The sequence below is a fragment of the Elgaria multicarinata genome, chromosome 6, assembly GCF_023053635.1.
Source record: "Elgaria multicarinata webbii isolate HBS135686 ecotype San Diego chromosome 6, rElgMul1.1.pri, whole genome shotgun sequence".
NCBI lineage: Eukaryota > Metazoa > Chordata > Lepidosauria > Squamata > Anguidae > Elgaria > Elgaria multicarinata.
In genome coordinates, this window is record NC_086176.1 from 94,868,786 (window position 1) to 94,940,874 (window position 72,089).

Here is a 72,089-nt window from a genome sequence, read left to right on the forward strand (position 1 = left end):
AGAAATTCTAGAGGGTTACATGTTTGCGCACACATGTCTCCTTTGCTGGCTATATGACTTGTTTGTTTGCTTGCTTGTTCATTTGTTTGAAGAATTTTTATCCTGGTCTTCAAAATCTTTCCCAGCATGGCTTAAACAACAGAATAATATAATAATAACAAAATACAGGTAAACATACAGGTAAACACAACTTTAAAAAGCAAATCAGCAACAGCAAAGCGGAGCATGTAATTGTCTCATTGGGCACTAGACTACTGGAGAATGTAACAACCACGCAGTTACCCTGGTTGTCAATACATGTCTGCACTCAATTCAAAATGCTTCTTGTCACCTTTAAAGCTAGGGCTGTGCTCCTCTCCAAAGATGGATCCGGATCGGGTTGGAGGAGCTGCAGATCGAGGCGAAGCGGTTTGCCTCCATCCGGTGTTCCAAATGCAGGTAAGGGGGGAGGGGTGGCAGAGCCAGGTAAGGGGGCAGGGGGGCTTACCAGCCTCCATCGCGGTCTAGTGCAGGCTTCAACTGAGGGCCAGGCCTCAAGCCGGAAGAGCCCCCATTTTGGGGGGGCCTTCCCCACTTACCTGCCTCTGTTGTCCGCCAGGGAGGCAAGTAAGTAGGAAAAGGGGGGCAAAATCTCAATCCGCCCCTCTGGATCTCGCTCCGCAGAGTGGAGCAGGGGAGGGTCGGATCGATCCAAAGCGGATTGGCCCAATCCAAAAGTTGCGGATCAGGCCACGAAGTGGTTTGGAGGGTCCATGCATAGCCCTATTTAAAACCCTAAATAGCTTGGGATCAGTTTATATGAAGAATTACCTGAAGCCAAATGAACCTGTCTAAGCTGTACAATTGGCTTTGGATGCCCTGAGAGGTAAGTTCCATCAGGTTGACAGGTATGAAACACAGGGCCTTTTCTGTAGTGACCCCATCATTGTGAAAATCCCTCCCTTGGAAAGTGCATCTGGCTCTCACACTGACTACTTTTAAATGGGGCCTTAAGGTTCTGCTTTTAATTGAAATGGCTTTAAATTGATTAAGTGATGCTGGTCTATAGGTGAAACATTGTAATGATTGTTCCTATTATATTGCTGGTTCTGAATATACACACACACACACTAATGATATTCAGGGGTGATGCTAGGTATCAAAAAGATCCAATACTCAGGACTGTAGGATAAAAAAATTGCACAAAATGCATATGCTAATTTACATATGCAACTATATGTGCATAATTAGAAATAATTACTATAATTTAAATGTTATGGAAAACAAGCTAATTAACCTCATGCTTGCTTTCAGAACAGAACTGTGCAATATCCCAAATTGTGTTTTCTTAAATCTTACCTTCTATGCACCCCCCCACACACACACTTTTTGTTAGTCTTTCAGACCCAAATCCAGTTCGGGAGGAGGAAATGCCTGGGACCAGCAAAGATCTGTATGGCACCTTAAACATTTATGAATTAATTGTGAACTGAACAATGCACACTGGCAAGGAATAGTGTAGGAATATATTGTAGGCTATAATAAACCATGCTCTTAGGGGGCAAACTTTCACAATTACTAGGGAGTAACAGCCATTAAACATAGTGGGATTTGCTTCTGAGTAAATCCTCATTTGCTCTTCACCCCCCTCCCCATTGTCAACTATTCTTGGATTCTAATTTCTTGAAATCCCAAAATCTACACCAAATGTTGCAATATTAAGTTTCTAATAAACTCAAAATCAAAAAGACAGCTAGCCCAGAGGTATGGGATGCAACAGATATTAACAGTCCCCCTTTGGCTTTATTTTAGCAAGTACAGTTTTTCTCCACTTACATGAAAATCACCATCTTTCTGTCCATGAAATCACCATTATTCCTGTCCATGAAAGCTTAATATCCTATAGTAAATTTGTGAGACTTCAAGGTGCCACAAGGCATTGTGGCTTTTGAACGCAAAAGATCAAGAAGCCCCTATCCTCCTCCCACTATCTTCCTGTCACATGTGAACAGCCAATGTGCCTGCTCTTCCTTTTGACACGGTCTCGCTGCCTACAATGCCCCAGGGCACAAGTGCAATGGCCCAGTAGCAATTGGTTGGGCAGGTCCCTGCAGAGACAGAGGCCATAGCTAGACGGGACTTTATCCCGGGGCAAACCCTGGAATTGTCTCTGTGCTTCCACATGACGCACAGGGGATCCCGGGATAAGGGAGGGATGATCCCTCCCTTGCCCTGGGATATAGCCCTCCCCTTTGGCCCCAGTTTTTCCGCAGTCCCGGGCTGAGCCCGAGACTGCAGAATGTGTGGCCGGTTCCTGTGGGTTGACCTGGCTTCGCACGATTCCTCGCGAGGAGCCGTGAGCCGTGCACAGGGTGCAGCACTCCTCAGGAGTGCTGCGTCCATCGGGGTAGGATGGGGGAAAGTCAGTTAAATTTAAAAAAGGACTTACCTTTTGCGCACAAGCATTTGTGCACTGCTGGACCTTTAAGAATTTTTTTAAATGGCTGACGCAACGCCTCTCCTTCTGAGATGGTCGTGCATCGCATGCTAACAGAGGAGGGATCGCACGTTAAACACAACATGAGATCTTCACTCCTCCATCGTGGTATAACAGGTAGGTCTAGCTAAGGCCGGATACATTCCCAAAAAGCTGGGTGAAAGTGGTGCTGTTAGGCAATTCTGGACACTGGACTTAACGAAAATAATAAACAGACTGTGGAAGAAAAAGTGGCAGTCTCTCTACTCATTTAAAAGGGTGGTACCTGCTGTACTCCGTATTGGTATGCTAAGGGAGTGAATCCTCAGGTCTCCTAGTAACTGCAAGGCTACTGAGTTCAAAGGGTGAAAGCATTTTTAATTTTTGTGAAGGGTGCTGAAGGGGCTTACTGCCCAGAAAAGTGACATATAAATACATAAATAAACGGGAATTTAAAATGCTTCAAAAATGCTAAGTTTCTGTCTGGTACAGACATGAAAACTAAGTACGCACCAGGCAAGCCTTCCTGGGGAGAGCACCCCAAAATTGGGGCACCACCACTGAAAACGCTTGATCTTTGCTGAGAAATGCATCTTCAGTGACCGGTCTTGCAGCTATATTCTGAACTAACAGAAATTTCCAAACATTCTTCAAAGGCAGCCCCAGGTATAACTCATTACAATATTCTGACCCAGTGACATGACTAACTGAGGCTAGTCTCTTCAACCAGAAAGCGTCAAAAGTCAGCATAATGACCAACAGTGGTCGCAGGCTGCATGTGCTCGCAGATGGATTTTGGAGTATTCCTAAACTACAAACTTGCATCTTTAGCTGGATTTAGGAATATCCCCAAAATGGATTTAGATTTTAGAAGCTTCATTTAAGAATATCCCTAAGCTATGGACTAGCTTCTTTAATGGGTATATGCAATCCCATCCAGAACAGTTTGAGCTCCAGAAGCCCGGGCAGATGAATTACCCACCAATATTATTTCCATTTTGTCCAAGTTCAATATATTAAACCTTCTTGCCACACTTGCTACCAATATGATGCATTATGGGACAGTAGTGGATGGTCCAACCATCATCCCACCCCAGAGAAATATATCAGCACAACTGTTCAAGCTAAGAAAGCAATACATTGTAAGTGGGGGGCAATAAAGTTGGATAAATTGTTCCAGAGACTGATCATTCCATGTGAGTTTTGTAATAACCCACATTACAAAAAACAAATTACTATTCAAAGGGCAGATGATGCTAAAGTAGAAACAGGAATATTCAGGAACTGATTTCCCAACATGTGCCTCTAGGTGTTTTGGTCTATATCTTCCAGCATTGCTGTACATTGGCCATGTGGGCTGGGCCTGATGGAAGTTGATGTTCAACACATCCGGAGGGCACCAGGTTAGGGAAAGCTGTTTTATAGTATAGCATACCACAATCACAGTCCAATGATAGCTCAAAACACAACAGGGTTGTTTCATGACAATTTGAATGTACTGGCTGGGGATGGTATTGTTCATTTTATTCTTTTCTGTTCATGTTCAACATTCTTTTTTGTTCATTCGGGTTATACATTTTTAAACGAATTGGCATTCTGAGCCAGCTGTTTAGAATGGTTAATTGTGAGAAATAATATTTTATGCCTGCATGAATATAGGGGAGTAGTGTTCACACAGGTTTCATGTATCCCCTATGGCTTCCGCTGCTATTGCTTTAACCTGAGTTAAATGCAGTATCTAATTGCTAGCTCCAATGTGTTATGTTTATACAATATGATCCTTATTTTTTTTTCCACTTGAGCAGATAAAGTGGGTATCTATTTATATTATCATGATGGTTGAGTCACTAGAGGTTGATTAGTTACGCAGAAAACCAGCAGAAGCAGATGCAACCTCCTGAAAGAAATGGTAGCTTGTGCGGCATGTAGAATTCAAAGAGGGGGTGGGAGACATGAAGGGGAGAGACTGCTGTCTGGATTCAGAGTGCCGCTTAATGTGCATGATCTAAATTTCAATCCAGATGCTGATCTAGGATCTCCTGAATTGTGAGTTATGAAAAGTTGCACCAAACACAGATTTGCACACCCTTCCTTCTTTTGTGTTATTTATGGGGCCGAAGGCTCAGCCCACACCCACCAGTAGAAATTCTGCTTGGCCCATCTCCGCCTTGCACACTCACATATAAGCAAGCTTCTCTCCGACAATGTAAAGACCAGAAACGTCTGTTTGTTAAGAAAAGAAAGCTGAGATCCTTTGCTTCCAAATTATTGACTTCTATTGATAATCATCGGCAGGATACGTGAAGTTATGGAAATGAACTCGACACTTTCCTTGTTAAAATGAACAGGGGGTACACAAGAATACTCAGTTTAGGAATGATGCACTGCAATCATTGAAAAGGTAAGTATATATTAATATACAAATATGTATATTAAACAAATTGCATATTGGACATCATCAATAGATACGTGCACTTCAAAAAAAAGAAGAGATGCTTGCAGATCAGCAAAAATGTGGCATAGAGGAAGACATTAGCATTTCCCCCAGTGGCTATTTCCCCATCCCTGCTTCCTCCAAACAGCTTTCCCTCCCTAGGCCCATCATTCTTTTTTCAAATGTACATTTGCAGGGACTTTCAGCCCTTCCAAAGGTATTTATTTTTTTGTTTTTAAGAGAAATCATTACAAAAAGCCTTAGGGCTATAATATGTAAATTCCTGTGTAACGTGTTCTTCATCTATTCACAACTCCCCTCATTCATAAATTCACCAGAGTGACATGGCCATGGATCTCGTGATATGGTTATCAAGAGATCTCCCCCTCTGTCTACACATGGCACGCTACATCCCAGGAGGAAGAGGACGTCACACCCGCCATTTTTTTTAAAAAAAGGAGGTGCGCACAAGCACTCGACTGCAAAATGTAAGGTGGGTTTTTTTTTTTAAAAAAAAAAAATCCTACACAACCCCCACCCAACCACCGGTGGGCACAGAGCTCCTGAGGGTCCCAGCTTCTCGCGGTTACTCGCAACGCCCAGCTACACATTCTGCGGTCTCAGAATCATCCCGAGACCATGGAAAAAGTGGGCTAAAAGGGTAGGGCGATATCCCGAGGAAAGGGAGGGATCATCCCTCCCTGCTCCCAGGATCCCCTGTGCATCATGTGAACACACAGGGTTGATCCCGGGGTGATCCCCGGGATATCACCCAGTCTAGCCATGCCCATGGGTAAGCACCCTCTTTAATACTTATTTATTTATTTTTTAAAATGTACATGCTACCTTATAATGTATTTATTTTTCAACAAACTCACACATTACAGGATTAATACAATAATAAAAACAACATTAGAGTATGGGCCTGATCAGACAACACGCTAAGCCATGGGCCAGATCTACACCAAGCAGGACACAACACTTTAAAAACGGTTTGAAAACAGTATATGTAATGCGTCCTAGGCATGAACAGTTGTCAAAACCATTATAAACCATTATAAGCAGTAGTGTAGATCCTGCCTTGGTTAGGCCGGTAACCCTTTTGCAGCAAATGGTTAGTGAGTGTGTTTAAACTGTGGTTATGTAGCCACCATGGTTAGGAATGATTCACATGACACGCTAAGCCATAATGTTCAGCTCAAAATGCTCAACCAGCATGGCTTAGCGTATAGTCTGAACAGGGTCATAATGTTTAGCTCCAAGTGCTTAACTATATGGCTTAGCTTGTCTTCTGAACAGAGTCAATTTTTAACATTATAACTGAGGTGCGCTCTAAAGAAGCAGCTTTATGGTGACGACAGTTCTGTCCTACCTTTCAGGATTGTTGTAAAGGTTACGGTGGATAATGTCTGCAAAGCAATTTAAACAGTCTAAGGCTGCAATTCTGTACAGACTCAGTAGGATGCGCTTCTGTGGAGACATGAATAGGACTACACTATAAAGCACCATGTACTGTATATGGGGTTGACTGCAGCCTTAGTCATGCTTAAAGCAGAGCCACTGAAATAAATTAGGCTTACCTTAGTCATGACTAACTTGTCCATTTGATTTAATAGGTCAAAGCATGACTAAATCTGGATCCAATCCATTATCATCATAGAATCATAGAATAGCAGAGTTGGAAGGGGCCTACAAGGCCATCGAGTCCAACCCCCTGCTCAATGCAGGAATCCACCCTAAAGCATCCCTGGCAGATGGTTGTCCAGCTGCCTCTTGAAGGCCTCTAGTGTGGGAGAGCCCACAACCTCCCTAGGTAACTGGTTCCATTGCCGTACTGCTCTAACAGTCAGGAAGTGTTTCCTGATGTCCAGCTGGAATCTGGCTTCCTTTATCTTGAGCCCATTATTCCATGTCCTGCACTCTGGGAGGATCGAGAAGAGATCCTGGCCCTCCACTGTGTGACAACCTTTTAAGTATTTGAAGAGTGCTATCATGTCTCCCCTCAATCTTCTCTTCTCCAGGCTAAACATGCCCAGTTCTTTCAGTCTCTCTTCATAGGGCTTTGTTTCCAGACCCCTGATCATCCTGGTTGCCCTCCTCTGAACACGCTCCAGCTTGTCTGCGTCCTTCTTGAATTGTGGAGCCCAGAACTGGATGCAATACTCTAGATAAGGCCTAACCAGGGCCGAATAGAGAGGAACCAGTAACTCACGTGATTTGGAAGCTATATTTCTATTAATTAGGGTGACCATATTTGGGAAACCAAAAAAGAGGACACCTATTGTGTGTGTGGGGAAGCAGCTTTCTGAGTCCTGCAGAAAGTACGTTATTTCCCCGCCACCTTAAAGAACCCGATTGGAGTGGAGGAGGGGAAAGGATTTCATTCTGCACCACCACCTTCCACTCCAATTGGGGCCTTTTCTATAATGTCCACGAATGACCCACTTTCCCCTTTAAGACCTCAATTGGAGCTTGGGGTGGGGGAATGATGTGCCTCAAGAAAGCATGTCATTCCCTCCTGCCATGCTAATGGCAGCCTTAAAGAGGAAGGTGTGTCATTCCAGGACATTATTGAAAATTATAGAAAATCCCCCCTGACACCATGGAAAGAACAAAAACCAGGACAAATCCAGGGAAATCCTGACAGTTGGTCACCCTACTATTAATGCAGCCCAAAATAGCATTTGCCTTTCTTGCAGCCATATTGCACTGTTGGCTCATATTCAGCTTGCGATCTACAACAATTCCAAGATCCTTCTCGTTTGTAGTATTGCTGAGCCAAGTATCCCCCGTCTTGTAACTGTGCATTTGGTTTCTATTTCCCAAATGTAGAACTCGGCATTTATCCCTATTAAATTTCATTCTGTTGTTTTCAGCCCAGCACTCCAGCCTATCAAGATCACTTTGAAGTTTGTTTCTGCCTTCCAGGGTATTAGCTATCCCACCCAATTTGGTGTCATCTGCAAATTTGATAAGCATTCCCTGCACCTCCTCGTCCAAATCATTAATAAAAATGTTGAAGAGCACTAGGCCCAGGACTGAGCCCTGCGGTACCCCACTCGTTGCCTCTCCCCAGTTTGAGAAGGTTCCATTGATAAGTACTCTTTGAGTCCGATTCTGTAGCCAACTGTGGATCCACCTAATAGTTGTTCCATCTAGCCCACTTTTAGCTAGTTTGTTAATCAGAATATCATGGGGCACTTTGTCGAAAGCTTTGCTGAAGTCAAGATATATGACATCCACAGCATTCCCACAGTCCACAAGGGAGGTTATCCTATCAAAAAATGAGATCATATTAGTCTGACAGGATTTGTTCCTGACAAATCCATGCTGGCTTCTAGTAATCACTGCATTGATTTCAAGGTGTTTACAGATTGACTTCTTTATCATCTGCTCCAGAATTTTCCCAGGGATGGATGTCAGACTGACTGGTCTGTAGTTCCCAGGTTCCTCCTTTTTGCCCTTTTTAAAGATAGGTGTTGTTTTTTTTTAAGATATCATTATTATTAGCATAATTAGCATTATTCCCATTTATTTATTTCATCAGGGGAAACATAGAAGCCATCACAAATATATTTTGGATATGGTGGGGTATCCTCTAGCACTACCAGAATTGTTTAATGTAATCAATTTGCAATTATTTTTTCCCTTCCAAATCCAGGTAATTTCCTTCACTTAGCACAGAATATTGATGGCAAATACTATATGGAAAAGAATAATTCCTCCGCTGAACACTACACATTTTACTCTTCTCTTTGGTATGGTGCAGTTATTGGGGTGGGACGTATTGCTGCCTAAGGACATAGCTAGATTGGGTGATAGCCTGGGGATCGTACCAGGATCTTCCCTGTGCGCCCACATGAAGCACAGGGGATCCTGGGAGCAGGGAGGGATGATCCCTCCCTTGCCCCAGGATATCACCCTACCCTTTAGGTGCTTTTTCTCCACAGTCTCAGGATGACGATGATGATGATGATGATGACGACAACGACGGCAATAATAATAATAATAATAATAATAATAATAATAATAATAAATTTATTTCTAACCCGCCTCTCCATTCTGATCGAGGCGAGGAACAACAGCAAGTATAAAATACATAAAAATATTAATCAAAACACAATATACATTATTAAAACTTCCTAAAAACATACTAAAAACATACTAAAAGCATCCTAAAAGCATCCTAAAATTCCACTGGATAGGCCTGCCGGAAGAGCTCAGTCTTTATAGCTTTCTTAAATGCTAAAAGACTGTTAAGTTGACGAACCTCCTCCAGCAGGCCATTCCACAGTCTGGGAGCAGCGGAAGAGAAGGTCCTCTGGGTAATGGCTGTCAGCCTATTTTTGCTGGCTGAAGGAAGTTCTTCCCAGAGGACCTGAGTGTGCGGGGCGGATTGTATGGGAGAAAGCGATCCCGCAGGTCGCCTGGACCCAAACCATGTAGGGCTTTAAAGGCGATAACCATCACTTTATACTTCACCTGGAAACTAATCGGCAGCCAGTGAAGAGATTTTAAAACTGGTGTAATGTGGCCAAAGCTGATAGTAGGCACTCCTGGCCATCACGTCTATCTGGGCTGTCATTTGGAGTGACGGATTCAGAAGCATCCCCAAGCTGCGAACACAGTCTTTCAGGGGGAGTGTAACTCCATCCAGAACTGGTTGACACACCTCCAAAGCCAGGTTCCAGCCTTCCTGAGACCACGGAAAGTGTGGCCCACCGTTACTGTTTGTCCCAGCCCCTCGCAGTTACTTGTGAGGAGCTGGGAACCGCGCGTAATGTGCAGAGCTCCTCAGGAGCTCTGCGCCCATCAGTGGTGGGGTGGGGGGAGCGGGGAATTTTTTTGGGGGAAAACCCCAGCAACAACCTTACCTTTGAGTGCACAAGCGCTCATATGCTCCTTCTCTGTTTTTTTTTTAAAAAAACCAAAATGGCGGGCACGACGTCCTGTTTGTCTGAGGCCATTGCACGCCACATGTAAACAGAGGGGGAGATCTCACAATAAAAATATCACGAGATCCTCACCCATCCGTCATGCTATACCCGTAGGTCTAGCTGAGGCCTAAGAAAAGAGTTAAGAATTGATGAAAATGGTTCCTTCTGCTAACATGTATCCTGCTTAGTGAGATCCAGGAGCCTTGTCATAATCTGTTTTGACACTGTTCCCCAAGAAATATTGTGCTTAATTTTGCTAGACAGAAGAGATCATAGTTACACGGGTAGAGCCTTGTGTGCCTGGTCTAATTATAGCAGTGTATGCGTCGCCGTCATTGGCGGCCTGTTGTAGCATCTTCCATTCAATTAATAATGCTTTTGCAAATTGGCAAATAGCATTTGGACTAAAATACACAGAGGAGCATTTCTCCCCTTTCTCCCCCGCCCTGAAAAAAATGTTCTGCCTTTCCTCTAGTGTAGAACAATTTGTCAAGTAATTAGCCAATCTAATTAAATTTTTGTAGCGCTAATCAAACGAATATGCTAAAATTTTCTTTGCCCGGGCAGTTTGCTGTCTGCTCGCATTTAACTTGATGGTTTGAAAGAGGCCTGGCGCTGCCTGCCACTCCACTTAATCACCTCATTTGCATTTTATATTGGTAAATCAAATTAAGCACCAGTGGCTTTTAGTATGATTGACTGTGGTCAGGGCTGTTCAGATGGGACTTCTTCTTTTTTTTCCCCACAGAAAATTAGGCACATTTTAATATGAGCGAGGAGGAGGAGGCCAGGTTTTCAGCGTTCAGCAAATGACATTCACTCAGCTAATTAAAAGTGCTTGTGTCCCTCCCCACCCCCACTGTTTTCTTTTTCTTTTTTGTCAGGGTATGATAGATATACACAGCTGGCGTGTCCATTTCCCCCTTTGCATAATTTCTTGATGGACGTTTTTATTTTACCCTCTAATAAGATTTGTCCAAATAACACCTCAAGCCAAGTTGGGCAGAGACAAGTATATCAATAATATTTTGTGGGCATGATTTAACTGCAGAGAAACATGCGGTACTTATTTAGTTGAAGTTGCTTTTGTTGCTGTGTTGGAGTTTTTTTTGTTTTTTTGTTTTGTTTTGTTTTTTGGCAGGAATGATTTTGTTACCCTATCTAACATGTGCATGGCTGATAGCACTGACATTTTCTGTTCATTTTGGACTAATCCTAAAGATTTCCTTCTCATATCAGTGCCATTTCTAGTTTATACAGAACCTAAGGCCATCCCAAAACAGTGTGCCCGAATTTGGTGGTCTCCAGATACATCAGACTCCCAGCGTTCCTGACCATAAGTAGTATCCATTGGTGACATTCCACAAATCTAAATACTGCTAGCAGAACTTTGCTGAATCTTTCCCATGACTCTTGTGCAACCGTTTGTGAAACAGCTGCTCAATCAATCACACAGTAGGCTGCCCAATGGGTGCAAAGCAGTTGTGCAACCAGTTGCACAATGGGAGCAGAGGAGTTGTGTAACCCAAACAGAACGCACAGTGGTTTGCACACTGCAGAGCTCAACTGGTTTCACAACACATTGAACATAATGTAAAACTCTCAACAGATGTTTTGGACTTCAACTCCCATCAGCCTCAGCTAGCATGGCCAGTAGGGCAGTATCCAGCTGTGCCATTCCATTCACTTTAGTTGGATTCTTCTCTTGTGCATTGTTCATAACCTAGTGCAACATCATTTGCACTAACGGAATGACACAGCTGGATACTGCCCCACAGGCCATGCTAGCTGAAGATGATGGGAGTTGAAGTCCAAAACATCTGGTGAGTACCACATTATTTATTATTATTATTATTATGTTGTTGTTGTTGTTGTTGTTGTTGTTGTTGTTGTTGTTGTTGCATTTATATCCCACCTTTTTTCCTCCAAGGAACCCAAGGCAGCAAACAGAGGCCTAGGCCTTAGCTAGATCTACCTGTTATTGCGTGACGGAGGGGTGAAGAGCTCATGATGTTTTTATCACGAGATCCACTCTCTGTTCACACACGCCGTGTGACGACCTCAGAGGGAGAGGTGTTGTGCCCGTCATTTTTTTATTTTTAAGGAGGCAGCAGTGCACGAGCACTCATGCACAAAAGGTAGGTTGTTGTTGTTTTTTAAAAAAATTCCCCTCTCCCCCCACCTCACCCCCGATGAGCACAGTGCTCTTGAGGAGCTCTGCGCCCCATGCGTGGATCACAGCTACTCGCAAGGAACCACCAGGAGCTGGGACAAACTGTGGTGCTCGGCCACATGTTCCACAGTTTCGGGCTCAGCCCGAGACAGCAGAAAAAACGGGCCTAAAGGGTAGGATCCCTGATCCTGGGATCCCATGTGCGTCATGTGGACGCACAACGACAATCCCAGGGATCACCCCGGGGTTTTGCCCCATCTAGCTATGGCCCTAATCTACACCAAGCAGGATATTGCACTGGGAAAATGGTATGAAAGTGGTATATAAAAGGCAGGAGCCACACTACTGCTTTATAGCAGAATTGAAGTGCACTGACAACTGTTGGGGCCCATTGACATGGACCATATACCGCTTTCGTAGTGCAATATCCTACTTGGTGTAGATTAGGCCATAATCTTCCTCCTCTCCATTTTGGGAAAGGAGGCCCAAAAAGGTTACCTATGTAGGCCTAACAACTCATTAGGAGCAAAGACATGTATGAACATAAGACAATATGAAGAGTCCTGCTGGATCAGACCAAACTTCCATAGAGTCCAGAATTCTGTTCACACAGAGGCCAACCAGCTCCTTGTGGAAAGCCCACAAATAGGACCTGAGTGCAACAACTCCTTTCCACTCATGTTCCCCAGGAACCTAGTAACAAGACAATGCCAATATCATTCAATGAAAAGCAGCTTTGGGAGTGGAGAATTTTGCTTGGTTAAATGCTGGGAAAGGGCTGGTGGACCCTTTGCATGTGGCCCATCCTCTCCTTGCCCAAGCTGCTTCTCCCCTGCAGATTCCACATGTATTTTTCCCCCTACAAATCTGGTATTGTATATGTAAGAACAGAGTCACAGACCAGTGGTTTGTCTTGACATCGTCTTTGCCCCTGGGTGGCTCTGAATCCGCTCTGCATCAGTTAGACAACGCAGCTGCAAATTCGTAGCCACCTTGGGGCAAAGAGGTGAAGATGCGTGACTGAAAAGCCAGGGACTTACCCTGACTTTATTATTTATTTATTTATTGCATTTCTATACCGCCCAATAGCTGAAGCTCTAGTCAGAGTGAGGGCAGCCCCCTTCTTCTGCTGGTCTATCCTTGCTTGAAGCCACACCAGGGGCGTTCCCAGGTGGAAGGAGACCTCCTATTGGTTTCTGGAAGCCACAGGATGGGGAGGGGAGAGGTGCAGTGAGCTGCCAGAAAGCTCGTCCTGCCTCCCCTCATTATGACAAGTTGCCACCTTCTTACACCAGCAAGAGTGTGGGGTTTAGCAGTGAAGCAGTGCCAACCCTGCACTGCTTCACTTCCAAAAAAAACCCAACGATGTATTATTACAACTCACTGGGGAAATCCTGGGCAGAAACTTGGATTGGGAGTGTGTGTGTGTGTGTGTGTGTGTGTAACTGTCATGGGTTTAAAAGCAGGCCAACTTTAAGGGTGAAGAGGGTGGTAACTTGATTCCCGCATGCTCCCCCCACCTCCCTGGTCTTCCCAGACCTTAACCCAATAAAAACATTTAACATTTTCTAAACCAGAATGGTGTGGCACCTCGCTTTCTCCCTTGGTTTCTTCCTCCCCCCCTTCCCTGGTCTAGGGCAGTTCTGGTCATGTGGAATGGCTGAGCCTGCTAAGAACATTCCATCAGCCACAAAGGCCCTTAGATGTGGCAGGGAAGCAGGGCATGGGTAGGGAATGCTCTTTCTGCCACCCATAGATGGCCGCGCTCCTGTGCCTCTGGAGGATCCAACTTTTCCTTTGAAAAATGGGCATCCACTGAGTCATCCTTAGCCAATTGAAAAAAGCCAGCTTTCTTGGGCAGCATGGTGGTGGGGATACTCTAGCTACACAGACTACTCCACCAACATTCTTCCATGTTGGCCCAGAGCATAGCAGAAGGCTGTGGGCTGGAGAGCGGAGAAGGGAAGAGACAGAGGAGGAGGAGGAGAGAGAGAGAGAGAGAGTGAGAGAATGGAAAGTTTGGAAAGAGAGCAAGAGGGAAGTGCAAGGTTGTCTTTTCTGTGGGTGGGTGGGTGTATTTTGTGTGAACTGGATGTGTGATGTGGATAGGGGGATAGAAATATAAGAATATATGAAAAATATCAATAATAAATTAACAAAATAGATTAAATAGACTTAATAGATACATTCATTACTACTACTGCTACATTTATATTCTGCCTTCTTTCATCTTGCAAGGAACCCATGCCACCTTACATGGTGCTCCTCCTCTTCATTTTCTCCTCACAACAACCCTGTGAGGTAGGTTAGGCTGAGTGTCAGTGACTGGCCCGAAGTCAGCCAGTGAGTTTCATGGACAAGTAGGGACTAGAACCCCAGTCTCCCAAATCCCAGTCCAACACTCTATACTGGTTCTCTCTCTCTCTCTCTCTCTCTCCCCCCCCCTCTCTCTCTATATATATATCTTGTGTTTGTGTGTTATATTGAAATATATTAAAATAGATTTTAAATGTGTTACTTTAATTTTAGTGTTTCCTTTGTTCATTTATGTTATTACTTTACATTGTTTTGCAATCACTGATTATATATGGAAATTTATTTTGAAATGCTTATAAAATAGTAACTACAAATGAGTTCTGAAAATGCGCATAAAATTGAAATGTAGAATGAGTGTATAGTATACATTAAATGGAATACTTTAGTGTCACCTCAAGGTCATGAATTTGCCCTAAAATGTTCTCTGTATTGCACGACCCAAGCTTTAAAGGTAAAATTCAAGGCCTGTTCCTCCAACTTCTAACCAATAACCACTGCCTTGATATATCTTTGTTACTTATCAGTCACTGTTATGACTACTAAAAAGGTCACAGAGGACCTATGGCACCATAAAGGTTATTTTTGTTATTCTAAGGAGGAAGTTTAGACATCTGATATACTACCAAGATAATACAGACACTCGTCCTAATTTTGACAACCAATCTGGGCTGTAGCTTGCTCCAAATTTAAACAGAAACAAAAAAGGAAAGGAAAGAAGAAAATGCTCTCTTTTATTTTGTCTAAAACTATATGGGATTTAGGACCTTCTCCACCAGTTGTCAGATCAAAGGCTGCCAGCTGAGACTTTACACTGTTCATCTAATGATGACAGCAAAAGCCAAATTGGAAATTCCATGGCTAGGTTCACAAAATATGCACGAGTTTTCAGTATTACTGTTTGGATGAAATAATTAGCACTTTGAAATTGATTCTATGCCTGCTGTTTCTACAAGAGGAATGGTTTGCAAATGGTCCTTGCGTGGCTGGCACCGGCTTGCGGAGGGATGTGGGGCAGGCCAACTGGTCAGCACATGATATCCTTGGACAATAGCCAGGGTCCACCATGATGCTGACATCCATGCTGGTCTCCCCATGGTGAACGGTTTGGAGATCCACCATTTAAAATTTCCCACAATGCTCTTGTGCACCGCTACATCAGGGGCATGGTGGAAAATTTAAAGTGGCAGTTACAAATTGCCTGACACTGAGCACAGCCCTGGGTCAGGCAAACCCACAAATGTAGGAAAACCCACCAAAAGAAACATTGTCCTGGCTCACTCAAACCTGGAACCAGACCTGCTGTGCAGTGTTACATTTCTTTTAGTGCTTTTGCTGGGGCCAATGCCCAGCAAATGCAGCCTTCCACTTCTTAAGCAAGAGGTGTGAGAGAATTCTTCTCACTTTGCAGTGAGCGATGGTAGCAGAGGCAGAAGCAGCAGCTCCAGGTTCTGAAGGGGGAGGGGGAAGGGAACTGAGTCCAATGGACTCATGCTTGGTCTCTCACCGGCTTTCCCGCAGGATGGGCAGGTGGGTGAGGGGAGCAGCCATCAAATTGGTCCAAGGCACCCTGAGGCACTTTGGAACCAATCGACTTTCTCTCAGGGTGCCTCGGGCCGACTCGATACTGCCTCATATGCAGGCTGAGGCTGGCCAAACTGGCCCACCTCTCCTCAGATTCGGGGATTTGGCCCAAGGTTGCGCACAGCCCTAAAATTTTCATAGCTTCAATTTTTAAAAAGATATACAAATATAAACAAATTTTAAAATGTGAAACATTTTGGTATAAAACCCCTGAAGCTCTTCTTTCTTTTTTAGTGTTACACGCACGCACACGTATATTTTCAAGCAAATTTAGATTAGGGAAATTGGCTTCTAATGTTTTTTTTTTCCCCTTCTGAAATTAGTTTTACCTCTAGGAATGACTGGCAACCCTCATTATGGTCAATGAAGTAAACCTGCAATTTAGTAGAGACATTCATGCTTTCTTGCTCACAATCTGCATATGCAAAGAGAATTATATTGAAATGCACCTCACCCATTGAAAGGAACACAGTAGTAAGCAAGAACAAGGATTCTGCGTAAGCATATAGAAGTTCAGAGGCAAAATAACCTATGTTCTACATTCAAAGTACTGTTAAAAGAAGAAATTGCAGGGCTAAAACTTAGGGCATGTCTAGACCAGTCATTATGCATACAAAGCATTTATTTTGCTTAAAAGTTTTGCTCTTGTGAATTTTATTCATTTAGACAAGACTTTTTGAAGAATGTTTTCTTGCCTTTTCTGGCTTCTACGTTGCTTCTGTTTAACCATGCTGGCATTCCTTTGAACTGGTTCATACTCTTTCTACTAGATGATATGCATGTTAGCTAGGTCTCTGTTATTATAGTTCTTTAATATCCTATAAGGGATTTGAAACCACTGACTCCTCCCTTCAATTTCCTTTCGAGCAATCCCCTTCCTTTTGAGAAATTGCCTCTTTTAAAATTTAATGTGACTGTATTGAACTTTCTAGATGAGTTCCTTTCCCTTTATGTTCAATTTAATAATGTTGTGGTCTCTGCTTTCTGAGGAGTTTGACAATTCGTTCATCTCTAACCAAGTCCTGGGCACCATTCAGTGTTAAAACAGAGATTGCTTCCCTCTTGTCAGCTTCAATACTTCTTGTTGGGAGCACTTTCATGTATTATATCTAGAAATGTCCCTTTTTTCATTATCTAACTGTGCATTTGTTTATACAAGGGGTAGGCAACTTGTGGTCCTCCAGATGCTTTAGCCAGAATAACCAATAGTGAGGGATGATGAGAGTTGTGGTCCAGGTTTAAGGTTCTGGTACTCATATTCAAAAGCCCTAAATAACTTGGAACCAGGATACCTGAGAGAGCGCCTTCTCCCCTACCAACCTGCCCAATCACTGAGGTCATTGGTGGACATGCTCCTGGTGGACTTACAAGGACCTACGGCCCGATTGGAATCCACCAGAAGAGCCTTTAGTGTAGTGGCCCATCCTCTGTGGAACGCCCTGCCCCTGGAAGTCAGGCAGGGGCCAACACTAGGCTGAAAACAACTCTGTTTCGAGAATCCTTCCTCAACTAACTTGCCACTGTTTGTCCGGTTCCTTTTTTAATTTATTTATTTTTAAACAATTTTAAAGTGCTTTTAAATTTTCTTTCTTTTAGAAAAAAAATACCTATGTTCAATGCTCTGGAATCTGTGTTAGATAACTGAGCGGTATATAAATATTGTTAATAATAATATTAATAATAATACATCTGGAGGACCACAAGTTGCCCCCCATGACCCAGACAGTGCAAGGATAACTGAAATCATCTATTGTCACCTATTGTCTTTCAACTGCCACCCCGATTTATATTTCCTGGTATTTCTATTGAAAGTGATTTTGTCATTTCCTAACATTTTTAATTTATTTCCTTCAATGCCCGCTTTGACATAGAAGACAAAGCAATACCTCTGCCAGGGTAACCTACTCTACCTTTCAGTAGTCTTCTTGCCCAGAGATAACCATTGATTATGTCCAATTCAACAAGTTTCTAATATTCCCACTTTATCTGTGTTACTTATTTGTTCTTAACTTGCTGCATTTGTTCTTTGTATCAAAGTTCTTATTAGTCTGTGGCTGTAATAAATAATAATTTAATATCTTTGGCTCATACAAGGGTTTGGCTTTTGTTTACTCTTTTTCATAATTATTTATTGTACACCATATCCACGAACAATTTCCTCAATTCTTTCCATTTCACAAGCAGATTCCTAAGCAGTTTTTCCAAACCAAAAATCTGATCTATGCATACAGAATGAGTTAGCTTTCTTTGGTGTAAACTTTTCCACTTTTGCAACTGTTTATCAAAAGCAGCAAGACGGCTGGGGTAACATTAAAATGAAGGAAATTTCCAGCATCCTTAATGCAGGAGGACGAGGACGAGGACGAGGAGATGAAGAAAGAAAAGAGTGCGACAAAAATAGAGCAAAAAGTCCTACAAGGAAAACTCAAAGAAGTTGGGTAGACCTTCGCCTAATCTACACCAAACAGAATATTGCATTACGAAAGAGGTACATAAAAGGCAGGAGCCACACTACTGCTTCATAGTGGTATTGGTGCACTGTTGGGTCCCATTGACACATACCATGTACCACTTAGGCTTTTGCCTGGAGAAGAGAAACTTAAGAGGCAACATAATAGCCATCTTAAAATGTTTAAAAACAAATTGTGATGGAGCAAATTTAGCCCTCTTCAGATTTTCGAGTCCTTCGTTACAACAACACATGAAGACTGAGGGCACGCTAGCTCAACCCCCTGCCCTCCCCCAACTCATTTCATCATGTTCAGGGTGAACTTCTGAAGCAGGGGGCTTCTTCTATCCATGGTGGATCTCTTTGCAACGTGTAACCCCAGGTTTTTTAGTGTTCTGCAAGGCTCCTCACATCAGAAGTTTGCACTGAACATGAGGAGGGCGGTGAGGATAGGAGCAAGGGCTGTAGCTAGCAGGCTTGTTCACTCCCTCCTCCCTCGCATGCTGTTGAAACTAAGTTTTGGAACACTTGAAGAGGGCTTTTGTTTTCTGCTGGTAGGACCGGAACCAACAGGTTCAAATTACAAGAAGGGGGATTTTGACTAAAACATTAGGAAGTAATAGGTACAAGCAGTTTGACAGTGCAACAGACTGCCTTGAAGGTGTTGGAGTTTCCTTCACTAGGGTATTAAGCAGAGTCTAGACAGCGAACCATAAAGGCTGCTGAGCTGCAGATTTCCAGTATAGGCAGAGGTTTGCACACTAACAGCATCTCTTCATTAAGGGATATCACATTGTTTACCCGGGGCTGTTGTGCTTCCTGGTTCTTTGGTGTGATTGATATGGGCCTCATTACATGAGAGGAGAGGGGCGACAAGGCAGAAGATCCTGCTGTTTCCTAGGGCTCCTTTAAATGGCAGACTCGTTTGAATTGAGCGAGCATCTACCTCCTTCCCTGCCATGTGTGCAAAGACATGGGGTGGGGTGTGTATGTGCGTGCGTGTGTGTGTGTGTGTGTGTGTGCAGGGAGTCTTGTTTCCATCTGCTGTAAGTGTGCAACTTTCTACACACTTACTTGGGAGTAACCCCGTTTAACACCATAGGACATACTTCTGAGTAGATACATGGGGAAGTACAAGCACAAATCAACAGAAAGAAGAAAAAATATTTTAAAAAATCACACCAGATTTAAACCTAGCACAGCTATAATCTAGCTCTTGTTCTTGTGGTCTTATAGAACCCTCTATGTCCCCACAGCACACTCATGTGGGAGTAAGTCCCAGTGAACTTAAAGGGGTGCTCTTGGTGAAGTGGGGGATCAGATCTGCCTCCTTTTGTTGCAGGGAGGCATTTTACTCTCTTCTCCCTCTGACAGCAGGGTAAGTCCTTCATCGGCAAGTTCATAGAACAATTCCAGATTTACACACTGCTGATTTTGCATCATTAAGGGTTTATTCAGTTTATCACTAATCTTTTTTAAAATGGAATAAAGGCGGGGGACTGCAGGAGACATCCTGTTCCATGAGTGGCCAGTCATGAACATGCTATAAATAGCTCATTTAGAGAAGACCTTAATGACCTTTGAGGTGCATTCCAATTCTCACAATTCCAAACTGCTGCATTTATACAGGGATTTAAGTACATTACATACATTACCTCAGTGATCCTCACTCCTCCTCCTCCTCCTCAGTAATGTCAGCCACTTGTTATTATTCCCGTGTTACAGATGGGAGACTGAGGCTGAAAAGCAGATTGCCCTGTTGCCCTAAGCCCACCTAGAGAGTTTGCGGTGGAGGTACGATTTCCTGGGTCACCCCTTGGTCTCTTCGTCATCCTGCCACACAACATCAGCTCCTGTGAGTGCCCTGGAAGCAGCAGCTGTGAGCCCAGGAGTTTGAGCCATGTGGACGTGCCCTGAATCTAAGCAGATCAGCTGATTCGGAACAAAGAGGAGCCCTCAGAAGCTCTTTATATCATACCAAAATAACAGTGTTTGATTGAACAGATCCTATAAAGACAACAGGTTTCTTCCTTATTTGGTTTATTATTAGCTTAGTGATAAAGTACTATGTTGGCCAGTTCACTCAGTTAGAGGGTTTGTTTGGTCTCTTTGTGTGGTATTTATAGCCTGGTCTGGTTAATGTCAATCTTCACTTTATTGGTAGTCTCTTAAATCCTGAAATTTTACCCAGACTTTTACTAATAAACCAAATCTTCGCAGAGAAAAGCTATATATGTTCCCAACATAGCCAGTGAAATCTTTCCAGAAAGACCCTTTAACATATGTCTTTTCAACCTGTGTATAGTTATATTTCATCACAATTCCTTTCTTGCTCAGTAGAGAGAGGAATTCAGATCTCATTTTTCATTCCACTGGGGTCTTTGCCAGTTTCATTTATATGCAAGACCCATTTATTGCACTTATAATTTATTATTGTTGTTGTTGTTTTCCATGACAGCAATGGAAAAGATAAAGAATGTCTATACTAGCAACCACTGGAACAGTAGGATTTCTCCCCTCCCCCACCCAGCCATACTCTTTAAAACGTGTTATTCCTTGTAATAGCACTGGTCCAAATATAAGATAATGTAATCATGTTGACCTTAATAAGCATCAAATTCCATGCGACATAAAACTCCCAGATGAATCTTGTTGCTATACTAATATTGTGTTGCTACAAGTGACCCTGGTTAAATTTGACACAGAAGTGATATCAGGTCTGAATCCTGGAATATACTTTCAGTGTTAGGGCTGGGACCTGAACTATATTAATTAATAATACACATTTTCTCTGAACATGTGAAGAGTATCCTTTAACTGCCACTGATCATTGTAGCCCATTTTCATTCATCTGGGATTAGAGGGCACTTTTTATTTATTTATTTATTTATTCATTCATTCATTCATTCTTTTGTTCGTTCATTCGTTCATTTCTTATATTTATATCCCACCTTTTTTCCTCCCTAAGGAACTCAAGGAGGCTAAGGGGAGACATGATAGAAGTGTACAAAATTATGCACGTTATGGAGAATGTGTATAGGGAGACATTTTTCTTTCTCTCCCACAATTTTAGAACCCAGAGTCATCCCATGAAGCTGATTGGTGGGAGATTCAGGACAGATCAAAGGAAGTACTTCTTCACACAGCTCATAGTTAAACTATGGAACTCACTACCACAAGATGTAGTTATGGCCACCAATTTGGATGGCTTTAAAGGGGGGTTGGATAAATTCCTGGAGGAAAAGGCTATCAATGGCTGCTAGTTCTGATGGCTACGTGCAACTTCCAGTTTCAGAGGAAGTAAATATACCCCAGTTGCTGGGGAACATGGGTGAGAGGGTGCTATTGCCCTGTTTCCTGCTTATGGGTTTCTGGTTGAATCTGGTTGGCTGCTGTGTGAACAGAGCGCTGGACTAGATGGACCCTTGGTCTGATCCAGCATGGCTCTTCTTGATCCAGCAAGACTCCATTCTTTCTCCCTTGCTACTCCATTTGCCACAGACTATGTCCCTGAATACTCCACTCATGACATCACCTCCCTCTTCCTTCAAATCCCTCCTCAAAACCCACCTTTTCTCTGAAGTCCATCACAACCCTGTACTCCTAGTGCCCTACCAAAATGAAACCCAAGTTCGTGTAACTGAAATAAATGTATATTCTTCCCCTGTTTTCACTTGTCTCCATCGCCCTTTCCTCCCTCTTTTGCCACCTCCTGGAGTGATTTTAGATTATAAGCTCCTTGGGGTGGAGTCTTATCTTCTTATTGTTACTCTGTAAAGCATCTCACCCAATGCTGGCACAATATATGTGGGAAATATCCTAGGGTCCTTACCCTTCTTCTTTCTTTTGTCACCTCTGAGTATCACACGTAAGCAACTTTAAATGCTGCTTCTTCTTTTTTTGTGGGGGAGGTCATCCCAGCTTTACCACTGGAGCTAAATCTACTTTTCTCCCAGGCATTGAACAGCATTTAACAACATATGCTAAGTTTGTTTGTTTTTAATGGACCCCAGAACTGTTGTTGTTTAAATGGATACTGTTGTTTTATACTGTTGTTTTTATATTTTTGATGGTTTTAAATTTTGAGCATAGGTTGTTGGAGACACTGTATGGGCTTCCTGTGAATTATTGGAACTACACAGTGGGAAGTGACACTTGATTTCGTTTATTTCCTTTACTATTTGAAACCTGTAAGTCAGTCCCAATAACAACAACAAAAACAGCCCTTGGTTCCAACCAGCTTTGCTCACAGGCCATTGAGGAAGACCTTGCGTCGAAACATGTCTGGCCAATGGAAACAACTTTACTGAGCATTCTTTGTTGAATTGCCTGATGGATTGATTGTATTTTTGCACATGTGATAGAATGTTTCAGTTATTGAGGCCCGAGGATGTGGACAAGGTGCTTGGCCAAGTCCGGTCGACCACTTGTGTGCTTGTCCCTTGCCACTCATGGCTCATTACATCAAATAAGGAGAGGATCGCCGGCTGGGTCCAGGAAGTTGTAAGTGCCTCCTTGAGAGAGGGAGTGGTGCCGGCCTCTTTAAAAGAGATGGTAATTAGACCACTCCTGAAGAAGCCTAACCTGGACCCGGAGGATGTTAACAACTACAGGACTGTGGCTAATATCCCCTTCCTGGGCAAGGTGCTTGAGCGGGTGGTTGCAGGACAACTCCAGGCACTCTTGAATGAAACGGATTATCTAGATCCATTTCAATCGGGTTTCAGGCCTGGTTTTGGAATGGAAACTTTCTTGGTCGCCCTGTGGGATGACCTCTGTCGGGAGAGAGATAGGGGGAGTGCGACCATGTTGGTTCTCCTGGACCACTCAGTGGCTTTCGATACCATCGACCATGGTATCCTTCTGGATAGGTTGTCTGAGCTGGGAGTTGGAGGTACTGCGTTGCAGTGGTTCTGCTCCTACTTGGATGGCCAATTCCAGAAGGTGGTGCTGGGGGATTATTGCTCTGTGCTGTGGCTCCTAAGCCATGGGGTTCCACAGGGCTCTATCCTATCCCCTATGCTGTTTAACATATACATGAAGCCGCTGGGGGAGGTTATCCAGAGATGTGGACTGAGGTGTCATCAATATGCGGATGATACCCAGCTCTACCTTTCCTTTTCATCAAACCCAGGTGAGGCAGTGGCTGTTCTGAACCAGTGCCTGGGCACGGTAATGGACTGGATGAGGGCTAATAAACTGAGACTCAATCCAGACAAGACGGAAGTACTGTTAGCGGGTGGTTCATCTGTCCGGCGAGGTGATGTTTGCCCTGTCCTGGACGGGGTTGCACTCCCCCTGAAGGATCGGGTCCGTAGTTTGGGGGTGCTCTTGGATCCAGAACTGTCACTTGAGGCACAGGTGAACTCAGTGGCAAAGAGCACCTTTTATCAGCTTAGGTTGATATACCAACTGTGCCCTTATCTGGACAGAGATAGCCTAGCTACAGTTATCCATGCTCTGATAACCTCTCGTTTGGATTACTGCAATGCGTTATATGTGGGGCTGCCTTTGAAAATGGTCCGGAAACTTCAACTGGTACAAAACAGGGCAGCACATTTACTAACAGGGACTGGCCGACAAGACCACATTACGCCAGTCCTTTTCCAGCTTCATTGGCTGCCAGTCCAGGTCCGAGCCCGATTCAAAGTGCTGGTATTAACATTTAAAGTCCTAAACAGCTTGGGGCCAGGTTATCTGAAGGAATGCCTCCTCCCATATGTACCTGCCCGGACCCTAAGGTCATCCTCAGGGGTCCTTCTCCGCGAGCCCCTGCCAAAGGAAGTGAGGCGGGTGGCTACCAGGAGGAGGGCCTTCTCTGCTGTGACACCCTGGCTGTGGAATGAGCTCCTTAAGGAGGTTCGCTTGGCACCTACATTATATGCTTTTAGACGCCAGGTGAAGACTTTTTTATTCTCCCAGCATTTTAACAGTCTATAAATAAATTTTAACTTGGTGTTTTAAATTTGTAATTTTGCATTGCTGCTGTTTTTATCTGGTTGAGCTTTTATATTGTATTCTATATTATGGTTTTATACTGTTGTTTTATACTTTGAATATTTTTAATTTTTGTGAACTGCCCAGAGAGCTCCAGCTATTGGGCAGTATAGAAATGTAATAAATAAATAAATAAATAAATAAATAAATAAATAAATATGATTTGTATATATTATTTTTAAACATTGCTATTCAATCTCCAAAATCGTTATTTTTAATCTTCTTCCTTAACTTCTTTGTTGTCTATTAAATTTTTGTAAACCACCCAGACAGCTTCAGCTATGGGGCGGTATATAAATTTAATAAATGAATAAAAAAAATACCCTAAAATACCCCAACAATTCAGTACCTGCTGCCAGTATTAGCACACCCATAGGAATCTAAATTATCTTGCGAGTGGGGGGAGGAATGTCAATCCACCCCTCTGCCAGTTACTGTCTACCCACCCAACACTCAAAAGCAGGGGTGGGGAACCACTTTCAGCCCCAGAGCCAAATTGGACCCAAGTTGGGAGCTTGGGGGCCACATGCCAACAGTGTGCAGCGTTGCGATCAAAAGTGGGAGGGGTCACTGCACAATGACGGTGGAGCCACTGCTGGCATATTGCACACACACTATTCACTCTTACATAGACCCTTCCTAGGCCCACCTCAGATCAGCTGAGGGCATTAAGAAAGGCTCTCCCAGCTCTGAGAGAAGGGAAGGGCTTATCTCCAATCTGCTGTACATCAGAGATAAACCCTTACTCCTCTCTCATTACAGGGGCAGAGAAAGGGGTGTGGCCTAGAAGAGGGGATGGGGCCTAAGGAAGAAGAATGATGGCAAGATGGGGAACCTCAGCAGCTTGCATGCATACCCTAGGTCAGATGTTCCCCATGCCTGTTCCGAAGGGTTGACATAAAACCACTCAGTAGCTTGTCTAGGAAGCCCACACCAATAGCACAGGGTGAAACATATTAGTTCAAAATCTGCCCAGATCAAAACACATTAAATCAAGGTGTGTGTGTTTGAAGGGTTGGGGTGCTGCATTGGTCACCCTGAAACCCTCTGGAGCGAGCCCTCCCACTACTAGAAGTGGCTGTGCTGCTTAAGTCCCTGTCTACACCATAGGATGGGAGTGGAGAGGATCACAGGCTTACCAGCTTCTGTGATCCTCCCTGGGTATCTTGACAGCTATGTGACATCCTGAAAGGTGGCCATTTTTTAGATGGTGGCCATTTTTTAAAAAACACACACACAAGGAAGTAGAGCGCACTTGCACTCCAGCACAAAAAGTGAGTTTAAAAAAAACCACCCCGCTCCCACCCCCAATGGGCACAGACTGCTGCTGTGCAGCTCCGTGCCCATTTCAAGTGTCCCAGTACTCGTGGGGAGCATGTTTTCCATGGTTCACGAAATCCCAGGGAAAGTCCCTGGTCATCCCGGGTTGCCCCTGGGATGCTTTGTGCATCATTGAATGCACAGGGATGATCCAGGGGCTACTCCGGGATATAGGGCTCATTTAGACATGCCCCCAGTTGTTCTGTGAATTATTATTATTATTATTATTATTATTATTATTATTATTATTATTATTATTTATATAGCACCATCAATGTACATGGTGCTGTACAGAGTAAAACAGTAAATAGCAAGACTCTGCCGCATAGGCTTACAATCTAATAAGAAACAAGGTGCTGGGTGTGTGTGTGCATGTCTTGTTTCCTAGCAGAATTGGACTCCACGAGCTGTGTGTTGCCCATTCCTACATTAGATTTTTCAATTAAAAACTTAAAGTAAAAATATTAACAAGATCATAACATTACAGTCCATTAAAATAAACAAATAAAATGCTGTTTCTAACTCTAAGTTATCTGAACTGATATACATGACCTATAAACAATAGGCATTTCCTTTATTACATATGACAGAAGGTCCATTATAGGAAGAGTCAAATCAAAAGCTCTTTCTCGTTCTCTGGCTCTCTCTATGTCATTCCCATGATGTCAGAGTTTGTCCTGAGATGTGCTAAGATGTAAGGACTCAGCAGTCTGGTGATGTGAGCTGTCAATTAGATTAATTGATTCACAACCAGCTACTGTCTCAACTTCAATTCAACCTGGGAGAAAGTAATGCTGATTTACTTTACAGGATTGGTATAAGGGTTACAACTAGATAATGCATGTGAATCGCTAGGAACACTTGAAAGCACTAAAACAAAATTATTATTATTATTATTATTATTATTATTATTATTATTATTATTATTAATTTATTTATTTATTTATATAGCACCATCAATGTACATGGTGCTGTACAGAGTAAAACAGTAAATAGCAAGACCCTGCCGCATAGGCTTACATTCTAATAAAACCATAATAAAACAATAAAGAGGGGAAGAGAATGCAAACAGGCACTGGGTAGGGTAAACAGGCACAGGGTAGGGTAAAACTAACAGTATAAAGTCAGAACAAAATCAAGTTTTAAAAGCTTTAGGAAAAAGAAAAGTTTTTAGCTGAGCTTTAAAAGCTGCGGTTGAACTTGTAGTTCTCCAATGTTCTGGAAGAGCGTTCCAGGCGTAAGGGGCAGCAGAAGAAAATGGACGAAGCCGAGCAAGGGAAGTAGAGACCCTTGGGCAAGCGAGAAACATGGCATCAGAGGAGCGAAGAGCACGAGCGGGGCAATAGTGTGGGATGAGAGAGGAGAGATAGGAAGGAGCTAGACAGTGAAAAGCTTTGTAGGTCAACAGGAGAAGTATCAGAATCATCAACAGCAATGTAACACTGTTTTACTTACGCAAATTTAGTTTTAGAAGAGGTAAGCATGGAGACTGCAGCTCCTCCCTAGAAGAGCTTGTAGTTTTGATCCCAACTAACAGGAGGTCTGTTCACAGTCCAGACCAAGATCCAGCAGAGGATCTCATCGGCAGAAGGACAGGATTGGTGATTTTCATGGGTTTCCCCTTCCCACAGCTATCCAGAGCAGATTTTCAGGGGGCAGAAGGGGCTGTAGTGGGAGGTAATTGGTGAAAGCCAACATCACCCACACTTCGGCCCAACGAGAACAAACTCGGGATCTCAGTCTGTGTTGCTGTTGTCACAGGCACTAGCCTGTGACTACTGAGGAGAGATGCCAGATCAGTTTCCATGAGATAGTTCTTGCCAAACCTCCCTGGTCCAGGTTCTGGATTACTTAAAAGAGGTTACTTTTTTTGTATGTTTGTCCCCAAAATGTATATATCTTATATAGGAGATGAAACGTAATAGGAGAATTAGTTCAGCTGACACATCGGAGGCTTTGCATTTCAGAAGTTAATGCATTCCAGAAATTAAATGCAGTGCCCAGGTTTGACCTTGCAATAAGATGGCCAACCCAAGTCACAATATTAAGCCTCAATACTTGGGTTTCAACCAGTCTAATTCCATAGACTTAAATGGTACTAATTTCCTTAAAACCAAGCATTTTCAAGTAATTAGAATCTAGAGTAAGCCACAAAGCTTCAAATATAGCTTTGGATGTTAACAAGGCTATCAAGTTAGATTCTTCAAACAAGCTTTCCCTTTCTGTTCTTCTCAGAGAGAGGGAAACAGAAGCTCTATTCAGATACCGAACTGGATACATGGAGTGTACAGAGGATGGGGGTGGGTGAATAGGAGTGTATAAATTATTCTTACTCTCAGCTTGCACATGTTGGGGTGAACGTCTATGCACAACTTATGTACATAAATAATTATACAGTAACCAGGAACTTTGGAAGAATGGAGTTCCTCATGGCATGATACAAGCAAATATATTTACAGTTGTGTATGTATGGGCTCAGAGTATTCCTTCACCTGAACACACAGAGATTAGAAACAGGGCTAGTCCACACAATCCTTTCTCCCCATCTGTGCATTCAGCTGAATGTCTGAATAGAGCTACATTCACAATGTTTCGAACCCACCTTTCAGACCAGAACAATCCCCTGGGCAACTCATAAAACTCCATTAACAATGACTGGTACATAAAATTCAAAGAAAGTAAGGTGCACTAAGAATTGGCAGATGGTCACGTCCCAACTATTGCTGCTTCCCCCTGCCCAACAAAACACTCAAAGGGATACACAGTGACATTTTAAAAAGCATTTTTGCCACTCTTAGTCAAAGAAGTGAAATCATCACCTTCTAACCGCAGTTATTATTGCATTCTAAGTGAAAGGGGTGATGTAAAATAATAATAATAATAATAATAATAATAATAATAATAATAATAATAATAATAATAATAATAATAATACATCTATACTAAAGTTTGGGGAAGATATTGGACCACTCCAAGCTCCCACCAATGACATTTACCAATAAGTGTCTTCCCTCCCCTTTCCATTAATATGCATGCCACCATGAATTTTGGACCAGTTTCTATATAGGTTATATGTACCAAAACAAAATCCTCTCCTGTTTTCCTCTGCACTCATTCTTTTACTTGCCTCTGTCTTTCATTTTGTTTCTGTCCTTCTTTTTTCTGTTACCCCTTCATAGCAGCAGCTGTGGAAAAACAGCAATTTTGAACCCTCCCTTTGTTCTGGAGGCTGTGAAAACTGTGGTCATTCTTATCTCCCTGAGTAATGAGTTCCAAAGCCTCGCCCCGGTTGGCGAGAAAGCCCTGCGTCTCGTTCTCACAAGCTTCACCCTTGAGCTTGACAGCTTCATAGTTTCCAAGGAACAGACTTGGGGAGGGAGGCGATCACAACAAACAGAGGGGGCCTCTTTGAGCTACCTCGCAACAATTCCACGGAGAGTCTTAAAGATTAACGCTGTGTCCTTGAATGTGACCTGCTATCAACGGAGGGAGCATAGGACTGGGGTAGGCGGCTGGTGTTGCGGAGGTGAGGGCCTGCTGAATTTTACACTAATTGAAGCTTTTACTGGCCAGTCCTCATATTCTGGTATACAGAACTATGCTAGTCCAGCACAGAGGTCATAAAAGGTCTGTAGAGCCTTATCTTTTGACCCTGGGGGCATTCCAAGTGCTGTTTCCCTCCAATTGACTTTATAGTTGTAAATGGAGTCAGCAAGAGGTTGGGATGCAGAATGGCCACTGTAACTGGGCCTTTGTTTTATTCTTGTAACAGTTAGAGAAAGCTAGATTCATGGCCTAATTTAATAGCTGCTTTTTGACATCCTTTAGCTTTTATAGATCAAATGGATCTTATCTAAGGGTGGATGCTGGAAGAATCCACATGAGGTGATATGTGTGAATACTGTACCATGCTCTCTGGTTTACAAACCATTAACAAGAGGCCTAATCTCTAATAAAAATCTAATGTCTTGATTCGGAAGCGTGGTCAGCCCTACCATAGGACAAAGTAAGACCAGCTGACATCTTAGGAATGGCATATGCGGGGCACTATCAAAGGGAAGTGAATGATCAGTTGTTTTCTTATTCATCAACGTTAAACCCATTAGGGGATATTTATCAATTTGAAAGATTCTTAGCTCATCCTTCAGTAAAACTATGAAGAGTTTTACAAACTAAGAGCATAAAATCCCAGGCATGGTGAAAACAAAATACAGAGCAGATGATCAGCAATAAAAATCCAGTAGAGTGGATAAGCATATGTAAGACTAGGGCCAGATCTACACCTTGGACTTGCCTATACCTAAGGGCACAGAGGGAGGGAGGGGGGATTATTGCATACTTACCTGCTTCTGCAATCCTCCCCCAGTGTCTTGATGGTGGCACAATCTCCCAGAAGGAAAGAGGGACATCTTCGGCACTATTTATTTCTTGTGTGGGGCAAAAAAGTGAGTAAACACACACACACACACACACACACACAGCTAAACGCCATCATCCACCACCCCACCACCATCCCAGGGATGGTGAAATTGCTTCTGCCCCACCCACATGGGCATGGAGCCACCCCATGCAGATCCGTGCCCAACCCTGCTACAAAAAGGGAAGAAGGGACAATCCAGGGTCCCAGGACCGTGGAAAAATCAGTAAATCCGTGGTCCCAGATATCCTGGGGAAAGTCCCTGGTCATCCCAGGTTGTCCCCAGGATACCCTGGGCATCATCTGGATGCACAGGGGCTATCTAGAGACAACCCCAGGATATAGGCATGGGTAGACATGCCCCTTGTGTCAAATCGTTACGAATGTGGAAAAGCAGGATATAACGCTATGAAAGCAGTATATGGCATGTGGATTGTGCCCCAACAGTTCTAGCCCAGTTCACAGGAACAAAGGAAGCTATTTTATACTGAGTCAGACAATTGGTCCATCTAGCCCAGTATTGTCGACACTGACTGACAGCAGCTCTACAGAGCTTCCAGTAGGATTCTTTCCTAGCCTTAGCTGGAGAAGCTGTGGCTCAAACCTGGGACCTTCTGTATGCAAAGCACGTGCTCTACCACCTAGATACAGCCACTCCAATAGTGTAGTTTATACACTACATGCCAGAATGTCTGGGTAAAGAAAATATCTTCACTTGATGCAAGAATGACATCATAGTAAGAACCTAAGAGGAGCCATGCTGGATCAGACCAAGGGTCCATCTGGTCCAGCACTCTGTTCACATGGCGGCCAACCAGCTGTCGATCAGAGACCCACAAGCAGGACATGGTGCAGCAGCTCCCTCCTACCCATATTCTCCTGCTACTGGAGTACATAGGCTTACCGCCTCTAATACTGAACCAGCTTGGGGATGGCATTACATATTCAGGTCATACCCACCTAATATCACATGATAAGCTACAATGTAGTGTGTGTGTAGGCTTCAAAGCCTTCTTCAAGAGCAGAATACCTGCAATATCAGGGAAAGGGCTGTATAAAAATCACCCTCTGTTGTTGGTAGGCTGTACGTCTTGTCCGGATTGGCCAGATCAGGTGTAAAGTTAAGTAGCCTGTCTTGTTACTCTTGCCCAGTCAAGGAAGTGTTACTTTTGCTTGCTGGATTTCAAGCTCTAGCATCTCCAGCCATGAGCTCAGACCTAGGGTGGCCATGTCTCCTCTAATTGAAGGTACAGTCCTCTATTTGAAGGTGTCCTCTATTTGACAGGCTGTCCAGTCCAAATCCAGTTTAAAGATCAAGAACCATAGAAAAGAGAGAAGATTCCCACCAATAGTCAGCACAATAGACAAAGTAGGCACACCTGCGGGCCGTCTAAATGCTCGGAAAGCCTGGGGTGGGTGTGCAGCGGCACAGCATCAATTACATCACCCACCTCGAAGCTTTCCACTGAAGTGGCGGAGAAAAAATGTTGGAGACTTACCTTGACTTTTTTCTCTGGAGCAAGGTGAGGACATGCAAGACAATGTCAAGGCAGCCCCTCGCCACATTCCCAAGTAGCAGCGGAAGTGTGGCTGGGGAGTGCCTGGTGGAAGGCAACCTGCAATTGGTCACTTTCCACCAGGAAGAGGGCGGAGCAGCTCCAGTCCCTGGATGGTGGCCCCAAAACCCTGTGCTCCCCCGTCAGCATTGGGATTACCCGATGCACCCCAGGGGAGTGAAGGGACACAGCACCAACCCAGCACTGGGAAGACATCCTCCTGGACCCAATCTACATGGTCAATGTAGTGCAGAGAGACAGCACATCAGGGTTATTTGCAACAGATGATGCGTTTGATCGCCAATCTGCAGCAACCCCGCAGCTTCCCTCTGGAAAAGAGGAAATCCAGAGAAAAGAAGGAGGAAAGTGCAATGGCCCCCTCCTTCCCTCATGGTGTCATGCCCTCCTTTAACCCATTTACTAGGGATGTGCTCCGCTCTGCTTAGAATCGGAGAATCAGAAGCGAATTGGCCTGCTCCGCCTTGCCCAGAGGTGGAGTAGAAGCGAACCGGGGACCCTTAGAAGCATGGCGAAGAGAAGCGGCCATAGGAGAAGCGCTTCTCTTTTCGCGGAGCAATCCACCCGCCATTTTGGATCATTTCATCCATAGGATTGCATTGCAGTAAAGATTAAGGCATAACTGTGTTGTTTTTAAAGCCATCTTCCTGAAATTTCTTGTGCTTAGAGAGTTGTGGCTGGGGGTCATTTTGAGCCTACTCTCAGCACTCTGCATGGTGCGGTTCGCTTGCTATATTTTTTAAAAAAATCGGGTAAAAAAAGCGGGAGCGGTACCTTTTTGAAGTGCTGAGAGGCAGATTCAACTCCCAGTCATGATCACATGATCCCAAAGTTGGAGGAGGGGATAGGCAAAACGGGATACTTAGTAACTTGGGATACTGGGAAACTTCTCCTTCTTAATCTGAACGGACTTTTCCCAGTGTTTTTTAAAACAGTAGCCCCACCAAATGCACAAACACAACCTGAAATCATATACTAAGCAAATAAATAACAGGTAGGAAACACAGCACTGCTACCCACCCTAACCTTGCTGAACAACTGAATAGATGTGGTGCAAGGGGATGAGGTCCCCTAGGGCATGTGGACGTGCCCAGTGCACACACTCTCTCACCCTTGGAGGGTCATCAGAGCCCTCCAAAGAGTAACCAGTGGAGACTAATGCCTGTCATGAGTTGAAGTGACAGGTAGCTTCTTAAGACTGGTACTTACTTAGGGCCAGCCAAAAATTGGCATATCCCCTCCCTCTGGGCACGTCCACTTTCCTCTTACTGGTAAAAGACAGACATAGCCTTTTTTAAAAAAAATTCTTCTTGTTTATTCAGCAACACTGCTGTTTTTAATTCTACCCCTACTTTATTTATTTATTTATTTATTCCATTTTATATTTACACCCCATAGCCCAAGCTCTCCTGGCTTGGGCTATGGGTGAAGTGAAGTTGGGCTCTTCAGTGAAGTCAGGCAGGCTTTCATTGTGGTTCAACTCCTTATTGTTGTTGTTGTTATTATTACTATTAATATTAATTAGTACTGCTATTATTAACGTTACTATTGTTGTTATTGTTGTTGTTTAATAATGGCTGTGATCACAGTGCAGTCAAGCAACTCTGAAACAAGGATCACAAAGCTTTACTCTTATCTTCCTAGCCTCCTAGTTATAGGATGCAAAAGAAAAGGCATCTCTCTGTGCTGCTCCCGCCTCACAGGGATGGTTTGCATTACTGGCTTTGAAACTATCCTTGGCTCACTTCCTTGTGCCCCCAGAAATGTCTGCTGCCTGCCTGCCTTCCCCCCGGGGTGCTGCTGTGGTGGGGCATCTGCCGGGACTGACTCCCCCATACTAGATCTATGGCATATCTCTGCCTGGCTCTCTGCCCGCCTGTCCTCCTCCTCTGTGACTGCCTCGCAGGGATTGTTTGCAATGCGTTACTGCTGGCTTAGAAAGAAACAAGCCATCCTTTGCTCACTCCTTGCGCCCGCCTCGCAGGGTTGGTTTGCAATGCGTTACTGCTGGCTTCGAAAGGAACAAGCCATCCTTTGCTCACTCCTTGCGCCCGCCTCACAGGGTTGGTTTGCAATGTGTTACTGCTGGCTTAGAAAGAAACAAGCCATCCTTGCTGCACTTCCTTGTGCCCCCAGAAATGTCTGCTGCCTGCCTGCCTTCCCTCCCCCTTCCCCTGCCCGCCTCGCAGGGATGATTTGTGTGTGTCTTGCTTTGACTCAGGGGATAAGTCCTTCCTGCGCTCACTTAGACTTTTTGAAGTTCCAAATCAATTTTTCAAGTGTGGAAGAAGATTCATATTTAGGTTTATCTACTCCCCAATTAATGGCATGTTGGGATTTCCTTTAAAATGGCCCCATTGAACTGTCTGCAGCTTTAAATCCCTGAGATACTGGGGTGTCCGATTTTCAAAATTTCCCCCAAAATCAGGGGAGGCTTGAGTCTTGGCATGCATGTGTATACATCCATGAGGTGTCATGGTGCTGAACTTGAGGTTTCTAACGTGAAAATTGACGGAGATATAGAAAGGGGTGTTTGAATTGGGGTTAGGGGTGCTGCGTTGGAGGTTAAAGCCCCCCCCCAAATCAGGGGATGATGGAATCTGCTTGAAATTTGCCATGAATGCGGATGTGCCTGCTTCCAAGTTTTTATCTGTCAAAATGTCAGAGAACTGTCCATGTCTGAAAATTAGGGGTATGCACGGACCCCCCGCTCCGCCCCGCGGGCCGATCCGAAAATTTCAGATTGGCCCGCTTCGCTCCACGCCGCTTCGCCCATACTCCGCTCCTCTTCGCCACGGAGCTCCGGCTCCGAATCGGAGCTCCGCAGTGGAGGGGAGTGGTACCAGGTAAGGCCGGGAGAGGAGGGTGGGGGGGTTACCGGGCCCTGCCGCCGTCGCCGCCCGTGCGGCGACAGCGGCAGAGCCCGGTAAGGGACCAAGGGGGAGGGGGGCCTTACCTGCCTCCGTCCGCGGTCCATCGTCTTCTTCAATTGAGCCCGCAGTTCAGCCAGGAAGTCTGGGCCACAAGTGCGGCCTAGACTTCTTGGTTGAACCGCGAGCTCAATTGAAGAAGCCGATGGACTGCGGATGGAGGCAGGTAAGGGAGAGGAGGGGGGTTTACCGGGCCCTGCCGCGGTCACCGCATGGGCGACAGCGACAGTGGCAGGGCCCGGTAAACCCCACTTACCTTTCCGGCGGAGCTCTGGATTGAGGCAAAGGATCTGCCTTCACCTTGATCCTCTTCGCCACGCTCCGCCGGTCCCCCAATCCTCTTCGCCTCCGCCTTAAGGGGAGGCGAAGCACCCCGCTCCGCTTCTAATTCGCCGGTCCGATTAGAAGCGGAGCACATCCCTACTGAAAATGGGGTGTCCAATTTTCAAAAATTCCCAAAAAATCAGGGGAGGCTTGGATTGGCTTGAGACTTGGCATGCGTGTGTATACGTGCAGGAGGTGTCATGGTGCCGAATTTGAGGTTTCTAACTTTAACAGAAAAAAAGTTGTAGGGTTTTTTGGATTTCAATGCAAGCCTATGGGGGGGTGGGGAAAGCAGAGCTCCGATCCGGATCCGGAGCTTTGCAGCGAACTGGAGCGGACTATAGGCGGATCAGAGCAGAGCGGAGCGGACCTGTTCCGGAAGTTGTGGATCTGGAAGAGAAGTGGATCGGGGGGTCCGTGCACACCCCCACCATTTACAATACTGCAGTGCCTATTACAGCTGGAAGAGGCAGTGGAGTGGACAAGGGGTGGGTAGGGGAAGCGCTCTTTCTCTCTCTTCCTGGACCATGGGAGTGAAGGCAAAGGGCTCTGGGCTGCTCCAGTGTGTGGTTTTATCCCTGGCCTTCCTCCAGGAAGGAGCAACTGGTGGCTGCAAAGGAGCAAAGGATGAAGGAGAACCAGAAAGCCCCTGGGATTGGCTGGGACAGCTGAGAAAGGAGGGAAGGGAGCGGTGTGGGAACTGTTTTTGCTTCTCTGTAGTGAGGGAATGTATTCTGCACGTGCACAAATGACCTCTCTTAAGAACATAAGCACTAGCTGGCTGGATCAGCTCAAGTTTCATCTATTCCATCATTTAGGTTGGGTGCTGTTTTTATTCTATTATTGTTCTGTTTTTAATGTATTTGTTTTATTATTGTTTTAATGAAGGTTTTTTTATTGGTGTTTGCTGTGCTGTTTTGTTTAGTTTCTCTAATTGCAAGCTGGCCTTGAGTGCCATTTTTGTAGTAGAGAGGCAGGACACAAATCAAATCCATCAATTAAATAAATAAATAAACAATAAATAAATACGATCAATCAGTTCATTGTCTTTATTGCATATAACCCAAGGTTCTTACAATAAATAAAGTAAAAATAACCCCTTTTACCCAAAAGAAGCCCAGCACTTTCAGGAATTGATTCACTGAAATTCTACTACGGCAGTTGTTGTTGCTTAATTGTTAGTTGACTGATCAATTTCTAGATACTATTGGGGGCAGGGCTGGTTCAGACAACACCCTAAGCCATGGTTAGGCTGCTAACCCTTTTGCAGTAAATGGTTAGTGTGCATGTTTAAAACGTGGTTATATAGCCACTATGGTTAGGAATGGTTCACACGACACTCTAAGCCATAATGTTTAGCTCAAAATGCTTAATCACCGTGGCTTAGCATATCATCTGAACAGGGTCTCTGTGTGTATGACTGTGAACATGTACACACACACATGCACACACGCTCTGTTAACCCAAAGACTGAGAAAGCATTAAGTTTGATTGTTTTCTGTAAATATTATATATGGATTTTTAAAATGTTGTCAACATTGTTAAAAGTGCCTTACTTTATGAAAGCCAGCATAAACAAAATTAAGTAAGAGTATTTGAATTTATCCAATTTGCATAATTAAAACTGCAGCGCTACACAGAGTTGGAAATAATAAACTCCACTGTAAGCACTGGGAAACTTCCAAGTAAACACATTGATGATTGTGCTGCTATAGCCCAACCCTGACAACATTTACTCAGAAATTAGTTTCACATTGGTTCCAATGAAGGTACAAAGGATTATAGTCATGTCGCCCATGTTTTTACTCAAAAATAAATCCCATCAATTTAAATAGAACCTACTCCCAACCAAAGTAAGTTTGGATAGGATTTTAGCTAGCCTTGGACTTACCTGGAAGTAAAAGTCTTCAGTGCAGCCTAGGCTGGCCAGGTGTCATCTCTTTGAAGTTGTCTTCTATTTGAATGGCTGTCCTGCCCAATTCTAATTTAAAGATCACGAACAATCAGAACTGTTGCCCATCCACACTTAGCACCTGGACATCAGTCTGATCAGGCAGGCACACTGGTCTCCTAGGCCATAACTAGATGGGGTGGTATCCCGGGGCAATCCCCGGGATCGTCCCTATGCATCCACATGACGCACAGTGTATCCCAGGAGCAGGGAGGGATGTTCCCTCCCTTTCCCCGGGATCTCACCCCACCCTTTGAGACCACTTTTTCCATTGTCTCAGGCTGAACTTGAGATTGTGGAACATGTGTGCGGGCGTCACGGTTAGTCCTGGCTTGCCATGGTTACTTGCGAGGAGTTGGGCCCCGTGCACCGGGGGGGAGGGTGAGTGGGGAAAATTTTAAAAACAACAACAACAACAAACTTCTGCGCACGAGCACTCGTGCGCTTGTCTCCTTTCAGGGAAAACACACACAAAAGAGCAGGTGCGACATCCTCTTCCTCCGAGGTCCTCGTGCACTGCGTGTGAACAGAGGGGGAGATCTCATGATAAAAATATTGCGAGATCCTTACCCCTCAGTTGTGCTAGACCCGGTAGGTCTAGCTGAGTCCCTAGTCTCAGCATGCTATTGGGCATATATGCTTGCGTGGATTATTTTTAGAAGCATAAACGTCTTCTGGCATGAGCAGTCAGTCCCTCAAGCACAACAGACCCAGCAGAGGCAGGGTGATCTGTTCAATACTGCCCCAAGGTGAAATGTAATGTTTCTATTTAAATTATAACAATTATTTCTAAATTTGCATATATACACATAAATCGGAATATGTAGATGTTATGCACCTCACAGTCCTCTTTTTTGGGTGATGCATTTCTTCTTCTTTTGTCCATCGTAAATGGCCATCCCCCACCCCCATCACAGCAATCTATGAAGATTTGCATGGGCGTAAGCTCTGTGGAAGTCAGTGGCATTTACTTCTGAGCAAACATGCGTACGATGATACCGTCTGTTTTCAGTAGAGCGCTTTTATGGTTGCAGAAATCTACAGCCCCATAATGGTGTCAAACCTAAATTGTACAAGTAGAAAATGTCAACTATTTGAAACAGTTTCAGCCTCCATAAAAAATAAATAAAAAAAAGACCTACTCTTCATGTTGACATTTTGCAGACTTTAACCATTAAAGTGAAACAGCTCCTAACCTGAAGCTCTCTCTTCTGGCTGTTGCTCTCTCAGGCAGAAAAATCCTTGGTTGGTTTCATCATGTATATGCAAAGGAGTTCAGATAGATAGATAGATTTTTTTTTAAAAAAAACAAAAAACTCAACAACGTGCACACACAACAAAGGAAGCAATTTTCAATGAGTTGTGCGTGTTATAAAGCTGTCCAGCAGACGTGTACGCATGAGTAATATAACAGTGGGAGCATTATTCTCTTTGATATAAAACAAATGCAAAAGAAAGTTGTTTTGAATCCAAATGGGAAAGGCAAGCTCCCTTGTGTGGGCCCAAAAAAGTAACTGTTAAAAGGAGCCTATCAATTTCTAAGTTCTTCTTGGCCTGCACACAGATCTCCAAGATGGTCTCTCCTTATATCAGCCTCCATAGTAGCTGCCCTCCTCAAATCAGACCCTGTTGTGCATTCCCTCAGTGCAGGCGGTTAGAACTGTCTTTCGTTTTAGGAGCAGAGCCTTTAGAGTGGTGGCCCCAAGGCTTTGCGATGCAGAGCTGCTCTCAAAGTGCTGTAACCTGCTTGGCATAGATCTGGCAGGGTTGTGTGAAGTACATCTATTTCAGCTGCCTTTGGGACTAGCTTCTTAGGTGATAGGATTGCCATGCAATTTTTGCAAGTCTATAATCCAGGGATCATTCCTTCATTTATCATATTTCTATACTGTCCCATAGCTGAAGTTCAGAAAAATGAAAAACCATTAAAATACATTATATAAAGTATTAAAAGAAACACAGTTCACATGAGGACATAAAGCAGATAGCACACACAACAACATATTTCTAAAACAATGATGATGTGCCAATATCTACAATTTTCTAGTGTTCTATTGGATTATTTTCAAATATATTCAAGCTGAACAGGCAGTGAGCAAGCAGACAGTTTTACCTTCGAAATATTATCAATTTACGAAAGCTGCAGCCTCATGCTCCAAATGGTTTTTCCTTGATAAAATTCAAAAGGCACAAACTATCCCTGGCAGCCACTTCCCATCATGACCATTACGACAAGTACCACAAAAGTCCACATGAACAAAGCGAGGCGAGATATTCCAGGAACTTGGACAGATAACTGCCTGCCATCAAGTGTGATGCTATGATTAGAATGGCAGATTTGGTCTGGTGGGACTCAGGTTCAAATCCCTACTCAGCCAGGAAGTTCACTGGGTGACTTTGGGCCAGTCACTGTATTTCCTTCTATCCTACCTCACAGGGCTGTTGTGAGGATTAAGGGAAGTGGGGGGGGACCACATTGAGCCATGCTCAGCATCTTGCAGGAAAGGCAAGATGATAATGGTGATGGTGATGATTATGATGATAATAATAACAATGATAATAAAACAACAACAATGCAATAAATAATAATAATAATAATAATAAATAACAACAGCCAATTGCACATTAGGAGCCTATTCACTATGTGCCACAATGTGGTTGCTGATGTTGTTTGTTGAGTTGTTGTTGTTGTTGTTGTTGTTATTTATTATTATTATTATTAGGTGGCATCTTTCATAACACAAGAATAGCTATGCAACAATGCATTTTGATTCATAAAGCTAAATACTGATTCCATCAGGTTGTAGCAGAGAGAAAGGGAAAACAGGGCTACTCCATCAGCTCTGCTGAGCTCCTCTACTGCCTAAACTGTTTCCGTTCCAGCGGGTCAATATAAGAACTATATTAAGAACTGGTGTGTGAGTTCGCTTGTTTTCCTCTTCCCTCTTCATCCCCTTTTCCTTTCGTGTCATTTCTTTTAAATTGTAAGCTTGAGGGCAGGAACCGTCTCATTTTTCCTGCTCATACATATGTCACTTTGGGAGCTATTTTGATGGAAGAGTAGGATAAAAATGCTTCAAATAATGAAGAAATAGCAATTCTACTCATAACATTACCATTTTGGCAACTTATAAATAGCTTGGGGGGGGGTTACCAAAGAGGAGAAAATGCAGAAAGGTGGGAGTACTCCTTTTTCTCCACTATAAAACATTATAGTTGTTGTTGTTGTTGTTTTTAAAAAAATCTAAATTGCTTAATTTACAATGATTTTGTAGAAAAAAGAGCCAGCCCCTGTTTTGGCAGTGTTCTTTAAAATAATGGAAGTGTTCAATCTACTGTATAATCCCATTTTGCTGGGGAGAATTTAATCAGCGTCGCTACAAGGACCCTTTTTCTGCTGGAACGAAAGGGTGGCAGGGAAAGGGGTTAAGAAGTTAAACCTGGGGGACAATGGAGCGGCAGTAAAAGCGCTGTGTTCTTTTTCATGCCCATTGTCTGAGCGGGAAAGTCTGTCAGTCAAGAAGGCAGATGGACTGTGACTCACGGGTGGCGATACAGGGAGTCTAAGCTTTTGCCTAAAGGCTGGCTCCTGCAACCAGATCCTGACAACTTCCCCGCAGCGCTGTGCATGTTTCGCTAATACATGCCAATGGGATTAGCATCAGGCAGCAATTACAAACTCTCCTTTGTGTGGCCTGCGCGGCTTTGATTTCTAAAGTCAACTAATGCGGCGTTTCAACCAGGGCCTGTGCGCTCTGTGGCTTTCGAGATGGAACTCACCCAGGGGTTTGAACCTTCCTTTCCCAATCCTCCAGCAACCCCAGGCATTATGCAACTTGTACACCGAACCTAGACTGGCCCAATTTCCCCGGCCTTGGCCCAGAGATTCCTTAGGAAATAGAAAATGGAACGTTGCACAATGACATTCGATGACATTGCGGAACAGGATTGATCCCGCAGAGGCTGGTGGCTCTGATGTCAGTGGGTCGGTGAATTCCTCTGGGTTTCAGCCAGAACCAGTCAGTACTCTAAAGGAGCTTTGCAAGATAAGAATCAAGTGCCTGAATTTGCTTGCTTTTTCCCCCTCCTCCCTCCCAATCCCCTTTCTTTTTGTGTCATGTTTTTTAGATTGTAAGCCTGTGGGCAGGGACTGTCTTAAGAAATGTTTTTGTAAGCCACCTTGAGAGCTTTTTTGGCTAAAAGGAGGTATAAAAGTAAATAAATAAATAAATACGATGCTTTAGTCTTCTGACTGGTTCTGACTTAAACCCAGAGCAGATTCAGACACACCCCACTGACATTGGAGCCCCCAGCCTCCACTGTGATCCAGCCACGCTTTTGCACATGAGCAACTCGCATGAACCAACAGGTGATCTGCACACAGTATTCCCATGCAACTGCTATGCAGACATTTGAACAGTCTTTACTGGCACATTGCCTTCCAGATGTGTTAGACTATAATCATCCCAGGTAAGCATGGCCAGCGTTCCTGTTGGCTGGGAATGGTGGGAGTTGTAGTCAAACACATCCAAGTTGGTGGAGGCTGCATTATTACAGCAGTGATCACTTGATCTGCTGTTTGGGATGGGGAGTGTAAAACTGGATTAAGTCTCCCCCACCGCCCCACCCTGCTCTCCACCAAACTGCTGATAGGCATGATTGATACCTTATCTCACCAGATTACATACACACTGCTCCAACAGCTGCCCAAATGGGTGGTTGGATCAGAGTCTTTACAAAACAATAACAACATTAAATGGGCAATCCTATGCCCCCTAGACATCATCTGAGGGGCCACGAGCTATGTTGGATTTTGCAATCTGAGGTTGGATACAGCAGACCAACCTCGGAGGGGGAATTGGAGTGCTGGCCCCCTCTCCCCCTCACAGCTGGCACAGAAAGAACTGCTCCGGCTGATCTCCGAGGTTGGAAACTCAACCTTGGGGAAGGGGAGAAGAGGGTATTTCAATGGGCGGGGAGAGGAGGAGACTGGAGAAGCGAGGATACAGGTTATCTTGAGCCTCTTCCAACCTCCTTTCCTCCATTTCCAAAAGGCAGGTGTCCTTTGTATGCATGCAGCACCTGGTGAAATTCCCTCTTCATCACAACTGTTAAAGCTGCAAGATCCCTGCCTTCTTTTGTGTCTGATCACTCTAGTATTGCTCCTGCAGCTTTAACGGTTGTAATGAAGAGGGAATTTAACCAGGTGCTGCATGCTTACAAATGACACCTGCTGAAATTTCCTTTTCTATACAACTGTTAAAGATACAGGAGCCCTGTCCTCCTTTCCATATGGTGACCCTAGTTTAAGAGATCTTCCAATGCAATTCTCGCAAGCAAGAGTTCTCAGATTAAATACTTTTAAAACATGCGTATCACAATCCAATCAAGGTTAGGACTTGGCCCCTACTCAGAGAAAGTTAGTTGCACTGGTCTGATTCAATCCCATGGAACAATTAATAAAGGAAAAAAACTAGATGTGATCATTGAGGGTTTTTCTTTGGGCCTTGCTAGACCTGGTCGAAAATCCTGGGGAGAGGAGGGGAGAACTCGCATTATGAATAACACAAGATCTCGCCCTTATTCACACGTGGGCTGTGGCGAGCTCTGGAAGAGAGCCGTTGCAGTCGGCATTTTTATTATTATTTCTAAAGCGGCAGCAGCAGCACAGGAGACAGGAACGGTAAGTGGTGTGTTGTTGTTGTTTTAAAAAAATATCCTTCCCCCCCATCCGCGATCTCGCCCCCGGCCCCATTCTCCTTCCCCTGCCCTCCATGTCCAATCCCCCACCTGCCCGCCCCGCTCACAATGTTCGATCCCCCACCCGCCCCCCATGCCCGCAATTCCCCCCCATGTCCCCACCGTAGCCCTGATGCCTGCAACGCTCCTGTGGAGCGCTGCAGCCCATCCGCCGCTTTTCCCAGCTACTCGGGAGTAAATCCAGTAGCTGGGGAAAGCGGCAGACCTGGCTACATGCCTGTGGTCTCGGGCTCAGCCAGGCCTGAAGCGGTGCCGGTTACCCCGGGCCCAGGGAGGGTTCACCCCTACCTGAGCCTGGGATACCCTGTGAGTCATCTGGATGCACAGGGGTGAGCCTGGGGCTCGGACCGGGCAAAAGCCCCATCTAGCAAGGCCCTCAGTTTCTTTACTCTACACTAATTAGCAGCCTCTTAGAGTTGCTTTGAAGATTGGGATGGTGAGCCCTGGAAGAAAGTGTTTAAGCCTTTCTCCACCCTTGACCTTTCTCTGATCTAAATTAACCCCCTCCCCATCCTCGAAGCTGTTCTTACCTCTGTGGGAGTAAAAGTTACAGATGCTGTGTGTCTATCATGCCCCCCTCTGCTAAACTAATAGCAGTGGGGACAGAATGATTAAGACCAGGGGCGTTGCTAGACCTACCGGGTGTTCCGTCGTTGAGGAGCGGTGAAAGCGGCTTTTCCCGTTCAGCCGTGACGCCTCATGCTCCACACCTGCCTTCGATTTGTGGCGGAAGTTTGCGCCGGTTGTGCTGCTGCCGCCGCGAGCACGGTTGCGCAGCCACACCGGCCTGATTGCCGCGGCTTTTTTTTTCGCTCGCTGCACGGTTTGCGCACGTCCGAAAGACCGCAAACTTGCGCAGCCGTCAGCGATGCCGCCGCCGGCCCCGGCAGCAGCGGCGGCGGCGGCGGCAGTGCCAGTGCCAGCTGAAGTGCTGCTGGTGCTGTTGAGGGTCAACATTGATGCGCTCACTTCCTGATGGGGGTCGTGGCGGGTGTAATATGACCCGAGGTCAATCGTCTGCATGGGCACTCTGTGCCTACATCTCCCATCATGCCTCTGAGGTGTCGGCGGCGATGATCGCCTCTGTGCCCTGTGCCCCATCCCAAGGAGCCAACCCACATCTGGCCGTAGCCATGGCAGCAGCCCACAAACAGCTCTGCCCTCTGCCAGCCTGGTACCCACACTAACAGGCAGCGTACAGCACCGCCATTATGCGGCCACGGTAGCTGCCCACCGCAAGGAGTCACCAGCCACTTTTCCGGTCCTCCGGTCCTGCGCAAACTGTCACTGGGGAAATAAAAAAAAAACACTAGAACAGGCGCACATCCCCCACCCATCCCCCACACACCCCAGCAGCACACTAGCCACTTTTCCGTTCCTCCGTTCCTGCGCAAACTATCAGTGGGTGAGTAAAAAAAAAAAGCCGCTCCGCCGCGCTGCCCCAGCTGGCAGACTGCGCGCAAATGGCGGAGGCGGCTTGACCGAAGCCGCTGACCACTCCCCCTTAGCACGCCTTTTCCTGCCCAGTGCGGACCGCAGTGACCTCACATCCTCCCACACGTACTCCAAATTACCGCGGGACGGCAGGAAAAGGCGCACTAGAACTCACTTTTTTAAAGTCGGGAGAAAGAGGCTTCGCCGCAGGATAACGGCGGATCCTCGTGAACGTCATCTGGAAGCCTCGACGTGACTGCGGAAGGTAACGTGCGCTAGAGCCTCGTCTAGTAACGCCCCAGGTGGGAATCTACACTGGTGTTATTCTAACATTTTGAATGGGTTACTGTGACGCATAGCGTCATGTGACCCTGGGTCTCCAACGTTGTAAATGAGTCATACTTACAGGTTCTGTTTCTTAGTTCCAGCGTGGCTACAGATTCATGTGCTTCGTCCTACCGGTAATTCTCCTCTCCCTTTCTCAGAGCTGCTGGGTTTGCTCCGCCCACTTCCTGCTCTCCTTCCTTCGCCCGGTTTGCTATCTTATCTGCTACAGCAGATAAATCACACCAGCATTATACTGTGCAATCACTGACAATTGCATGCAAAGGACTCAGAAGTTTTCCACCTTAGAATCTGCTTTTATTGTGAAGTACTCCCATGCATCCTGCCTTAAAATTTGAATCTAATTGGGTCATCGGTTGATTTTTTATGATTTTTTTTAACATTTCCCCCCTCTTTGCAAAGGAGCTGAGGAGCGCTCAAAGGAGCGCTGTAGCTCCGTGCAGGAAAATTAACAAGGGTCCAAAGTCCAAAACTCATGACCAGCGGGGCTTAAATGCGGCTGCTGCTAAAACTTTTCAATTTGGTCTCCCATCCCATCCCATCCCAACCCTGACCAGACCCAACCCTGCTTAGCTTCAGCAAAGTGGCTGGTTCCTATGCATTCAGGCAATTCCCTGGGACTTGTGTTAAGATGTTTTGGGAGGGAGGGAGTTTGTGTGTGCTTATGACTATTGCCCTGCACTGCTGGCTAGGAATGAGGCAGGCAGTGGGCGGAGCAAACCCAGCAGCTCTCAGAGAAGAGGGAGGGAGAACAACAAAAGGATTTAACAATGTGCTCTGCAGTAACGTTACAGCTACAGAGAACCGATACAGAGAACCACATTAGAAAGGGACACTAGCAACGTTATAAGACTAGTGCAGATCCGGCCCAGGGAAAGGAAGAAAATTGTTAAACACTCTCTCCGTGAGTACCACTTCTCTACTCTTTAAAGTAATCAAATGGGTCAGTTCATCCATTAGATTTTTTTTTTAACGTCGGATCACAGATCTTTATCTATATTGGCCCTTCTGCATTACTCATTATCTCTAGATCAGAGCCACACACTTTTAAGCCCCATTTATCTCAACAGGCCAGTTCAGACAACACATTGTTAGGCCTCTAACCCTTTTGCAGCAAGTGGTTAGTGAGCGCACTTAAACAATGGTTATGTAGCCACCATGGTTAGGAAAGGTTCACAGACATGCTAAGTCATGGATCACATGACACACTTAAGGCATAATGTTTAGCTCAAAATGGTTAACCACCGTGGCTTAGCATGTCATCTGAACAGGGTCAGTGGCCCTGTTCAGAAGACACCTTAAACCATGGCTTTAACCTGTGATTAAGCCAGAAAGCTGGGCTGTATTCAGAAGACACCTTAAACCATGGTTTTAACCATTGTAAATAAAGCAAAAAAGGCATGGTTCAAGGTGTCTTCTGAACACAGTCTGGCTTTCTGGTTAACCACCATGGTTAAAGCCATGGTTTAAAGTGTCTTCTGAACGGCCTCACTGTGTTTTACTCATCTAGTGTAATCAATGTGACTTGAACCAGTTTCCAATTGGATGGATCATGCTCATGGTATATTTAAGTGTATGAGGGTCAGTATTTTAAAAATCCTATCCTCATATACAAAAAGAAAAAAAAACCAAACTCAAGAGGGTTTACAGTCAAGACATATAACTGCACATCTATTTATCCCATGGTATTCCCCTCCCACAGACATATACATTTTAAACATTTTTTTACGTAGTGGGACTATATTAAACTTACCTTAAACTGGTAATTTAATCTGAGTTCCATAAAATGGAAGCGTTTCGGGAACAAACAAGTTGTTCTTCGCAGCTTGGATGTATATGAAAGCTGTCACAAATTAACTATTTCAAAAGAAAATGTAAACAAGATCCTATTGCAGCTCCAGAAAAGGAACAATGCCATGCTTCATGGTTAAGGAATGGGATCAGAGCCAACAGCCAGTCCTTAATTCAGCGCCTTAGGAAGAAAGTTTTGTTTCTCTAGCAAGCCATTAATTTCCAGACTTACGCTACCTAGACCCACAAGCATGTTCAACTGGAAATAAGCAATTGGGCTTTATTTTAATATCCGTTGTAAAGACATTTACCTCAAACAAAGATCCCAATTTTTGCTGGTTTTTTTTTTTTTTTTTTTTTTGCATAACAGTGATTTTCATTTCAACCCTTAGGCCAAATATTCAAATATAATATGTGGTCCCAACTCCTCATGTGTAGACATACAAATATGCCTACACCAGCCAGGTGTAGGCTCTTACTAGAAAACACATAGTGCTTTTTTTATTTTACAACTCTCCTGTTATCTGTCCTACACACTTTGTGATGTGGTACAGCCCTTTCATGGGCCTGTTCCACCTCAGAATGCACAGGGACTGTGGGGCAGGGGAGGGCAGGAGCTGAACGAATGCTGGCTTGAAATTCTTTTCCTCTCAAAATCTTTCTCCTCATGGAAACACAATCTGTAGGTCTGCAATTCAATTAAAACAGTCTTAATCATATCAGTTTTAGTTGATTAATCCATTGATCGATCGGTAAATAATGGATTAATTCCTTTCTGAAGATAATGTACTTACCTGGGAGATAGGTAGAGAGGATTTTTAGAGGTGTTTTTCTAGTTGCCCTGGCAAGCGAGAGGCAGTGGGTGGCTACTGGAAAAAGCCTTTTCAGTGCTGGCGTTCTGTCCGTGGAATGCTCTCCTTAGAGATGCTCGTCTAATGCCTACTTTGTGAAGATTAAAAGAAAAAATCCAGGCTTTTTAAAGCCCTGCTTTTTCTTGGTCATGCTGAGAATGGTGCATTGTTGTCGTTATACTGATTGTATCCTCTGCTTCATATTTAAGTCCTTATTATTTTATCATGCCTCGCAGACAACTGATTTTGTTCTGACTTTTATACTGCCTGTTTGGTGCATCCTCTTCCCCTCCTTATTGTTTTATTATGATTTCATTAGAATGTAAGCCTATGCGGCAGGGTCTTGCTATTTACTGTTTTACTCTGTACAGCACCATGTACATTGATGGTGCTATATAAATAAATAATAATAATAATAACTGTGCATTTCAAGAGAAACAAGGAGCTGGGGACCTCATGTTTCCCTTGCAACAGCTTAGGGCCAAAGTACATGAGATATGGGCAGGTTAATCCTCCCAACGAGTTGGGCAGAGTTCTGAAGGTGGAGGAACCACCTTTATCCAAAGCCCTGCTAAACTTTCACCAGTGGGACAGAAGGTAGGGAGGAACAGGGGTGGGTGGTTTTTTTCCTCATTTCTGTTTCCTTTCGTAAACAGTTTCTAACCTTAGTGCACTTACTGGCATTTGCTCATCTTCTTCCTTTGTCTGGATGCCCTATAAAATTCCACAAATGGGGCAGTGCACAATTAAAGCCCAGTATGGAAGCACCCTAACATCAGTATTAATGTTCACTTTTACTCTTCTTTAAAGTTTTTATTATCTATACACTGCCATCATCAGTGTACATGGTGCTTTACGGAACTACACAGGCAACACTCAACAATGGAGTTTACAGTTTAATGTAGATCATCAAAAAATACAGAAGAGAAACGAACAAACACTGAAGCAGAATATGGCCCTGTTCAGAAGACACCTTAAACAACGGCTTTAACCACAGTGGTTAAGCCAAAAAGCCAGGCCGTGTTCAGAAGACGCCTTAAACCACAGCTTTAACCACAGTAAAGCCATGGTTTAAGGTGTCTTCTGAACACAGCTCAGCTTTCTGGCTTAAGCACTGTGTTTAAAGCTGTGGTTTAAGGTATCTTCTGAATGGGGCCAAAAGCACTATGAAAGTGGTATGAAAGCAGTATGTAAGAGGCAGGTGCCATGCTACTGCTTTATAGTGGCATTGAAGTGCACTGACAACTGTTGGGGCCCATGACACAATACAATAGACCACTTTCATAGTGCTATATCCTGCTTGGTGTAGATCTGGCCAGGGAAGAAAGGACATGAGGCAAACATCATTAAGGGCACAATCCTATGAACGTTTCAACAGAAAAACATGCTATAAACCCCAGCATTCCCCAGCCAGCATGTCAAACATGAATAGGACTGTGCCTTAAACAGATTAAGAATGAAGTCAGGGCCAAAGTACATATGATTTTAACTGAATCTTCGCAGGGGTTTTTGTTTTTCAATGCAGTTTGCATCAGTTGTGTGTGGGGGGGATGGGGGGGTAATAATTGTTAAGATCAGAGCAGGTGTGGAGGGGACTGCTTTCCTCCCTGTTGCATTCCTGAGGGAAAATGGCTTCTTCTGAAGCTAGTGTTCGCACTCCATGAACGAGGCAGGGCAATTGCACAATAAAAGCTTTGTCTGTAATCATCCAAAGTGTTGTTTTGTTGTTGTTGTTGTTGTTGTTGAAATTGTGACTTTCTCAATTTGCTCTTTGGAAGGAAACGATGGAATGTGAAAAAAAATATTGCACATGAAAATGTATCCTATAATCATTTAGGTCTTTTCTGTTGACTAAAATATTTGGAAATGATTCAAAGAGAGGCTCAGACCTCCAGCTATTCCCATTTCTAAAACCATCTTAAGCCCAGGGATGTCCATGATGTCCCATTTTGAAAAGCAACTGTGATTCTTTCTGTAGTTGACGCATCAAGGGAAGCTTTTCTTTCAGATTTCCCTCATCCCCCCTCAACCATTTTTATGGTGTGTTTTGATGTTATCTCCATTGTCTTGGTGAACTCCCAACAGAGTCATCAAAGGCCATCATTTAAGGGCTCTTCTACCATGGATTTCAAATTTCAAAGTCATAAAATTCTGGCATGGCCCTTCTGACTCAACCCCAGGAGATGAGGTTAGGCTTATTTTAATGGTTATGGACAAGAACAGCTATGCATAAGCACTTCCTCTCAAATATGGATATTCCCATCTCTGATCTTTTGGTTCTCATCCTAAGAGGAAGGTATATAATTTCTTCCAAAGACAAGATAAGTTACAAAACAGTTCAACAGATAATCTGATTTTGGATTTACATCTCGCTATTGAAATGTTCCACACAAGTCAGGGTTGGCCCTACCATCCAGCAACTGAGAGGTCCACAGCAAATTTTGCACCATTCAAAGGAAGCAAATAACCTTTTAGAAAGGTACACAATTTTCTTTGCATGTTCAAATGTGCGCATCTTGGCAAAGGCATCGTTTATTTTGCAACCACAGATTGCGTGCTGATTGCAAACTGTGTTCAGTTCCACATTCAGGCAAGGAAGGTACAAATTAGGTACATCTGTAAAAAAAAAAAAAATCTGATGAAGGAAGCAATCCTATGTCCCCTAGTTAGCACCTGGGGGGGGGGGGCATAGGATTTTCAGTTTTCTGACTCCAGGCTCAGAGAAAGTGCTCCAAGCTCAGAGCCAGGAAACACATGCTCCCTGCCTGCCTCCCTTTCCCCCTCACAGCCAGTGCAAAGTGAACCACAGTGGCTGCTTCTCCAAGTGCAGAGAAGGTGAAAAGGGGGGCATTCCTGGGGGTAGGGAGGGGAGGACACCGCAGAAGCTGCTTTAGACAGCTTCCTACATGATGCACAGCCTGCCTCCCTCCCACTTCAAAGCTCCCTGAATAGATGCTCAAAATCAAGCATCTAGCAACAACTGCAGGGTGGAGAGAGTGTGGAGGAGATGATCCCCTCTGTCCTCCATGCACCCTCCATTGGATACTCATAAGTCCCCATGTTTGGGGGCTTATAGTACCGAGGGCACAACCCATAGGATTGTGTTCAAAGTGAATTTTTCATCCATCCTTACCCATCATAGTATGTGACAAGAATTGATGTAGATGAACATCTCTTTTGGCCTTTCCATTCTTGCCACATTGACTCCTAAAATGATGCATAATGGGACAGTATTGGATTTTCCAAGCATCCTTCCACCCAACAGAAATATACCAGCAAAGTGTTCATGCTAAGAGAGCAATACATTGTAAAGGGGCAATAAGGTTGGACAAATTGTGCCAGAGACCTATCATGCCATGTGGGTTTTGTAATAACCCACATTGCAAACACCAAATTACTGTTCAAAGGTAGCTGATAAGAGCATCATCAAATGGAAGAAAATCGTTTTTGCTTACCGTCGCTTCTCCACCCATGTGTTTGTCCCTCATTACTTCCTCTTTTGAAAGAGGAAGTAAACAACTTGCATGTGGTCCACTCAGTGAGCCATTTTGATCCCACTGCTTCTCCTGCACGTAAGTCGGACTTACTGGGGTGGGGTTTTTTATGGAGTGAAGAACTAGAAGTGGCAGAAGGTGCTTGGGAAGCAGATAATGTCATGAGACAGACCCACGAAAATCTGTGAGTGCCTAGTAACAAGCGTTTAATAAAATTCTCATCTGATAGAGCTCTACAATAGAAATAGGAATATTCAGAATGCAAGCACAGACATTTTTTATTTATTTCCTTATTTACCACCAGTTTTTCAAAAATGGTTTTCTCCAGACGTTTTGGACCACAATTCCTATAGTCCCTGAATATTGGCCATGCTGGCTAGTGCTGATGGGAGTTGTAGTTCAAAACATCTAGAGAGCACCAGATCAAGGAAAGGCTGTTTTGCAACATTTCTATACAGTTCATCAACAAAAGTCATTTGGACAGTTCACAAGTATCGATGAAATGAATGAAGTATAAAAATAAAACAGTAATGGAAGCTAAAACGAAATAAAACTAGCCACAGAAAGTAGCACCAGTAACTTTAAAAGCACTAATAGTAAAAGCTTTAAAAAATATGGGGAAATAAAACAGTTTTTCCCCTGGCACTGAAAAAGCACCACCAGTACACACCAGCTGAGCCTGTCTGGGGAGGACATTTTACAACCAGGGGTGCCACCAATGAAAAATCCATCTCCTCTTTTGGCAGGGGCACCTGGAGCAGGGCCTCTGAAGATGACCTTAGGGTCTGGGCAGGTAAATATGTGAGCACCTGATCCTTTAGGTAACCTGGCCCCAGTGTAGGTAAAACAATTCAATTAGTTGTTTTCATGTGAAGGCATTTATAAATTACAAGTATAAACCACACCCCAGTTAGCTAGGGTAGATTGGAAAGAGATTACTACCATTAATTATAACCAAGTCAACATAACTTGACTTTTAGTTCTACCATGATTATTTGAAACTGCTACCAGGGCTGACTGAAAAAGAGGAGGGAACAAAGAGGACCGCGTGGTTGAACTGTTCACTTGGGTTGTTGCCTATTCTGAGCCGTAAGCAACAGGGTAAATCCGGCCTTTAGCTCTGTGAGATGAAAAGTCTATTTGAAGTTGGAGTCGGTGGCTGCCTTTTTTCACAGTAAATTGACCTTGCACGGCACTGCCAATGTCATAATGCTCAGCTTTATCTTGGCTGCGCGAGAGAGAAAATCGCAAACTGCTTCTGCATGATTAGTTCTGCCACTTCAAACGTGTTTCTTCCGAGTCGGCTTCCACCCTTGGTGCTAGAGATACATGCCACTGGGAAACTCTAATCTTCCTCGGAGTGTCTGGGATTTCACTAACCCTTTACTCCCCAGAAGGAAAAGCCAACCCCTCGAGTAACGACGCTACACAACTTTCAGAAGTGTGCTATTTATTCATTTATCAAACTTATGAGTTGGCTGGTTATAGTATATATATATATATATAGAGAGAGAGAGAGAGAGAGAGAGAGAGAGAGTTATATGCAAAGCTATCTTAAAAGGATGCATTATAAACTAAACCCACTATCAGTGAAAACATACAACCAGAATAGAATGAAAGAAGAGGGAAAAGGTCAGGACCATTTGCAATTAGAAGAAATGGTGTTGATTGTTGATGGGTAACATTAAGGATCCTACTGTCTGTTCTAATAGCTCTTTACTTTTATAGAATCATAGAATAGTAGAGATGGAAGGGGCCTATAAGGTCATCAAGTCCAACCCCCTGCTCAATGCAGGAATCCACTTTAAAGCATACCTGACAGATGGTTGTCCAGCCAGCTGCCTCTTGAAAGCCTCTAGTGTGGGAGAGCCCATGACCTCCCTAGGTCATTGGTTCCATTGTCGCACTGCTCTAACCAGCAGGAAGTTTTTTTCTGATGTCCAGCTGGAATCTGGCTTCCTGTAACTTGAGGCCATTATTCCATGTCCTGCACTCTGGGATGATCGAGAAGAGATCCTGGCCCTCATCTGTGTGACAACCTTTCAAGTACTTGAAGAGTGCTATCATGTCTCCCCTCAGTCTTCTCTTCTCCATGCTAAACATGCCCAGTTCTTTCGTTCTCTCCTCATAGGGCTTTGTTTCTTCTACCTTGGCAGCTAGGGAGGCCAGATAGTATTGGATTTGGCTCAGGGTAGGGATGTACAAATTTTGTTAAATCAGTTCCGTCTGTGTTTTGTGGATTGTCAGACATCTCTCCAGTCATTGATGGAATCAGAGCATGGGGGGAATTTCATTTTACTTGTGCTAATACGTATTAGTTAATCCACGATCTACATTAGCTAATCTGCATTAGGGCAAATCTGTTCCCAAAAATGAAAACCCACTCTGCAGGTCCATGGAATCTGTGTGGCTCAGAAAAAGGCTGGTCCACTGCAGAATCTGCAGGTCAGAGTCATAGAAATCTGAACTCATCTGAATCTTTTGTGGAGTTCTCCAACATCCCTAGCTGCTGATCCCTTCCTACATCCAAACTGGAAGCAGACGATAACAAATTCAAATTCAACTGTTTCCTTCTCTTATTTCTAACATGAAACTGTAGCCCTTGTACAATGTTGTAGATTGTACAATGGATATCATTGGGTGGGTGTGTGCGTCCATGTAATTCCATGGCAACAGGCTCTGGCCCTAACCTACATGCATTCACTGTAAAGTCTGAAAGAAAAATGTGCACACATTGGTACATACAGAGGTTATCTCTTACTGTTTGGGAAACCCTTGGAAAGCAAATTTCCCACATGTGTGGAGACAAAGAGAATATGTGTGTTTGTGTGTGTTTGTGTCTTTAGACCTCATAATTAACATGCATAGATCAGGGGTGGTGCCATCCATCACAATGCCATACACACACACCTCTCATGCATCCATTGAATGTGCTATGATGTCTGAAAGGCCTTTTACAATTGAATGTATTCAGTTAAAATTCTATGTGGGGCTAAACTCTGTGTTATAACGCAGAAGAAATTAGGTTTTACATCCCAAGAAGCCTTTTGCTGAGGACACAATTCAAATGTATTTAATCCTATTGTAAACCCCATCAAAGAAAGGAGGTGGTCGGAGCATGGGCCATCTTTGCAATCGTACACTTTGTCTACATTCATAATCCATCCAAGGTGTCCTTCAAGTACATTCCAGACCTGGTTACTATGCAGCTTTACGAATTACTGACATCTAATGATTTTTCATCTTTCTTGGTGAAGTAGAGCAGCAGTAACGAGTTGAACATGACAAGTATTTAAAAATAAATTGCTCTTATTTTATGGGTGGTTGTGGAGGTGGGGAGAGAAAAATACACAGGAGGAGCAAATACTAAGCCAATGTGTCAAGACTGCTTTCAGATATTTTGAACCAAATTCAGCTAAGGGCACAATTCAACTGGAAGTTCACAAGTTCCATTGAAATGACCGAGAGCTCTCATTCGCTACAGAGGAGAACTTCCTGGAGGATCGTGGCCTGCAAGAGTTTAAAAGGCTAGAATAGGGAAATCTGCTACCTGACAAATAAGTCTATGTATCAAAAGATTTTGCTAACCAGCCTGACACATAAATGTCAGCTTCTATTAAAGGTTTTGGTAAATGATGACAGCCTAAAGAAATGATGGTTGTTTTCCAAGAAGAGAGCTTCGATTCAATTTTATGTGATCTTACAAAATGTTATGAATGAGTCTCTCCCGAAACATGACAATGAATAAGCAAGGCCTGTATAAAGGCTATCAATGGCTACTCAACCTGTTGGCTATGTGGTACCTCCAGTATCCGAGGCAGTAAGCCTATACACCAGTTGCAGGGGAACATGGATGGGAGGGTGCTGTTGCACCTGTGTCCTGCTTGTGGGTCCCTGGTTGACAGCTGGTTGGCCACTGTGTGAACAGGGAACTGGACTAGATGGACCCTTGGTTTGATTCAGCGTGGCTCTTTGGTTTTTAAGGACCAAAACTACACTTTGTGGGGGGAAATAAAACGTGCTTTCCCAAAAGCATGCCTAAACACGCCAGCTTCATTTGAAGACAAAGCAGCCATAAGGCCTTGATCTGGAATGTGCTCTAGATTGTAGGATAGGCTGGCCATGTGTTCTCATTTACAGAGGAAAACCCTCTATTTGTAGGGCTGTTCAATCCAAGTCCAGTATGAAGAACAATCTGCATGATGTTATTTATTTTGTTTTGTTTCATTACATTTATATCCTGCTTTCCCCCCCCTCCACCAAGGAACCCAAGGCAGCGTATATAATCCTCCTCCTCTCCTTTTTATCCTCACCACAACCCTGTGAGATAGGTTGGGCTGACAGTCTGTGACTGGCCCAAAGTCACCCAGTGAGCTTCTATGGCTGAGTGGGACTAGAACCCAGATCTCTGGATTCCCAGTCCAACACTCTAGCCACTACACCACACTGGCTCTCACACTGTTGTTGTCCATCAGCAGCACCTGGGCAGCAGACTGAGCAAGCTTCACAGGTCACCTGGGGCATGTCTAGATGGGGCGATATCCCAGTGATCCTCCTGGGATCATCCCTGTGCATCCACATGACGCACAGGGCATCCCAGGAGCAGGGAGGGATGATCCCTCCCTTGTCTCGGGATTTCGCCCTACAGTTTAATTCCTATTTTTCCATGGTCTCGGGATGATCTCGAAACCGCGGAATGTGTGGCCCGCTGTCCCATTTTCTTCCTGACTCCTCGCGAGTAACCACACTTGATTATGTGGATCATAGGTTGTACAGGCCTGGAAAAATGTGTGTGTGTAATATTTCAACATGTACACTGGCTTCCTGTCTGCTCCCAAATTCAGTGCAAGTTCCTCCACCTTACTTTCAAAGCTCTCAAAAGCTTTGACCCCACTTATCTCCCCACTGATATCTTCAGTCCTCCAGCTCTACCACCCTAAGCCATCTAATGAATGCTTCCTCATCCTTTTCTCCCTTGCTGATCCTTATTCCTAGAGCTTCATCCAAGAATATGGAAGGTACTTCTCTTATCTCCTTCAAAGTTCTCCTTAAAACCAATCTCATCTGTGAAGCCTTGATCACCTTGGTGGATGACCTACACCAGGGAATAGGGGTGGATATGTTGGTTCTTCTGGACCTCTCAGCTGCTGTTTATATAATCAACCCTGGTATCCTACTGGATTGTCCCTCTGGGTTGTGACTTGGGAGCACTGAATACAGTGCCTATGGTCCTAGTTGGAAGGTAGCATCCAGAAAATAGTGTTGAAGGATTTCTGTTCTACTCCATGGCTACTAGCCTTTGGGGTGTCTCAAGGTTCCATCTTGTCCCCCATGCTTTTTAACATCTACATGAAGTCATCTGGAAATTTGGGCTAAAATGCCAAAAATATACAGATGATACACAGCTCCACTTCTCTTTCCCATAAGAACTGATGGGCACCCTGAGCAGATGTCTGGAGACAGTTTTGGGATGAACAAATTTGAACAAGCTGAATTGTAATCCAGATAATATGGAAATGTTGTGGGTCAGGAAATTGATCTAGATGGTGGTGTACAAACAGTCCTGGATGGAGTTGTACTTCCCCTAAAACCCAAGTATGCAGTTTAGGATTAGTCCTGGACTTAGTGTCCTCTATGGAAGCACAGATGTCAACACCGGCCAGGTTTTTTTAAACTTTTTTTTTGGGGGGGGGGGTTGCCAGCTTCATCTGGTTTGTCAGCTGTGATCTTATCTACAGAAGGCGGATCTCACTTTGGTGACCTATTTTACTTATTTGTTTGTTTTACAAGATTTTAAGACCACCTTTAAGAGAAGAACCTTTTCAATGCAGCATACAAGATCAAAACAATAAAAAACAGTGCAAACAAATACAATAAGCATTAGTTATATTCAGGCTGGATTACTGTAATGCATTCTACATGGGGCTGCCCTTAGAGATGGAACTTCAATTGGTGCAGAATGCAGCGTGCTGTTCTGATCACATTGCATGCTTTCTGCAGCAGTTATATTGGCTGTCTATTTATTTCCATGCCCAGTTTAAGGTGTGGGTATCTTATTATGTTGGTTTACTGACTATTGGTTTACTCACTATTATAAACGACCTTGGAAGGTAAATTCATAAAAGGCAGTTTAAAAATAGTCATTTTCATCATCACCACCACCATCACCATTAACAAAAAAATGGTTTTAGGCTCAAACCCTTAGTTCCCGTGACCCAATGTAAGTAAGCCCAAATATGTACATAGCTGAAATTATTTCCTTTTCACTCCTTCCTTCATTTCCATCACCTTTTTGTTTTGTTTTGTTTTTCCCCCTTGTGATTAAATTTTTGATGACTCTTGTACTTTGTAAAGTTCCACATACATTGTTGGCAAATCATCATCATCATCATCTTCATCATCATCATCTACAACAATATGTTTGTATGAGAAAAGAGACAAGGTTGCATAATACTGCGATTGCATTATAAAAATGTTGCATGAAACAAGCCAGGTTAGTACATGGTTAACAAACCACCCACAACTCTAAAATAGCCCATGGGTTCTGAGTGGTTTGTTAGCCATACCAGTGACTCATCCTCATGAGGTTTGGATGACATGATAAGCCACTGTTGTGGTTTGAATATTCAAAAGCCACCCGGTGTGCCCCGCAACCCACTGTAGTTTAAGTAAACCACAGTGGGCTGTGGTGATCATGCAAACCCAGTCAGTATGTCTCTGAGTACCAATTGCTGGGGAACATGAGCAGGAGGGTGTTTTTGTGCCCACAACTTGCTTGTGGACTTCCGAGAAATTTCATTGTCCACTGTGGGAATAGAATGCTAGACTAGGTAGGACTTTGGTCTGATCCAGCACAGTTCTTCTGTTCTTATGTGCAAAAATTCTAATTACACACACACACACACACACACACACACACACACACACACACATAAATCAAAAGTACATACCACTCTTGTTGCATACCCCACAGTAATATTGGTTCTATCCTGAATGAACTCTGCCTGCTGTATGCTCCTTCCCCACTACTGTACAACTGGCAAAGGTAAAGAGATACAAGGTCTACCCATCTACCACAATCAAGTAGTAGAATTCTGAGGTGACAGAATGGGACCAAAGGTATCAGCCCCAGAAAGGAGATGCCCTTCTCAATTGCTTTAGTGTGGTGCGAGAAAAGTTCACTTCAAACTACTTTCTTCTGTGATAGTTTTCTGACTACAAAGAAGATCCCAGTGATTGTGGAGGGGTCCTTATCTGGACAAAAATACGGCTTTTAATAGGACATTTTGGTGGAGTTTATGTATAGCAGGGATGGTGAATCTCTGGCCAATGAGGCTTTGGGTGAGGCCCCTCCCTCTTCCTGAAGCTCCACCCCAAAGACTAGCAGGGTAGACTACCTCCAATCAAGGTAACATCAGGGATTCTTCTCCCCATTAACTTTATCCATCCTGCATCCTCCCCAGTGGTAGAAGGCATGAGGCAAGTGAAGCCATCCCTGCTGAAGTGACAGCTGGAAGAATCTCCAGCCAACACCTTGGTTAGGATAATTTTGCTCCAGTGAGGGAAGGCATAGGATTAGGGTGAAGCTGGTCCCCATCTAAAGCACCAGGTGATGCTCCAGCCAGTGACTAGATGATATCAGGGACTAGATGGTATCAGTGGCCATGCCCCACATAATGTCATCCAGCCTGTTAAACTGGCTGGGTGGGAGACATCCAGCCTCCCACCCCCAAATATGTTCCCCACCTCTGGGGTATAACGATGTAGTAATGGCTGGTGGCTTCTACTAAGACTAATTCAATGTTAGCTTTATCTGTTACTGCTAGCTTGTTATGGGTGAACTAATAAATTATTGTGGGGTCTCTTAATATAAACTACTAAAATGAATTGCTTAATGTGGATAAAATATTATTGGTATTGGATATTGCTAAGTGACCTGTTGGATGCTGATGGTATTGGATATTGTTTCATGTTCTTTTAAACTTTTGATTTGCTTTAAAATTGCCCATTGAAAATGTAATTGAATTGTAATTGTTGAGATATAAGTGGTATATTGTACTTAATTTCCTAAAAAAAAATGTGGCTAGTGTACTTAAATTGTCTATTCTGTGAACCACTTTCAGAATAATGTATTTGTGGGAAATGTGTGCTATATAAATAAACTGACTATGCCTATGGTTGAGTGAGGAGTTGACCCTGGTTCTTCCATCTTATTACCTCCTTGTTCTGCTGCATGTAGAGAGGATGGGTACAAATTGCATCTGTCTGAGGATGGGCACAAATCGGACTGTGGGTGCCAACTGGTTGTGTGTGTGTGTGTGTGTGTGTGTGTGTGTGTAAAGCTTTTGCTCTCACTTTAGCAACCCACATCTTGGACAGTTTACCTAAACTGCCAATAGTATAAAAGAGAAACTAAATGGAAGAAAATTCATGGTGAGAGACAATATTTGAAAGTGGAAAGATGATTGTGGGGCTTCCAGCTAAAACTATGAGATCTGGCAGGTTTGCTGACTATGCTGGATGGACTCCCCTTTTCATTTTCATAAGCCTCAGGCCGCTGGTAAATTGATGACCTGGCTATAAAGCACACAATACAATCATGGCTTGGCATCGGAACAAGACATCGGAGCTCAGTCCTCTATGCTGAAGTGCTAAGTAGGGTCTTTATGTTAAGCAAAGGACTCGAATGGTGTGGATATTCTCAATGATCTAACTCCTACTTGTGGGTTGAAAACAAGGCCTAAGAAGGCCAATTGCCAGATAATGCCCTTCACGCTGAAGACTTGTGTACAAACTGAAAGATTGAAGTGCACCCTTTCAGCACCAGGATCCGGCTCCAGTGGAGACCACACTTCTTTCTATGACTGGTGTTGGAGGAAGCATAGAGACTCCAGCCTCTCAACATTCTTTTTCACACTCAGTCTGTAGACAAGCATATTGTACCATCTGGAGTGCCCTCTTCATCAACACATTCCATGAAGCTTTGGCCTGGTGGAATCTGACTTGCATCAACGACAGAGGACTAAAACTGTTTGAGAGCATTGTTATGAAGAATAAAGAGACCCCTCGACCCCCTCCTCCCTTGCCCCACCCCCCACATCCCCCTCCAACATGACTTCATGTCATCTCACACTGTGCTGTGGTCACTCTAGCTTAACTAGGAAATAACCATTCTTTCAAATGCAGAAACATTGCACTGATAACCTTCGAGGGCAAACCGATAGCAGAGGACAAAGTATATCCCTTAAATGTGTGACTTTTTTAAAGCTATCAGGGCATTTAAGTTCTCTTTCCATTTTAACTCTTTGGAAGTGCTGAAGTTTAGATTGCAAAGTAGAGATGTATCAGAAAAGCGGAGTGGAAGATATAGTGCAATGGGACTTTCTGAAACTCAGAGGAATTTAGTCTGAATGAAAGAGATAGAGATGTTTGGGGGGGGGCTAGATGCACGCATTGGGGGGGGGGAAATCCACAATGGAAGGGATATATCACCCTAGATCCAAAGAGCATCCAACTGGTTCCATCAACCCAAGGTGGCTTTGGAATTGCCAGTTGCCTTGGGATTGGAGAACTGATGGGATGCATGCACTGTCATTGTCTAGGAGTTCTGAAACAGGAGAAATTGAGAGAAATCAAAGCTGACATAGTCTATCCCTAATGTAGATGAGGTGTTCAGTTTCCCTAAGGACTAATACTGAGTGGGAACCCATGCTGGCCAGCCACTAGCAGGTGGGTGAATTTCCCCTGCAGCCCTCTGTGTTCCCCCAAATCTGTTGCAGAGTTTTGGGGACCCTGCGCAGCAGATATGGAAGGTGTATGGTGGCTTCAGTGTGAAGAGAAAGAGGGGAACTCCCATTCTACAATCTTCTTATCCACCTGGGCCTCCCTTCTTACGGCCCCATGTTCTGAAGCCAAGGTACCCCTCTTTTTAAAATGTAAGCACTCCTTGAGAGCACAGTCCAAAGATACAGTGTTTTTAATCTTGTAAAGCTTGGGGTGATTCCCATGGAGCACTGCTTCTCCTTATGCCCATAGGTTATTTCTGACCCATACCCACTCCATTTTAAAAGTAATAATCACAAGTATTTATACATATAAGTACATAGTACATTAAAAGTAGAATTGATGGCTTAAAAATATAAATCAAAACTTGTGTGTGGTTCCTGATTCTCAAAGCTTTTTCTCCTTCTTCTCCTTCTTCAGTTCTTATGTGGATGTCTCAAATTCTCTTTCTTCCTGTAGCTGCGAAGTCAGGAATACCTCATGGTTGTGTGTGATGGATGGGCTTGAAAGATTATGCTTTTTTGAGTCAGAGAGAGTACAAAATGTCTGCCAAGCCTAAAAGCGATGCTGATCAGGTTTCCACGTCTGCTAGGTGACGCTTACTCAGCAGTCTGGCTCTTGTCAGTAATTTTTCAGCAGCTTACTGTGGTGGAATTACACTGCAGAGCCAGGAGGTGGGGGGAGCAGGAGGAATTATTTGTCCCTGTTGCATTCAAAATTTCATCTAATCTTATCAAGCCAATTGATATTGTATCTTGCTCTGCCCTGTAGCAGGTAGAGTGCCACTTATGTTCACAAGAATTGCTCTACAAACTATGACGATAGATAGGAATGGCCCTTTTCACCAAAGTATGAACACTGTGGTGGAACAGGATTTATTATAAGTACACCCATTGAACATAAGAAGAGCCATGCTGGATCAGAGCAAGGTTTATCTAGTCCAGCATTCTGTTCACACAGTGGCCAACTAGCTACCCACAGGAAACCCACAAGCTAGGCATAAGTGCACCAGCATCCCTCTGCCCATGTTCCCCAGCAACTGGTGTACATAGGCATATTGCCTCTGATACTGGAGGTACTATATAGCCATCAGGACCAGTAGCCATCAACAGCCTTCTCCTCCAAGAATTTGTTAAAGCTACCCAAATTGGTGACCATCACTACATCCTCTGGTAGATAATTCTGTGGTTTAACCATTGTTGTGTGAAGAAGTACCTCCTTTTATCTGTCCTGAATCTCCCACATGTCCGCTTCATGGGATAAACTTGGGTTCTAGTATTATGAGAAAGAAAGAAGACTATCTCCTATTCACTTTCCCATTGAAATCAATGGTACTTAAGTAGTCACATTCATTTAAACTTAAGCCTCATTCATTTCAATGGAGCTACTCTAAATGTGACTAAATATGGATCCAACTCCATATGTTTTGGAATACAATTCTGATCAGGCTCAGCCAACATGGCTAATGATCAGGGATAGTGGGGGATACAGTCCAAAACATCTGGAGGACATCAGGTTGCCTACCCCTGAGTTAAAATATTGGGTTTGGGATGGTGAGAACTTGGTTTCAATCCCCACAGAATCATGACCCTCAGTGGGAAACCTTGTGCCAGTCACCCTTTCTCAGTCTAACCCACCTCACAGGACTCTTGGGCCGTAGCTACACCTAAAGTTTATCCCAGGATTGTCCTGGGGTTAAACCTGTTCATCTAAGTGCCACACAGGGCATCCAGCGCTCAGGCAGGGACGAACCCTGGATGATCCTGGGATAAACCTTAGGTATAGCTACGGCCTTATAGTCATCAAACGGTGTGTGGGATGGGTGTGTGGAATAGAAAACTGAGTTGTGATCCTTGATGTTTGGCTATTTTCAAAAGAGAATATGATTTGCAAGATGAAAAGTCTTTGCTACCTACTGATGATTTCTTGAGACAAATTGGGGATTCTGTTATCGTACCTGCTATCTCCCTGCCTCATGGAAAGCCCAACTGACTTGGTGGTGCTGAAGTAACACAGGCATTTAGTTCTGGGAGACTTCAATATTCAAGGTCTTTTTTGTGAACCGCCCAGGGAGCTTCGGCTATTGGGCAGTATAAAACTGCAGTGGGGGAAAGACTCTCTTGCTGGAGCTGATGAAAGCTTCATTGTCTCCAGTCACCCAGCAGCTCACCCTGGGGTGAGTTATACCCTCAATTTGGTGTTCTGTTTAGATGGCTATATAAATTATACGGAGCAGAGGATATTGTGGTTGCCCTGTTGCCATGGTGGTATCAACTTGATGTTCCAGTGGCTCTCATAACCACTGCAAAGGTGGTGGACACCCAAGAGTTCTTAAAGAACACAGACCCTGACAACTTTTGGTGATCTGGAAACTAGGTTTTATATATTTATATGTGGCACTGCTCATTTATTTATTTATTACATTTATTACATTTATTACATTTTTATACTGCCCAATAGCTGAAGTTCTCTGGGCAGTTCACAAAAATTAAAAGCATAAGCATTGCTTTTCCATTTCACTTTTTAAAAAGACCTGAACACTTTGCTTGTTTTAACAGCTATGCTGGCCAGATCTATACCAAGCAGCACTATGAAACTGGTATGAAAGTGGTATATGGAGGCAGGAACTACACTACTTTTTTATAGCAGTATTGATGTGCACCGACAACTGTTGGGGCCCATGACACATCTGCACCAAGCAGGATATAACAATATGAAAGTGGTATATGGCATGTGTCAATGGGCCCCAACAGTTGTCAGTGCACTTCAATATCTCTATAAAGCAGTAGTGTAGATCCTGCCACTATGACCTTTTCTACATGTTAATCCACTGTGACCCTGTTCAGATGACACACTAAGCCATGGTGGTTAAGCATTCTGAGCTAAACATTATGGCTTGGCATGATGTGCGAACCATAAATACACTCACTAACCATTTGCTGCAAAAGTGTTAGTGGCCTAACCATAGCTTAGTGTGTTGTTTGAACAGGCCCAGTGTCTGCTTTTTTTATTTCATCGCAGTATTAAGATCCTAGCTCTACACAAACAGCTTTCCCATTTCTGCTTCATAACAATTAGTTGCAATTGCACAAGTAGGAAAAACACATTTTTTTCACTCTTGCAAATAATACTCCAACTTTCCTGCTCTAAAAACAAAACAAAGCAGGTAAGTGCTTTTAAAAAAAACGTGAGCAGAACAGGAGAGTCACTATTATGTCATCTAAAGAACCCATAAACAGCCATGAGTAAGGAATGACAAACATACAAGAAATGCCTCTCATAGAAAAGCTTTGCAGGTGGCCAGCGCCCCCACACTGCTGGAATAAGTTGTCATTGGTGGTTTGCCCTGCCCCATCATTGCAGGCTTTTAAGATGGCCCTGAAAACAGACCTTTTTCTTTCTTTCTTTTTGCATTGGCCTTCCCGATATGTTTGCTGTTTAGCTGTTTTTTCTGTGTTTTTATTACTTTTAAGACCATATTTTATTACGTGTGTATTATTGTATACCTCCCTGAAAGGCAGCCAATATTAATATCAATAATAATAATAGGAGGATGAGGATGTAAAATTCTGGCAGGATTGGATTATATGGACAGACACAATACAGCTGCAAAAATAATTCACCAACAACTAGCCATCAAGTTCAACCTTATCAAACAACCTACATCATAATATACATATTCACCTGAAACAATTTGGAAAATGGAGATCATAAAATATACTGGGACAGAACAATTCATATGGACAAGACGATACCTTACAACTGACTAGACATAACAGTTATAGACAAAAAATAAAAACATACCTACCTCATTGACATAGCAGCACCTAATGACAAAAATGTTGTAGAAAAGGAAGAGGAGAAGAGAGAAATATATACACCACTGGCCATGGAAGTCAAAGAACTATGACAACAGGAAAGGTCACAATTTCCCCATTAGTCACATCAGTCACCAGCATCACATCAAAAAAGTATACAGAAAGCCTTCAGAAACTGGGCCTACCCAACTACATCCACAAAGCAGTCATACTTAAAACATGCTCAATAGTCAGGAAATTACTGAATCAGAAAAAGACAGCACAAAACTGCCATGAGCATGAAAAGAGATAATAATATAGCCCAGAGGAAACCACCCAGCAGCTCACCCTGACCCCACTGCTCCACAGGGGGAAACTGCTATTAGCAACCAACAGCTGATAGGAGAAAAGAGCTTTTCCCCCTATGGCAGAGAAGGCGGGGCCAGAAGAAGAAGCCGCTGGGCCTGTTTGGGAACTCCGTGGGCCTTATCGGGCCTGTGTGCCAGAGGTTCCCCATTGCTGAGTTATAGCATTGCACTGTAGGGAAAAAGAATACAGATGTGCTGCCTGATCCTGCACATGTTTACTCAAAAGTCCTGCTGAATTCAGTGTTTGGCAAGTGCGTGTAGGACGGCAGCCTTCATTGTGTGTCTTACCGTTTGCTTTCTTCAGTCCAAATTCACAGATCTTTTCTTTTATCTTTCTGGAGTGCAAACTTGAAGTTCTAAATCCTCGTCTGATTCAGGGCTAAATCCTCAGCTATTTTTTTCCATAGCTGGTTAGTGTCAGCTTAATAAGCGGTGTTAATGCTTTCATTTTCAAAACTTGCCCTAACCAGTACCCCACAATCGAATGACACTGTAACACTAACAGCAGAACAATATAATTATCAGCATGGAACAACCCCCCTCCCCCCTACATCTTGTGTCAGTAAGAATTCTGAGTTAACTCAGACAGAAATAATTGGTATTAAGGAGTTACCGAGAACTCCATTAATGTCACTCTTAAAATTAGGATGCAAAGAGGAACTTGTTTGAGCAGGTTCCGTTTAGTTACATGAATGGAAGTACAAATTCACTGCCATTATTCAGAGGCACAGAACAATTCAAAACTTTCAACAAAAGTCAATGGTTCTTATTAAGAGAGGGAAAAATAAGATTTATAAGTGGTGGGTTGCAGAGCTTTGGAATCCTGTTTATTCAGCCAAAGTAATCTTTGACGTGACTCATAGCTGTCAAAAGATTATACTCCATATCCTTCCATATGCTTGGGTCTTGTTACCAGCATGCTGTTATGTTATGTAAAGTGGAGTGACAATCATCTTGGGGCTTTGGTACAACCTGGTAGTTGATAAAGGATGACAGACTCTAATTAATGAGCACCACAGCTACCTGGAATATTCCTTGAGCTGCACCAGTTTGGCTGGAATTAAAAGTTAAGAAAGGGCATGGGAGAATTTGGGGGAGATACAGGCTTGCATCCAATGATGTCCTTCTGTCTACAGAAGAAAAATGACTGAAAGAATGGGACTTCCCTGACCTCCCCTCCCCTCCAATAGTTTGCTCCCCTATACGCACCCCAAATCTGCTCTGGAGGGTCCTCCAAACCTTTGGAGTAGATTTGTGGGTGTTGCAGGGAAGAAGAGGGGATGATGAATTCCTGTTCCTCCAGTGGTTTCCATCCCATCTATGGAAGGATCCAAGTCATAGAATAATAGAATCATAGAATAGCAGAGTTGGAAGGGACCTACAAGGCCATAGAGTCCAACCTCCTGCTCAATGCAGGAATCCACCCTAAAGCATCCCTGACAGATGGTTGTCCAGCTGCCTCTTGAAGGCCTCTAGTGTGGGAGAGCCCACAACTAGTAGTTCAGCCAATTTTCAACCTTCCTAAACCAAATTACTTTTCAGTGCATCTCATCTACGTTGCAAGTCACTACGTAGCCTGTAATTTGCAACACAAGAGTTGGGTTGTGATGTAAAATACTTTGCTTTGAACTAGAATGTTCAGCTTTTTGATAGACCCCCCACCCTTAGTAAACTTTGAAGAATCCTGCTCCTTTACAAATTAGTTAAGATTAACTTGCTAAATCTAGGCAGAAGATCTATGGTCTTGCAGTCAGTCCTTGCAAGAGATGCTAAGCTTAGAATGTGGCATATGTTCAGCCTGGAAAAGAGACGATGAACTCAAGATATGAAATCTGTCTTGAAATATGTAAAGGTCTGCCATGCAGAAGATGGAGTAAACTGGTTCTCTGATGCTCTAAAGGGCATGGCTAAGGGCATGTCTACACAATTCATTTATCCCGGGGTCGTCACTGTGCACATGGGATCCCAGGGACGACCACAGACTTCCCTTGGGATAATTGAAACGGGATTTCATGGTTTTTCTGTAGTTCCAGGACAACCTCAAGGATCGCAGCTTGTGTGGCACGCAATTATGAATCCTCAAATGGGCATGAAGCTGCATGGGTTGGCTCCAGGCCCGTGATGGTGGAGTGGAAGCAATTTTGCCATCCCTGGGATGGGGAGGTTGGGTTTGAATGGAGCTTGGTGGAGGGTTACTTACTTTTTTGTCGCACTTGGGCGGCTGTGCTTTTAAAAAGAAAAGGAAAAAAAGGTACCTGTGACATCCCTCTTCCCTTTGCATGGCCATACAGATGCTGGGGGAGGATCATGGAAGCAGGTAAGTCTATGATCCTCCCTCCTGCTTCACCCTTAGGTGTAGACATGCCCTAGAGCTAAACAGGCAGAAATGGCAGAGAAGCTGATTTTGGCTAAACATCAGGGGAAACTTCCTAACCATAAGAGCTGTTCAACAGTGGAACAAAATGCCTTAGGCATTGGTGGGTTCTCTTTCACTGGAAGAAAAGCAGAGGCTGGTTGGGATGCTGTGGTTGCATTGTAGATCCTATACATGTGTAGGCTCTTCCAAGGGATTGGGACCCTGCCTCCAGATCAACTGCACAGTTGTAGCCATGTAGAGTTATACATGCATGTGCATTATTGCAATGTGTTCTACGTAGGGCTACCCTTGAAGAGTGTCTGGAAGCTGCAATTGATGCAAAATCTCCGTCTTTCTAAGGCTCTGCAGAGAGGGAGGCTGGGCAGGGCTGGGGATAGCTCATATCCCTGCTTCCCCAGTCTCCTCCCCAGCCTGCCCAAAGAACTGCTGCTTTTCCATCCTCTACAAGGTCAATTTTGCAAGCTCTTTACAGTAAAGTGAAATTCAAAAAGAGCAGCTGAAACATGAATAAAATTTGGCCTTGTTCATGTTGCTTTCTTTTTTCTCCACTTTTTTAAAGCCCTTGATTTCTTCATTGTCAGTCACTCATTTCTTTTCTTCTATTTTTTTAAAAGGGTTTAATTAATTATACCAACATACCCATGAAGTATACTGTTAAGTCAATTAGTTTTCTTTCTGTTATAAGCACAGTAATTATTAGCTCTTTTACTGATTGGTATTTTCAAGACTGTTGCAATGGCAATTATAAGGATGCATTTAAAAATATAAATCCAGGAGACACAACATCCGTCCCCCACCCCTAGCCCTCAATACTGGTGTTTAGGCTAATTGCCAACTTGTCTTCCTCCTGAAAAGGCTGGCTTTCACCCAAAGTGCAGGAAACCATTAGAACAGGGTGTTTTGGTCTTGTTTTGTTTTGTTTTTACAGCACAAAGCAACCAACTTCAGTGTTCGCTTGGCACCTACATTATATGCTTTTAGATGCCAGGTGAAGACCTTTTTATTCTCCCAGTATTTTAACAGTCTATAAATTAATTTTAACTTTGCTGTTTTAAATTTGTATTTTAAATTTGTATTTTTGCATTGCTGCTGTTTTTATTTTGGTTGTGCTTTTATATCGCATTTCATATTACGTTTTTATACTGTTGTTTTGTTTTGAATTTTCTTAATTGCTAGATGAATCCTTGTTTTGTTAGATGAATCTTTGTTTTGCTAGATGAATCCTTGTTTTGCTAGATGAATCCTTAAACCTTAAGACCTAAGGTTTATCCCAGGATCATCCCGGGTTTGTCCCTGCCTGAGCGCTGGATGCCCTGTGTGGCACTTAGGGCCTTGCTAGACCCAGCCGGATAAGCCAGCAGGGAGGCAGGGCGACGGCGTGCTAACTATAGCGCGCGCCTCCCCGCCTCCTAGATGGCCGACGCACAGGGACTACAGAAGCCCTGCAGCATCAGCCATTTTTGTTGTTGTTGTTGTTGTTGTTAAAGGGGCCACGTGCACCCCGAAGACTCCGGAGAAGGTAAGTGGGGTTTTTTTTCTAAAATTATCCATCCCTCGCCCCCATCCCATCCCCGGTTGTCCATCCATCCCCCCATCCCATCCCCGGTTGTCTGTCCCTCCCCCATCCCATCCCCGGTTGTCCGTCCCTCCCCCCCATCCCATCCCCAGTTGTCTGTCCCTCCCCCATCCCATCCCTAATGTCCGGCTTTCCCCCCCTCTCCTGCCGGTCCGGCCTTCCCCCCTATCTCCCCCCCGGGATCCCACCAGCCTAATGGGCACAGTGCTGAGCGAGTAGCCGGGAAAAGCCACAGACCCTGCTAGATGTTTCGCAGCCCTAGCCTCAGGCCGGGGCTGCGGAAAAGGCACGCCATAAGCGACTTCGCTTATGGCACGTTAGGGGAGGCTTCAGCGCGGCCAGATTCCCCTGTGTGTCATGTGGACGCACAGCAGGGAAACCGGGCCTCAAAGCATGCTAAGGCCTCATCTAGCAAGGCCCTTAGATGAACAGGTTTGACCCCAGGACAATCCTGGGATAAACCTTAGGTCTAGCGACGGCCCTTATGTGAGTTGACCTATGTACTATCGCAATGTGCTGTACATGGGGCTGCACTTGAAGAGCATCTGGAAACTCCAATTGGTACAAAATGCCCATTGACATTGCATGACATCAAGTGCAGCACAGTGATGTGTTGTTTCTGCATGTTTGAATGGGCTCTGAGAGAATCTAAATCAAGAGGTATTCCACAAGGGATCACATACAAATCCATCAGAAACGGCAAGTATTACTCATGAATAGAAAACATCCTATTCATTTAAATGTTACTTTATGGTCTCATTAACAGCTGTTGTGTTTCTTATGCCAAAACATTTATGAAAGATTCAAAGATAATTTAATTAGGTTAATTTCACGAGTTCACAAATGCAAATGTAAAACATTTGCATCACATTTGCAAATTTGCTTGTGGTTCTTGACTTCTCTTGCTTTGAGAGTTTTGTATTTTGCTAAACTAAATTAGCAGATTCATTATTCAATGTTAGTTAATTTGCTGTTTTAGATTTACTAATTACTTTAATTGGTAGTTTCTAAGTTGCTCTTTTAAAAAACTTTATTTATATAATATAGTGTGATTACTTGTAAGCAGTGTTCAGAAATAACATGAATTTTGCTTCTAGATTTGATTGCAGAACATATGAGCAAAAGAAGAAAATCAAAATCCAATTTCAGATCTAAAATGAATTATCACCAACTGTGTGTGTATCAATTTGATTTATTGAGAAACTTAACAGTGGCATTCTTTGCCAAACAACATTCTAAGCAATGTACAAACAATGCAGCTACAATATTATGCACATTGACCTGGGAGTTACTCCCAATGAACTCAGCTGGACTCTATAAACATGGATAGGATTAGGATGTGTGCCCCATAAGCAGAAGAAGCCTAATACTAAAATATGGTTTTTCACTGAGACAACACAAATATCCAAACATTTATGGGAAGGGTAGGCTTTGATTTTCAGGTTGAAGAGAGCTCTCAAGCAGATCATAAACAGCAGCAACTGAGGTGTGAAGACTGTAGAAAAATCATCTGTATAGCATATAGGGTGAAAGTGAATATATAGATATGATTTACTACATAAACAGCTGCTTTTATTATATGTTAGTTCCTGAGAGGCTGAGAGACTCTTCTGGAGCCAACGAGTTGTACCTCCCTCTGATCTCCATTCATTCAGGGAGATTGAGTAATCCATTAAATAACATTGAAGTGTTCCTGATATCCTCCCAACCTCAGGAACAAAGATAGTTAAAAAACAACAATCAACAACTTTGAGGTAATAGCCCCTTTCCATTTTAATGTGGCAATTGGATTCTAGGAACCAGTCTGATAATTTAGAACATATCTGTGATAAACAACAGTAGCTTGTTCTGAGAGACCGAGGCTGGATCTACACTATTGATTTAAAGCGCTTTATAACAGTTTTATAGCGCTTTAAAGCAGTTAAAGCACTTTATAACTGTTATAAAGCGCTTTAAAGCAGTAGTATAGATCCTGCCCAGGTTTGTCTCCATCGCTACTACGTATAATTTTCCTTCGACCAAGGCCAGATCTACACGTTGTTGCGAAGGCGCTTCCGTGCGCCTTTTTAAAAGACGTACCTAAAAGAAGCGCCTCTATCCCAGCGGCGGCAGCTCCTCCTGCAAAACACTTTTCTCCCTCGGTGTGTTTGTATTTGCGTTTGCATGCGCGTGTGCGAGCACACACTGAAGAGAGTCCCGGGGAGATGACACTGCGGGGGAGAGCGAGAGGCAGGAGCTGAACTCGTCCACCACGCGCACGCAAACGCAAATACAAACACACGGAGGGAGAAAAGTGTTTTGCAGGAGGAGCCGCCAGCACCGGGACATGCCAGAAGAGCCGCCAGGTGGGACGGGGGATTATTCGAATGGAAGAACACGCGAGGGGGAAGCGGCCAGAGCAGAGCAGCGTCTTTGAATGGGGTAGAGATTCTTCCGCAGGTGGTGCTGCCTAGCTCACAGTACACACAGTAAAGAGGCGCTTCTTTTAGGTACGTCTTTAAAAAAGGAGCATGGAAGCGCCTTCGCAACAACGTGTAGATCTGGCCCAAAATTGAAAGTGCAACCACACATACAGCTTTATCTGTAGACATGTTCTCTGTTCACAAAGGGCAATGCCTCCATTAAGTAGAGGATCTCTAATTATAAAGATATCATGATTTGGGGCAAGGCACATCTGGCTCTTACATGTATCTTTCTAACTTAAGGAGCTGATTTTGTTTGAGAAGAAGAAGGAGGAGGGGTGAGGGGAGGAAATAGGAAGCCATGCATGAAACCTTCCTATCATCTCCTTATTTAACTCAGGGCAACATTTTAGAAGTCACACATGCAGTGTTCTCATTCTTTCTTCTGTCTTTGAGGAGCTGCTGGGTCTTGATTAGGAAGAAGAAGAAAAGAACCACAGTCCACTAATATTCCATGAGTCCATCAGTGTTCCCTCCTTCTCATTTGTTAAGTCTTCTGGCTGAGACTTCCTTATTCATAGCTTTCAGTGACAGAATGCCGGCTCTAATTGGCATCTGGTCAGCCTCTAACCTTGCCTCTTTTGCCACAGGGCTGACATTTCTATTGCAAATGGCATTTTCAGCCACTTGACCTATACTTGTAAGTTACTTTACATTGGGGTTGTTGTTTTTTCTCCTAACTGTAATTTTGCACCTCAGTTTTTAATATGATGCTAACTGTGGGCTTTGTTTTTAAGATTATTGTATGCTCTCATTGTGGTTTTTCTTTTAAACGTATGTTGATTTCAGTAACATTTTTGGAAAAGTGGCTCACAAGTTGATAGATGATAGATATCATAGACAGAGATGTATGTTTAGCAGAAATAAATGCACCATGCACCAAATACTATCTGTGTGGCCTCAATGATTTACTTTTAAAGAACATGGAAGACTCTTTGGGTGGGGCAATTAAATTGCCTTAAAAACACTTTGTGCTACCAGAGAACACCTGGTCACTGGCTCTTCATAATCTCCCATGGGTACAATGTTCTTAAATTATAAACTGCTTGATAGCTGGTCAAGGGACTTTGGCTTTATGTAGCACCTCTTCTTCTAATAGTGGACCACTCACACAGATGATGTTTCCCTTTCTGCTTTCTCCCATGTAAGAAATACTACAACAAACACATTTCATATTATAAAATTTCCACTCA